At 37.5% G+C, this 72089-nt stretch overlaps 1 protein-coding gene across 10 annotated transcripts; it reads right to left on the bottom strand.

Annotated features, from left to right (window-relative positions):
• Positions 1-38000: 38000 nt before the first annotated feature.
• Positions 38001-47650, bottom strand: LOC140837283 (uncharacterized). 10 transcript variants are annotated; one of them, XR_012119272.1, is made up of 5 exons: positions 47526-47650; positions 42640-45970; positions 42234-42275; positions 38323-38359; positions 38001-38051 (listed from the first exon to the last, which is right to left on the bottom strand). XR_012119272.1 is itself a non-coding variant. In XM_073203396.1 (3 exons), the coding sequence occupies exon 2, from the start codon at positions 45790-45792 to the stop codon at positions 43564-43566; it is 2229 nt and encodes a 742-aa protein (XP_073059497.1). In that variant the 5' UTR covers positions 45793-45970; positions 47526-47650; the 3' UTR covers positions 42974-43236; positions 43549-43563. The 10 variants fall into 10 exon arrangements, 1 of the variants encoding a protein (XP_073059497.1); XR_012119274.1 differs by having other exon boundaries at positions 38001-38359; positions 42640-42690; positions 43050-45970; XR_012119275.1 differs by lacking the exon at positions 38323-38359 and having other exon boundaries at positions 42640-42690; positions 43050-45970.
• Between the last annotated feature and the right edge of the window lie 24439 nt (positions 47651-72089).

Here is a 72089-nt window from a genome sequence, read left to right as displayed (position 1 = left end):
TTCTGGTATTATATTTGTGATGTTGAGAATGACGGGGTTATTCAGATTGTCTCGTTATGCCGTTTAAACATCAGTTAAGTTAGATTGATCAGATTCAGATATGATTTCGAGTAGATTGTGATATTATTGATATGACTCAGATGGTATATTGCTCAGAGATTGATCAGAATATGTACTGATTTGAGTATTGATCAGAACAGATTGTGTATTGAGTTATACATTGATACAGTGTATTGATTATTGCCATTTCAGAACAGATATGGACAAATTCGACTTCGAGACTTCGTCTTCATCAGACGGGGACGACAAAGGTATAATTCATGTGATATCCGGGAAGAACAACTCAATTGAGATCGCGTTGAGTTGCCCACTAAATCACATACTATACTCTTGTTATGTTTTATATGATTATGTTATGATGATAAATTGTTATTCATGCATTAAGATAGGACAGTCTGGAGATCAGGCAGACTCTAGACGTTCGGCGATATCTCAGCTTAGGGGAAGATCACCTCCTCTATTCTAGATGTGGATACAGATCAGGCCGAAGTCTAGGAATAAGACGTACAGCACCACGATTGGTTGGGTAGGTGACAGCCAGTGACGTCTTATTCACCCCGGGATCCCTAGAGTTATAGTTGAGTCGAGTCTAGACATGATTTGATTAGGACTGCATGCTCATATGGATGTGGCTCCTAGATCATGGGACCCATCATTATTACTTTCAGTTATGATAGCATGTTTGTATGATTTAGATTGTTTATATGCATGTTTAGCTGATTTGAAGTGCATGCTTGTTGTGATTAGATTTCATAGCTTATGAAATCTAATGTTTTGATTTTATTCGTGACAGCATGTTTAATGAATTATTTTATGTATATACATGTTTACCATGTTTTATACTGGGATTTATTTCTCACCGGAGTTATCCGGCTGTTGTCTTGTTTTGTATGTGTGCATGACAACAGGTGGGGCTGGATCAGGGTTAAGATGATGATGAGAGAAGACGAGTGTAGCGTGGTGATTCCGGACTTACAGTAGACTTGGTTTTATTACTGGACTTTAGTAGTTGAACCTGAAATTAGCTTGTTGTACTTTAATACTGAAATGTATTTATACAGACATGTATAGTACTTAGATTCCATTACCTTCCGCAGTTATATCTTAAAACGAAAAATTTTTAGACCCTGTTTTATCTTAATTGATAATTTAAATCCCAAAGATGATTAGCGTCCGGGTCCCCACAATAACCGTCGCAAATATTAACTTAGCGATTGTTAACCGTCGCTAATAACGACGATTTTACTACAATCGTCGCTACTAGTGGCAGTTAATCGTAAACTGTCGCTAATAGAGACGGTTTATATAAAAACCGTCGCAAATTGTCTATAAATATCTTCATCCTTTGTCTTTTTCTTCCCAGACCAAATTCTTCTCTCTTCCACGAGTTTCATTTCACTTTAATTGGAAGTGTTAAAAATTATAAATATTATTAATTTAGTAAGATTGTAAGGTTTTTTTTTATAGGTTTATTAAATTATAACCGTAATTTTTTTTATTTTACGTAAAAAATAGCGATGGGAAACCATACCACAAACCGTCCCTAATTAGCAACGGAAAGAGAAACCGTCGCTAATTAGCAACAGAACTCATATGACAACCGTCGCTATTAGCGATGGTTTTTCTTAAAAACCGTCGCAAAAGTTAGTTTTACAACGATTTTTCAATTCTACGACAACGATTTTTCACTGTCGTCTTTAGACGTCTACGACAACAATTAAAAACCGTTGTCTTTGAATACACCCTTTAACCGCAGGGGCTTAAACAACGGTTTTACAAGACCTACGACAATGGTTTTTCACCGTTGTCTTTGAGCGCGTCCTTTAACCACAAGGGCTTTAACAACGATTTTATTTGACCTACAACAACGGTTTTTCACCGTTGTCTTTTGTCTTTTTCTTTGTAGTGCTAGTTCACTAAGAATCATCTCCAATCATGCGCAGCAGGGGAGTAAGAGAGAAGAGGGGAGTGCGGCTAGCCTGGGGGTGAGCTAGGGTGGTCCATCATAGTCATAGGGTGATGGGCAAGGGTCGGGTCAGGGGCTGGTGCGGCTGGGTTGGCTGCTGGTTTGAGAAAGCGTGAGGCAACTATGGGGATCACTGCAAGCTGATGTCCTTGTTTCAGGTGGCTCATGCTTGGGTTCCAGGGATTGGGCTGGGTCTAGGCATGGTCCAGGGTTGGTTAGGGTAAGGTGGGCTCAGTGGTGGCTCGGCTGGAAGAGCCCTGGTGTCACTAGAAGTCTTTGAGTGTGAGTTTGTAGCAGCATTGGTATTGGTTGCGTGCAGGGAGAGTTGCAAGGATTAGGGGCTGGTACGAGGGCTTGGGCTGGTCTGGTACGAGGCTGGGCAAGGTATAGGGATGGCTGGGGTGTGCTGGGCTCGACGGCTACTATTGTGGTGTAGTCCTTGTAGGCGACAACTCCAGAAGCACATGAAGGTGAAGAACGCGCAGCCTGTGCAGATTTCAGGTGGTTCGCACGTGGGTTCCAGGGTCTGGGATGGTCAAGGTTGGGGCGGGGCATGGTCCATGGATGGTGAGGGTCAGGTGGGCTCGGTGGTGGCTCGGTTGGAAGAGTCTAGTCACTAGGAGTCTATAGGCGTGAGTTCAAGCCATGTGCAGATTTAATCTCGGTTCCAGGAGTGATTGGGCGAGCTAGGGTATGGTTATTTGGGCTAGGCTTGGTCATTAGGGTGCCTAGGTTGGTTGGCTAGGTTTTGGCCCGAGGTGGCTCGGACGTGGCTCGAATAAATTGGGGATGGCTCGGTGTGTTTCTATAAGGGTCAATTTCGAATTTAGTAAGACTAAAATTGGAACCATGGGTCAACGGGTGTGGTTCATGGCTCTCAAGCATAAGAATAAATAATAAAAATGTTATGATTAAAATTTTAGATCAAAATAATGAGTTTTGGATTTAACCGGGATTTAATCACCTCAAGAAACGTAAATTAAAGAATTAATTGAAAAGCTTAATTTTAAACTTTATAAAATTATGGAAACTTATATTTAAGCTTAAATAATTATTTAGAATAAGCCCATATCACTAAAAGTGAGAAAAAGATAAATTCGAAATTTTTTACGTCCAAGGGAAAAACGATAATTTTGCACTTCGAAAAATACGTAAACGCTTGGCAGCGTCCCGAAGGATCATAATTCATTTTAAATTATATTTTATTATTTAAAATGATGATTTTGATGATAATATGTTATTTTATGATTTATTGTAAAGATGAGCAATTTTTACTGTCTAAAATGTTATTTTGGAAAGTTATGTTGTTTTATTATTTTTTTTAAAAGAAAAATATTTTAAGGGATGTGAATTGACTGTAACATATGATATATGATTTGTGGGGGATCCGTTTATGTTGAGGACGATGAACTTATAATTGGGGATGTCATGAGGAGAAAATGCCCAGAGGGAGCCCATTTACGGGAAAATGCCTAGAGGGAACCTATTTATGGGAAAAAGGCCCCAGAGAGAACCCGTCTATGGGAGAAGGCCCCTGAGGGAACCCCGACGATCGTATTTCCATGGTGGTGCCTAGTACCCACCCCCATGGGCCATGAAAAGCTGAAAATTGATCAGTCGATCGAAGGATAAAAGCTAGTCACTTTCAAGGATCAAACTTCACCCAAAATGATATATGATTGAAAGATTATGATAAAAATGATTTATAATATATGATTTATGATGATGAGTAAAGCTGTTTTTAAAATAGTTTATACTCAAAGCTTTTTAAATTATTTTTTATGATTTAGTTATGCTTAAATGATTTTAAATGGTTTATTTATGTTCAAAGCTATTATAAATAAAAGTATGATTTTTAATGCATGTTATTTTTATTTGCGATCCATGTTTAGAATATACTGAGTCTTTAGACTCACTAGGTTTATATGATGCAGGATTTGATGATTTATGGGAGGCAGGTGATGATTGAGTGGATCGAGTGTAGCAGTACACACCCGAATGCTTTTATGTTTCCGCACTAGCTTGTTATATAAATGATTGAAAGATTATGTTAATGGAGATATTTTTATGCTTTATTTTATTGTTAGTTGATCTTTGTGAATGTCAGTCAATTTAGGAGTTTTGGTTAGTTGATGATTTAGGATTTATTTTATGCACTTGAGATTTAAATTGTTAAATTATTATGAGTAATGATTATGTTAAATTATTTTATTTAGTAATTTAGAATTGATGGTTAAGAAAATAATCGAGGTCGTTCCATATGTTATCAGAGCCAAGGTTTCCCCAAAGGGTTGTGTACTGTCACTCCGAGAAGCTCAAGAAGTCACGCCTGAAATATTAAGTTTTTACTGCTTTATATTTTATATGCTTAAATTCTTTTAAAATGATTTTATGATACATGATATAAATGTTAGTTGTATGCTGAATGAAAAATGATTAAATGCAGGGTGGGTAGTAAAATTGACTGGAATTTAGAGGAGAATAGGGTACATGCAATACTTGAGCTGGATTTAGGAGTCTACTTTGGGAAATTTTTGGGTTAGAATTGCAATTTTCAAGATTTTGATAACCGCATTGGAGAATAAGATTTAAGAGGTTAAGTTTGAGAGAGATGAAGGAATCCAAGTTTTGCAATCATCAAGTCAAGGAAAAAAATTTGAGGACGAAATTCGATTTAAGGGGGGAAGAATTGTAACGTCCGAAAAATCAACCTACGTAAACCGTATGTATGCAAAATTAATTTAATTTCGTAATTTTTTTATTTAACTATTTTTAAACGTTAGCATGATATTTATTATATGATTAAATGTATGATTGCATGATTAAATGATAATATGACATTATTACATGAAATTAAGAATTTTACCTGAATATTCGATAATAGGCAGGGGAAAGGAGACTGGAGACGACCAATACAATAATATGTAATTTTCAGTAATTAATGGCAAGGACTCCTAATATGATTTAAAAGTGATTTAATTTCCTAAAAATGTTGGAGTTTGAATTATTTTACGAGTCGAGCTCGATTTTTCCCGAGAAGTCGGTTTTCGACAAACAAGGAGTTTTAAAAGATCTAAAATATTATTTTATGGAAACTTATTTTATAAAATTTTATGTTTTAATTAATTAAGTGTTATTGGGCCCCATTTAATGATTTAAAGAACATTTAACTTGCAAATTAAATTATAAATAAGTATCCTAGGTCTTTTAACCTCAAAACTGAACCATCAATCAGCCAAAATTCTCCTTTGCACACACTGGCAATTTTAAAAATAAGAGGAATGAAAAGCTTGTGTTCTTTGTCCTCCGGTCGTCCAACGTCGCACCCTCGCTAACGATCATATATTCGAGCGTTATAAACGCAAAGGCACGTTCCTAAACTCTTTTAAACATCATACAAATCATATTATGAATGATTTAATTTTTTTATGTATGAAAAATTTAGGTGTTTGATATCTTTTACGGTATAACGTTTATTTCAAAAAATACGATAATTTCACGATTGTTTTAAAAACATTTTTGAATCCAACGAGTACGCTGACAAAACATGATAAGATATGATTGAATTATGATCAGAAAATGACAATTTAAAAAATAAAAGCAAGCTGGAAACCGAAGGATTCAAGCAAGGTAATAACTGAAGAGTTTTTGGATTGCAATTTAATGCATGGCTTGGGCTAGGGGTGCGGCTACTGTGCACGGGCCGTGAGGGCTGTCCATGGCTGGTTCAGGGTCAGTGGTGGTCGTGGTCAAGGGCTAGGATGGGTCCTAGGGCGGCTAGGTGTGTGAGGGTGCCTAAGGAAGAATCCTAGTTCACTAGAACTCATCTCCAAGAATGCGCGGCAGGGGAGTTAGGGAGAAGAGGGGGAGTGCGGCTATTCTGGGGTGAGCTAGGGTGGTCAATCAAGGTCCTAGGGTGATGGGCAAGGGTCGGGCCAGGGGCTGGTGCGGCTGGGTTGGATTCTGGTTCGAGAAAGCGTGAGGCAACTATGGGGATCACGCAAGCTGTTGTCCTTGTTTCAGGTGGCTTGTGCGTGGGTTCCAGGGCTTGGGCTGGTCTAGGCTGGGTCTGGGCGTGGTCCAGGTTTTTAGGGTAAGGTGTGCTCGGTGGTGGCTCGGTTGGAAGAGCCCTGGTGTCACTAGGAGTCCTTGAGCGTGAGTTTTAGCAGAATGGGTCTTGGTTGCATTCAGGGAGAGTTGCGAGGGTTAGGGGCTGGTCCGAGGGCTTGGGCTTGTCTGGGACGAGGCTGGGCGAGGTCTTGGGATGTTGGGGTGTCCTGGGCTTGGCGGCTGCTGTTGTGGTAGAGTCCTAGTAGGCTACGACTCCAGAAGCGCATGAAAGTGAAGAAATCGCAGCCTGTGCAGATATCAGGTGGTTTGCGCATGGGTTCCAAGGTCTGGGATGGCCTAGATTGGGTCTAGGCATGGTCCAGGGATGTTTAGGGTCAGGTGGGCTCTGTGGTGGCTTGGCTCGAAGAGTCCTAGAGTCACTAGGAGTCTATAGGCGTGAGTTCAAGCCATGTACAGATTTAGTCTTCGGTTCCAGGAATGATTGGGCGAGCTAGGTTCGGGTTCTTTGGGCTAGGCTTGGTCATTAGGGTGCCTATGTGGGTTGGCTAGGGTTTGGCTCATGGTGGCTTGGGTGTGGCTCGAATAAATCGGGAGATGGCACAGTGTATTCCTATGAGGGTCAATTTCGAATTTAATAAGACTAAAATTGGAACCATGGATCCACGGGTGTCGTTCATGGCTCCCAAGGGGGGAGAATAAATAATACAAATGTTATGTTTAAAAAATTGGATCAAAATAATGAATTTTAGATTTAAGTGATTTGACCGGGTCACCGGTGTTCGGTATTAAAATAATCATCGCACTCACGAAACGTAATTCAAAGACATTAATTGATCGAATCCGAGCCAAGATGCTTATCGCCTATAATATAAATGGCAATTTTGACTGCAAAATTAGATTGGCTTAGCTGCAGGATATACTATTGTTTACGCAATCACATCCTGTCTCCGTCCCCTACACGTGCTAACCGAAGCTAAGGCTATTGCTGACACATTTTCACGTCGCAGGTGCCAACTGATCCGTTTTTACCACATTCAGGAAAATACTTACTGTAAACGCTTGGCCGCTCAACGTCTCCAGAAGAAGTCAGTGAATGCAATGTCTAACTGAACCGACTATTATTCATGAATTGCATACATGTACTGCTTTTGTTGTCAATTCCCTGTCAACTTTTATGATTTCTTGTACCATGCTGAGACATTTATTTTACGGTGTCTGAGCAATGTTCTTTTTTGGACCCGTCGATGTTGTTTTATTATTTTTTTAAAAAATAAAAATATTTGAGGGATGTGAATTGACGGTGACATTTGATACATGATTTGTAGGTAATCTGTTTATTTTGAGGACGGTGAACCTACAATTTTATGAGGATGTCGTGAAGGAAAAAGGCCTGAGAGGGAAGCCCATTTACGAGGAAAGGCCCAAGAAGAAACCCATTTATGGGAAAAGGCCTCAGAGGGAAACCGTCTATGACTGAAGGCCCGCGAGGGAAGCCCGACGATCGTAATTCTATGGTGGTGCCTAGTGCCCACCCCCATGGGCTATGAAAGCTGAAGACTGATCAGTCAACCGAAGGATAAAATCTAGTCATTTTCAAGGATCAAACTTCACCTAAAATGATATATGATTGAAAGCTTATGATAAAAATGATTTTATGATATATGATTTATGATGATGATTAAAGCAATTTTTAAAATGATTTATGCTCAAAGCTTATTTTAAATGATTTTTAAACGATTTAATTATGTTTAAAGTTAATTTAAAATGATTTTACTATTTATGATTTAATTATGCTTAAATGATATTAAATGGCTTATTTATGTTCCAAAGCCATTTTAAATAAAAATATGATTTTTAATGCATGTGATTGTATATGTATTATTTTCTATCCATTTTTAGAACATGCTGAGTCTTTAGACTCATTAGGTTTGTATGATGCATGATTTGATGATTTATGGGAGGCAGTGACGATTAAGTAGATCGAGTGTAACAGTACACACCCGATGGCCTTTCTGTTTCTACACTAGCTTGTTAGATAAATGATTTAAAGATTATGCTAATGACTTTTATTAGAGATATTTTTATACTTCATTTTATTGTTAGTTGATCTTTGTGAAGGTCAATTTAGGAGTTTTGGTTAGTTGATGATTTAGGATTTATTTTATGCACTTAAGATTTAAATTGTTAAATTATTATGAGTCATGATTATGTTAAATTATTTTATTTAGTAATTTAGAATTTATGATTTGAGATTAGGAAAAAAAAGCGAGGTTGTTTCAGTAAGTCTTTTAAAATATTAGCGGAACCTTCAAAAAGTCCCCTGATTCGATAAAATTTACGTACCGTTGAAAAATATGCTCTGGCGGGTAAAAATACCCAACAAAGCTCATTTCTTGAAAACTACATTTAAAACAACTTATATTAATTAATAAAAAATTAATCATGTAATAAAAATAATTTTCCTGATAATTTCCCGGTCTCCGTTCCTCGTTCGAGCGCGAAATGCATCTAGAAACCCTAAGGCATGAACTTTTAAAATATCAAGAAATAAATACTATCATCCAAGAATTATGCACAAAATGCGAAAAAAATAATTAAATCCATAATTTAAATAAAATTCTAGATTGCATGCACTCAGGTTACGTAAATTAAATTTATGCACCTTACAATTCTAATAGACTTTAACATAGCAACTAATGAAAATGTTTCATCATATTCAATTCTTTGCCTTTGAGTATAATCTTTTGCAACCAGTTTTGCCTTGAAAGTCAATACGTTTTAATCTGCTCCAAGCTTTCTTTTGTAGATCTATTTGCATCTTATGGGAAAAATTCCCTCAGGTGGATCCACTAATGTTCAGACTTAGTTTGAATACATTGAGTTCATTTCAGACTGCATGGATTCAAGTCATTTGGATGAATCAATATCAGATATTGCTTCTTTGAAGTTCATTGGATCACATCCACCACAAGGCTCATTATGGCTTTGTTCATGAAGAAGCGCATATCTAGCAGGTGTTATAATAATCCTATCAGACTTTCTAGGTGTGTGTACTTCAACTACTTGTTTTTTGGGATTAGGTTAAACTTCTACAGTTAAGGGAGTATCTTGAATTTTTTCAAGTTCGATCGTCTCACCTTTTCTATCTAGTAGAAATTCCTTCTCTAGAAAGGTAACATTTCTTGAAACAAACACTTTTGCTTCCTTGAGATGATAGAAATAGTATCCAAAAAAATTCTTTGGATATCCCACAAAGTAGCACAAAATGGATCTACTATCAAATTTTTATCTCACTGTATGCTTTACGTAAGTAGGACATCCCCATATTCTTGAGCAAGAATATTTGGAATTTTTCTCATTCATATCTCATATGGTCATTTATCCACTGCTTTTGTATGAATATTATTCAACAAAATTGTCGTAGTTTCAAGCGCAAAGCTCCAAAACAATGTACACAATTCCTTGAATCACATCATAGATCGAACCATGTCCATCAAAGTTCGATTACGAAGTTCAGAAACACTATTCAATTATGGTGTTGCTGATGGAGTCCACTATGAGAAAATCCTATTCTCTTTTAGATAATCCAAAAATTCAGTATTTAATTATTCTCCATATCGATCAGATCGAAGTGTCTTAATACTCCTTTCTAATTGGTTTTCCACTTCTAATCTGAATTCTTTGAACTTTTCAAATGCTTCAGATTTGTGTCTTATCAAGTAGACATACCCATGACTCGAATAGTCATCAGTAAAAGTAACAAAGTAAGATTGCTCAAATTTTGTGCTAACTCTTAGCAGGCCACAAACATCTATGTGAATCAAATCCAGTAGACTATATGCATGTTCCACATTTCCATTAAAGATAGCCTTGGTCTTTTTTTTAGACAGGAGTCACAAGTGGGTAGAGAATTTATATCCGATAAGTTAAACATGTCTTCTCCCACTAGTTTGTGCATTCTTATTTGGGAAATATGACCTAGTCTAGCGTGCCATATTTGTGCGGGATTTGGATCATCTAATTTTCTTTTGTTTGTTTTTGTTTTCATTTGTGCTTGGATATTATTCAACGGAATATCTTTTTAATTTTAAGTTATAGAGATCATTCATTAATTCGTCAGGTTCCTATCAAATATTCATTCTTGTAAATATTGCAAACACTTTTAGCAAAAACACAAGAATAATCATCCTATCAAGCATAGAAATTGAAATATTATTTTTAATCAACTCAGGAACATATAAAACGTCTCTCAAAAGTAACTTAAAATTATTGTTTAAAATCAAAGTAACATATCCAATAGCAGTTGCAACAACCCTTGCTCCATTCCCTAATCTCATAAATGTCTCGCCATCTCTAAGTCTCCAGCTTTTTGCCATCACCTGCAAATCATTGCATAGGTGAGATCCACATCCGACATCCGATATCCAATATCCAAGAAAAGGAAATAATTGAGACATTTACTTCAATATAAAACATAACATGGCCAGAACGTGTTTGGGCAAGATACTCCGTATAGTTATGCCTCCAATGTACATGCTTCTTGTAGTGGAAACAAATATGTTCTGACTTGTCGGGCTTTGTGGTTTCTTGTCAGGCTTGTTCGATCGAAGACATTCTTCTAAAGATCTACGTTGGACCCGGGATTCATTCTGATTTTCCCGTTCTACTCTCATTTCAACAGTCTTTCTTCTCTATTGGCCTTCTTTTCCCTTCCTAGTGAGTTTTTCCCAGCCCAAGGGCGGTTAGGGCAGAACACTCTTCCTTTTATTTTGAGCTCTCTTTTCGTACCAGACGACGTGCCCACTCAAATACCAGGATTTTCCTTCGTGATTGTGGCCACATAAATAGTAAGCGTGTCGACCAACACTTCAAAGATGGCCTCAAGCTTGTTCATCTTAAAATTGACCACGAATTCATCGAACAAGAGGGGCAGTGACTGTAATGCCCCGAAAATTCGAAGGTCTACGCGAACCACATGAATGCAATTATTAAATTTCTTGTGTATTTCAATTAATTGTTTTAATTGCATAAATTAATTATGTTGTACATATTTACATGTTTAAAATATAATTATCTACATGGTTGCATTAAAATATATTTTAAAAGTTATTTGAGTTGCGATCGAGAAACGGAAACCGAGAGCTGAAAAATGTAAAATATTGTTATTCAATAAATTTTTTAATTATTTAAAATATGATTGTTGCTTTTTTTATTTTGTAAAATAAGGAGTTTTGAGGAGATTTTATACGCCGGGACATATTTTTTTATCGATGTTGGGTTTTCAACAAAAATACGAACGTCTTGACAACCTGGATAATAAATTACACAAACTTATTTAAGAAAAATTATTTTAAATATTTTAATTAAGCACTAATGAGCTTAATTAACCTTTCTAATGGACCTAAGCTTGATTGGTGTTTTTAATAACTATATAATATTCTAAACCCACCACTCACGCCCACTCCCCTTTACAATCAAAACTCTTCCCCACTAGCAAATTACACGGCTCACATACGAAGTCCATGTTAGAGTAGATGCCCTGCAAGCCAACGGTTGGCTAGGGAATTTATTGACTCAAGTGTAATAAACAGTCTTTATTTTAATATAATTTATTTTTTTAATGGTTTCGTTATACTTTATCTGTATACCCATGCAAGCAGCATAGATAAAGTCCTTGATTATGCTTTAATACAAATGAATCGTAATTCGATGTTGAAACTCATTTGTAAACACTGCATATTCTAAATTCATTCCTAGTCGATTCAGCCGCCTAAAACATGGATAAAGGTCGCTTGAGCTCGAGACTAGCATCTGTGATGTTGTGTACTGCGTTTCTTGGTAAGGGCATAGAGATGTCCAAACATACAGATGGGTAGTCATATGATGATTATACCGAACAACCCTCCTTCGGACTTTCCATAGTGGTTATCATTCATCGAGAGGATAAGTTCGTGGTTATGATTGTACACCATTAGTCCTTACGACCCGGGACAACACTGAGGCTCTATATGCTAGGGCTGTGCTTTGACTCGTTTACCGGCTCCAGGAGAGTCATCAGGTGGCGAGGTTGGGTACAGTTGCGACACATATAGGAGCCAGTGCATTGTAGTCGGGGATTCACCGCTCACCTACGGGTGTGGATATCCTATGTGATCTAATGAAATAATAGTGCATGGAATCTCTGGCCAGAGTACGAGATGTACGTTGGAGAAGCAGTTCTCCAAATAGTACACGCGATGCCACTATTATAGTTATCACATAGTTATCGAATCAATATGCAACCCTCGATGAACCAATGGTTGCAGATTCGATCGGGATATATGAGATGAAGGGACCGTACTGTACGTTAATCATAATCGACTGGTTCTTGCAGGCACTATCAGTGATACCTAGGGGATCATGGGGCGATGCTACTAGACGCTCTTACCATGATCCGATGGGTGCAATCAGAAATGAGTTCTGACATTCTTAATCAAGGTGCTGATGAAAATAATGGGGCTAACTAGAGTAAGCCCGGATAAAGGATTATGTCCTGAATCACAAAGAGTTGTGAACCCACGGCTAGCTGTATCCCTGAACCATTGAGGGTCACACAAGCACTGGATCGTTTATTTCCGTTGAGAGAATAAATTCAAGGAGTTGAATTTATATTATGATATAGTAAATTCAAGGAGTTGAATTTATGATAATTAAATTTTGAGAAAATAAATTCAAGGAGTTGAATTTATAAGATAGTAAATTCAAGAAGTTGAATTTATGAAATTTGGAGAGAATAAATTCAAGGAGTTGAATTTATAAAATTTGAGGATTTAATTTATTAAGCTCAAAAGTTGAGTTTATTAAATATTAAATTTTGGAGGTGATAAATTCAAGGAGTTGAATTTATAATTTAAATATTAAATTCAAATGTTGAATTTATAAAGGAATTAAATTAAATGTAATGGGTATATGTATAATGAGCTTGTAGGAGTACAAGATCAACATACATATTATTAAGGTTCTTAATTGGACTTTAAAAGATTAATTAATATATTAAACTAGTTGGACTAGAATAATTAATTGATTAAGCCCATTAAGTATTTAATTAAGTTAATGGACCTTAAGCTTATATATATGTGTATTAGGCTTAGAGTTTAATTTAATTCATTCATAATTTTTGAAAACTCTAGCCTCCATCTCCTAAGGATTTTCGAAAACTCTCCCCTCTCCTATCAAAGAATTTCGGCCACTTTCTTTTGAAGAAAAGTTTGAGCCGTCTCTCGTTTTTATCTCAACGTAAAATATCTTCCAATTTTCTAGTGCAAATTGGAAGAGGAATAAACCATCTAGTCGTGGACCTAATTCGAAGTAGATCGAAGAACGTTCGTATGGATTCACGAAGAGCTATCTCCGCTAACCCGGAATAGTTGGAGCCAAGTGATTTAATTCACAAAGGTATAATCTTTAACATCCTATGTATGTTTGATTATGAAAATCATACGAGCGTCCAAACATATTTTGATTGTCAAAATAAAATAAAATTTTTAAACTTCCGCTGCGTTTGGGCGTGTAGAAAACCGGGATCCAACAGTGGTATCAGAGCCAGGTTCTCTATATCGTATGATTTTAAATCATATAGAATAATTTATTTCTAACCACACAAGAAAATTTTTCAGAAAATTTAGCACCAAGAAAATTTTATTTTTCCAGGAAAAAAAAAAAAATTAAATCTGCCCGGAACTGTTCGGGCAGTCCGTGCGCGCAGGGCCGCGCACGGCAGCGCGCAGGCGCTCGGCGCCTGCGCGCCCCGCGCTAGCGCAGGCGTCGGACGCCTGCGCGCCTGTGCGCGTTCTGCGCACACGGCCGCTGCCGCTGCCCGAAACGTTCGGGCAGCGGGCGGGCAGTGGGCGGGCGGGCGGCTGCCCGGGAGCGTCTCGGGAAGCGCGCTGAATAATGGGCTTGAATTGTTTGGGCCTAGGGTGCGATTTTCTGATTTTTCAAATTTTTGGGTAAAATTGATATTTTTGAAAATTGGTTCAATTTTTATTTTGGAAATTAATTTTTTTTAAAATTAATAATTTTCTTGTGAAATAAATGATTAGAATATGATTTTAATTATTTATGGTAAAAATGAGTTTTTTACAAGAAATCAATTATTATTGATTTAATTGAAAATTAAATAAAGGGGTTTATTTAATTTATTAAATTCTTTAATAATTGTGGTGGTTTGTGATAAATTATTAGATATATGATTTATCAATTAATTAAATTGTTTAATTAAATTGATGTTAATATTTGATATTAAATGCATGAAGGATGATCGAGAGCCTTGACCAATGTGTTATGTGTATGTTAGGATATTTTACTGTTTTTTTATTCATTTTTATAATATTTGATATTATTAAAGTGGCCTGGTTTATGGCCCGTTCCCACCCCATGAGATGTATCCCTTATGTGTCATGGCTATTCAAATGTAATAATTAGAAATAGTGGGAGATCAAGATTGGAAGATGGTGGGCCCGATGATCAAGACGAAGACATGTAAAATATTGGAAGCTTTTGTAATAAGTTGCATTTGCATCCCTGCATTCACCTAGGTTTGGACCTGGATCCATGTATGGCTCACATGGATCTAATAGTGTTGGCGATCGATCATCCTTATTTTATTGTTGAATGTCATATTATGATATATGCGATATATAGTAGTATGCATGTATGTATATTATTAGATAATATAGTTGCATGAATCCGGCAAACATACAAATTCGTGGCACGCGATTTTTAAAATTAAAATTATGAGACAATTTTAAAATTAAAATCCCTCATTTTGAATAAGATTCAAAATTTATATCAAACCGAAAAAGTAAAAGTTAAAGGAGTTTAATTTTTCCTTACCTTCCATCAACCGAGGTTGCATGTTGATCGCTACCCGCGGACAGTGTCTGGCTCATATTATTGGGGAGGCCTGTACGCCGGAAAGCTTGTGACTTTCACCGGACATATGATGTGAATTGAGTGGAACTCCCATGACTTCGGCTCATATTATTGGGGGAACTCATGGCGACCGTCTACTACAATTCAATATTGATGGGTTGGTTTGACACGCGAAAATAAACGACGTCATATTATTGGGTCCTTATTAAACGTGAGGCAAAACACGCAGAGGTTGCATAGGGATGCAATTGGACTCTACCTTTTAGAAATTATAATTGGATGATATTATTCGGGATTATAATTGGCTAATTGGACTCTACGTGCCTACTAAGGAAATACGATTTCCCTTTTTCATCAGAGGGTGGTGGAAATGTCAAAATAGTGGGAGGGAGATTTATAAAATAAAATCCATATTTTATATCTTAAAATTATTTTAAAATAATCAGAAACCATTATTCTGTTTCCGTATTAGTATATTTTCGATTTCGTCGCGTTATACATTTTTATTATTAACAAGCTAACCGAATCTAAGTTTCAAGACTGGTTGGGAAAATTGTTCTGAATTCAGAGAAAATGACATACACACTAATGTCAGTCTTGTTGAACTGACAAAGCATGCAAGATGGTAGGACCGTAGTGTGCAAGCTAACGTGTGATGTGCTCGCTTCTATGTCAAATGAACTGTAGGGACAGTTTGAGGATATGTTGAATGTTGCTGACATTTGAATAAACATGCAAGAGTTGCATGGTACATGAAACTCGTACAGTGATGCACACCAATTTCAAGGAGCTCATGACTACACGTATGCAAGATGGGGCTTTGGCCCATGAGCATAGTGTACGTATGACTGGGCTTATTGAGGATGTGGTGGGCCTGGAATATGTGATTCCTAACGAGTTACTAGGTAACATGAATATGTTATCTTTCTCTTCCTCATTTGACGGGGTTATGGTGAACTTCAATTTGAATAAGATAGATGATAGCCTTGATGAGCTAGACAATACGCTTATAACTTATGACATCACCATAAAACAGGAAATTATTGTTTTTTCTTATGGGCATCTCGTCAGACGAAAATGGCCTACAAGGTAAGGGAAAGAAATGTTCTGCCCCTCACAAGAAAAACAATCCCAATAAGAGGCAAACTCTGAAAGACACTTAAAAGGCCTACAAAGCCCGATAAGTTAGAACATATTTATTTCACTGCATGAAGTCCAGACATAAGAAATTATATGTGCCAGAAATGTTCTGGAAATGATAAGTGAATGTCCAAGTAAACATGAATTCAACAACAAACAAAAGAAAGTTAGATGATCCAAATCTCACACAAATATGGCACGCTAAACTATGTCACATTTCCCAAAGAAGATGCACAAACTAGTGGGAGAAGACATGTTTGACTTGTCAGACATAAATTCTCTGCTTACTTGTAAGTCCTGTCTAAAAGGAAAATTGACCAAGACTCCATTCAATAGAAACGTGGAACGTGCGCATGGTCTACTGGATTTGATCCAAACAGACGTTTGTGGCCCGCTAAGTGTTAGCACAAAATATGGGCAATCCTACTTCGTCATCCTTACTGATGACGATTCGAGGTATGGATATGTTTATGAAACACAAATCTGAAGCATGTGAATGGTTCAAAGAATTCAGATCTGAGGTAGAAAAATCAGCTAGAAAGAAGTATTAAGGTATTTCGATCTGATCGAAGTGAAGAATACTTGAGTGCTGAATTTTTGGGTTATCTAAAAGAGAATGTGATTCTCACAGTGGACTCCATCAGCAACACCACTATTGAACGGTGTTTCTGAACATTGTAAGCGAACCTTGTTGGACATGGTTCGATCAATGATGAGATTCACTGAATTGCCTACATCGTTTCGGGGCTTTGCGCTTGAAACTGCGGCAATTTTGTTGAATAATGTCTATACTAAAGCAGTGGATAAAACATCATATGAGATATGGATGGGAAAAACTCCCAAATATTCTTACATGAGAATACGGAGATGTCTTGCTTACGTGAAGCAGACAGTGGGAGACATGTTGGATAGTAGATCCACTTTGTGCTACTTTGTAGGATATCCAAAGAATTCTGTTGAATATTATTTCTATCATCCCAATGAAGCAAAATGTTTGTTTCAAGAAATGCCACCTTTTTGGAAAAGGAATTTCTATTAAATAGAAAAAGGCAAGATGATAGAACTTGAAGAAATTCAAGATACTCCCTCAACTATAGTAGTTGAACCTAATCTCCAACAACCAGTAGTTGAAGTACAAGCTCCTAGGATGTCTGATAGGGTTATTAGACCACCTGCTAGATATACGCTTCTTCATGAACAAGACCACGATGAGTCTTTTGTTGGATATGATCTAATGAACTTCAAAGAAGCATTATCTGATACTGATTCAACCAAATGGCTTGAAGCCATGCAGTCAGTAATGGACTCTATATATTCAAACCAAGTTTGGACATTAGTGGATCCACCTGAGGGAATCGTTCCCATAGGATGCAAATGGATCTACAAAAGAAAGCTTGGGGCGAATGGGAAGGTAGTGACCTTCAAAGCAAGGCTGGTTGCAAAAGATTATACTCAAAGGCAAGGAGTTGACTATGAGGAAATTTTTTCACCAGTTGCTATGTTTAAGTCCATTAGATTACTACTAGCCATAGCAGCATGGTATGACTATGAGATATGGCAAATGGATATAAAGACGGCATTCCTCAATGGAGACATCAAAGAAGAAATTTATATGTCTCAACCCGAGGTATACACATCAGTAGGAAGTGAGCATAAGGTATGCAAACTTCAGAGATCAATATATGGTCTCAAGCAGGCATCAAGGAGTTGGAACCTCAGATTTGATAGCACTATCAAAGCGTTTGGTTTTGCTAAGAATCACTGAGGACCGTGTGTGTACAAGAAAGTTAGTGGGAGTGCAGTGACATTCCTAGTACTTTATGTTGACGATATCCTGCTCATTGGGAATAATGTAGGATTATTGCAATCAACTAAAGTATGGTTAGCTAGTAAATTCTCCATGAAGGACATGGGTGAAGCATCCTATGTATTAGGAATACAAATCTATAGAGATAGATCAAAAAGGATGTTGGGGCTCACCCAAGCCACATATATCGATGCCATTATAAAACGATTCTCTATGGAAGAGTCCAAGAGAGGATACTTACCAATGTGTCATGGTATTACTCTATCTAAAGTTATGTGTCCCAAAACTGATGAAGAGATAGAGATGATGACATGTATTCCATATGCATCAGCTATTGGTAGTATTCTATATGGTATGATAACAACCCATCCTGATGTTGCTTATGCTCTGAGTGTTACAAGCAGATATCAGGCTAACTCTGGTCCAATGCATTGGAAGGCCATGAAAGATATTCTTAAGTACTTAAGAAGGACTAAGAATTTGTTCATGGTCTATGGGGGTGGAGAATTGAAATTGGAAGGCTACATGGATTCTAGGTTCCAATGTGACGTAGATGATTTGAAATCTGCCTCTAGTTTTGTATTCATGCTAAATGGTGCGGTTGTCTCTTGGAAATGTTCCAAGCAAGACACTGTTGCGGATTCCACCACTGAAGCTGAATACATTGTTGCATCTGATGCAGCCAAAGAGGTAGTTTGGATGATGAATTTTGTCCAAGTGTTGGGCGTTATTCCTAATGGAGTTGATCCAGTCCCGTTGTACTGGGACAACACTGGTGCCATTGCGCAAGCAAAGGAACTAAGGTCTCATCAGCGATCCAAACATGTACTGAGTAAGTTCCACATCATACGGGAGATAGTGGGAAGAGGAGACATATTAGTTGAAAGAGTCCCCTCTGCAGATAATGTTGCTGATCCACTTACAAAGCCCTTGCCAGTACCGTTGTTTGAAATGCATCGCGAAGCAATGGAATTAAGGGTAGTTGGCTCTAGGGCAAGTGGGAGATTGTTAGAGTAGATGCCCTGCAAGCCAACGGTTGGCTAGGGAATTTATTGACTCAAGTGTAATAAACAGTCTTTATTTTAGTATAATTTATTTTTTTAATGGTTTCATTATACTTTATCTGTATACCCATGCAAGCAGCATAGATAAAGTCCTTGATTATGCTTTAATACAAATGAATCGTAATTCGATATTGAAACTCATTTGTAAACACTGCATATTCTAAATTCATTCCTAGTCGATTCAGCCGCCTAAAACATGGATAAAGGTCGCTTGAGCTCGAGACTAGCATCTGTGATGTTGTGTACTGTGTTTCTTGGTAAGGGCATAGAGATGTCAAAACATACAGATGGGTAGTCATATGATGATTATACCGAACAGCCCTCCCTCGGACTTTCCAAGTGGTTATCATTCATCGAGAGGATAAGTTCGTGGTTATGATTGTACACCATTAGTCCTTACTGACCCGGGACAACACTGAGGCTCTATATGCTAGGGCTGTGCTTTGACTCGTTTACCGGCTCCAGGAGAGTCATCAGGTGGCGAGGTTGGGTACAGTTGCGACACATATAGGAGCCAGTGCATTGTAGTCGGGGATTCACCTGCTCACCTACGGGTGTGGATATCCTATGTGATCTAATGAAATAATAGTGCATGGAATCTCTGGCCAGAGTACGAGATGTACGTTGGAGAAGGAGTTCTCCAAATAGTACACGCGATGCCACTATTATAGTTATCACATAGTTATCGAATCAATATGCAACCCTCGATGAACCAATGGTTGCAGATTCGATCGGGATATATGAGATGAAGGGACCGTACTGTACGTTAATCATAATCGACTGGTTCTTGCAGGCACTATCAGTGATACCTAGGGGATCACGGGGCGATGCTACTAGACGCTCTTACCATGATCCGATGGGTGCAATCAGAAATGAGTTCTGACATTCTTAATCAAGGTGTTGATGAAAATAATGGGGCTAACTAGGGTAAGCCCGAATAAAAGATTATGTCCTGAATCACAAAGAGTTGTGAACCCACGGCTAGCTGTATCCCTGAATCATTGAGGGTCACACAAGCACTGAATCGTTTATTTCCGTTGAGAGAATAAATTCAATGAGTTGAATTTATATTATGATATAGTAAATTCAAGGAGTTCAATTTATGATAATTAAATTTTGAGAAAATAAATTCAAGGAGTTGAATTTATAAGATAGTAAATTCAAGAAGTTGAATTTATGAAATTTGGAGATAATAAATTCAAGGAGTTGATTTATAAAATTTGAGGATTTAATTTATTAAGCTCAAAAAGTGAGTTTATTAAATATTAAATTTTGGAGGTGATAAATTCAAGGAGTTGAATTTATAATTTAAATATTAAATTCAAATGTTGAATTTATAAAGGACTTAAATTAAATGTAATGGGTATATGTATAATGAGCTTGTAGGAGTACAAGATCAACATACATATTATTAAGGTTCTTAATTGGACTTTAAAGATTAATTAATTAATTAAACTAGTTGGACTAGAATAATTAATTGATTAAGCCCATTAAGTATTTATTAAGTTAATGGGCCCTAAGCTTATATATATGTGTATTAGGCTTAGAGTTTAATTTAATTCATTCATAATTTTTGAAAACCCTAGCCTCCATCTCCTAAGGATTTTCGAAAACTCTCCCCTCTCCTATCAAAGAATTTCGGCCACTTTCTTTTGAAGAAAAGTTTGAGCCGTCTCTCGTTTTTATCTCAACGTAAAATATCTTCCAATTTTCTAGTGCAAATTGGAAGAGGAATAAACCATCTAGTCGTGGACCTAATTCGAAGTAGATCGAAGAACGTTCGTATGGATTCACGAAGAGCTATCTCCGCTAACCCCGGAATAGTTGGAGCCAAGTGATTTAATTCACAAAGGTATAATCTTTAACATCCTATGTATGTTTGATTATGAAAATCATACGAGCGTCCAAACATATTTTGATTGTCAAAATAAAATAAAATTTTTAAACTTTCGCTGCGTTTGGGCGTGTAGAAAACCGGGATCCAACAGTCCATCTGGGAGGCTTCGAAAAATTGAAGGAAAATTCACCCAAGGTTTCTCGTCTCCGTTCTTTGCTTCGTCAACGGATATTCGTGCGTTAAAAACGGAAAGCACACCATAATTCTTCCTTTTCTCATCAATCACACCCTAATATGTATTTAATTATGATTGGCACGAAAAACAAGTATCTCTTTTATTATTTTCGTTTTTATACCTATACATGCGTTTAAAGCATGTTTTTTTGATCCAAAACTTGTGATAAATTTTCATAAAGGGGCTGCCATGGTAGGGGCATCACAAGGGACGTTTTCCAGAAGGTTTAAGGACTCATAGATGAAGGTTTAAGGGCTTGACAGTAGGGTGTAGTAGGTTGAACGAAAACTACATATTATGGGGCTAGGGCTGCTGTTTTTTTTGGTTTCAGGAGTTGGAGGCTGCTAGCAGGCTGTTAGGGGCTTGTCTAGAGGTCTTAAGGGGTTGTAGGAGGGTTCAAGTGAGGCAGCACGATGATAGGCTAGAAGAGGCTTGGGATCGCGTGAGCATGGGGGGCTGCGCATGGTTCTTGAGGACGGGTTGCAGGGCTGGGTTTGTTTGGGACGTGGGGCCAGGTCCAGCTACTTGCTGAGGATTCGGTCTAAGTCCTAGGAGGGTCGACCAGGTCCTGGACCAAGCGGTTAGGGGCTGGAACCGAAATAGGAGGAGTTAGAGTCCTATTAGGACTAGAACACCCATGTAGAAAAACCAGCAGCTGTAGGTGCGGGTTCCAGGGATTTTGTGGGCTTGAATTGAGTTCAATAAGGCTTAGTTATGTGTTAGGAAGCTTTGGTAAAAGTTTGGTAAGGTTTGAAAAAGTTTCGAGTCCATATGATTCAAAACTGAGAAGTACGTCTAAGTTTAAAAACGAATCGAGAAACGCCTAGATTTATGCTTAATAAAATTATGAAAAATTATATTAAGCTCAAATAATTATTAAAAGTCTAAGTTTTAAATATAGGAGTTTTATATTAAGGTGGTTTAATTCGGGATTAAAACACATTAATACGTTATATATTAAAGATTAGTTTAAAAGTCCTCGATTTAAGCTAAATAAAAAACGAGAAAATTAATGTAAGCTTAAATAATTATTTGGGACATGTTAGAGTAAATGAAATTAAGAAAATGTCAAAAACGTGAAATTTTACGTTCAGGGGTAAAACGGTAATTTTAGACCTAGAAATTAGTAAACTGTCATGGCAGTGTCGTGAATGCTGTTTTATGTGCTAATATGATTATTTTCAATGGTTATGGATGTTTATGGAATTTTATATGTTAAAAGGATTATTTTAAATGTTTATGAAATTTTATATGTTTAGGGATTTTTATGTCAAAATGTTTATTTTAAATGTTTATGATTTAATATGTCAAAATTTTATTTTAAATGTTTTGATGTTAAAATGTTATTTAAAACTTTTATGGACTTTTAATATGTTAAAATGTTTATTTTAAACGATTATGGATTTTTATGATAAAACGATAAAGTTTAAAGATATGTTTCATGCTTGGTTTAAAAGAAAAATGTTATATGCATGTTTAATTTTTATTAAGTAAAGAGAATACGAAACGTTGAAGGAAGTGAAGTAATTGTAACTAAATATGTTGGAGATATCGTGAGGGTGAAGGTCCCAGTGGAAGTCCGACGATCGTATTTCCATTTATACGAATACGAATACATTAATATGTTAATACGTTGGCCAAGGCTCAGTTGACCGATGAGAGTGTTGCTGATGTCTCCGCCGCCCAGTACTGTGGTTTTATGTAGATGGATCTATCGCCCAATACGAATACGAATACGCATACGAGTCACAATTATCTATCTGAATTCAACGAAAGGAATATGGATATGAATATGAAATATGTTGATACAATTAATATGAATAAGAATATGAACATGGATATGGATATGTATAAAAATATGTTTATATTGATATGAAATTGTTAATGAAAATGTTTATGAAAAGATTATGAAAATGTTTTATTTAAAGTTTATGCATCATGAAAATGTTTACGAAAATGTTATGTTTAAAGTTTATGCATCTTCATAAAAACGATATTTTATGTACAAGTATTTTTACGGTGTATGTGATCTGTATATGTAGTACTTTTTATCAATACTATGGTATGTTAAGTCTTTAGACTCACTAGGTGTGATTGATGCAGGTGATTATGATAATAATGTTTAATGGAGGTCTTGATGGTTGATGTGACTGGACTGAAGGTGCACATAACCTGAGGACCGACGCTATTTTTCCACACTAGTTATGAATTGTGATTTTAAGTTATGTTAAAGATATTTTTTGACTTTTATTTATGGTATTAGAGATTTTTGAGAGGTTATAGTATGGGTTATACTTTTCAAATAATGTTTTAAGGTCTGATAAATGTTTGGCGATTTTACGATTTATTCTAATTTCCTTTGAGTTGCAAATATTAGTTGGTTGTTTTATTTTAAAAATGATGTCAAAATATTTTAAAGTATATGTATGTATATTTTGAATTATGAGGATGAAGGAGGAAAAAAAATTCTAGTACATTTTAAGCAAAACGAATAAGCAGACGTTTCTGTTGGAAACAGAGCAATGGTTCTGTATAGGGTTGTGCCATCATCAGTGTCGAAAAGCTCAGTCGTCAAGCCTCAATCTGTATTTTTATATGCTTTATTTGATCTATACATTGTTACCTGCATGATTAAACAAATTATATGTTTACGTTGCATGTTTAATAGCTCTATGAGGATATATATGATTTATATGCTTTAGAATTTCTATTCGCGATACATTATGAAATAAGAAATTATATGATTTCAACGCATGTTGGCTTGTGGTGGAATTGGACTATGTTGATTTTTGGGTTTTAGTACTGACGTTCTACTTTTTTGGGCCATAAGTTAATCGTGAATATTATACATGTCTTTGGGACACGTAGATTTTCTAATAAAATATTTATGATTTGCGGTTAATAATTGAATTAATTTTTGGGAATTACTCATTAGGAATAATGATTCGAAGACTGTGTTATCTTTGGAAGTAAGAAAATGTAATCGGGATTTTAAATAATTTTAAATTTATTGAAATTATGTTATGGGAAACCTGTAGAAATAAATTATGAATGCCAAGAACTTATGGGTAAACTGTAGGGATTTTGAAAATAAGGATCAATTGGATAATTTTTTACGAAATTAAGAATTTATTTGGCAATAGCTTAAGAATGCCAAGAACTTATGGGTTAACTGTATGAATTTTGAAATTAAGGACCAATTTGATAATTTTCTAGGAAATTAAGAATTTATTTTGCAATTGCTAAGGAATATGGGGACTAGTTTAACAATAAGAACGGATTAAATGGGTTTCTTAGACTTAATTGTGGTGATGAGAGTCAAAACCAGCAGGTCGCGATAGCTAAAACCAGAAGACTACCTAAAAGCAGAAACTTTTGTTTCGCGTTAACAAAATCAGTACTCTTCGAATATTTATCAGCTTAGAAAAACCAGAAGCAGAACGTAGCTTTATAAGCAGAAGTCAAAGTAACTTAACGTCTTTTACTTGATCGCTACTATCTTAAATGTTATCCTTACTTTACCTAGTACAAATATTAATTGCACCATTAATGTTGTACGAAGTTATTTAATACGTCTTACCAGTTTTGGTATTTAGCAAGACTGATTATTCTGAAAGCTTTCTGCAGGAACCTTTTTTGGTAATAAAGTTGATTCTATCAGAAGTCAAAAGAAGCCGTTTTTGTTTACGTTGGACCCAAGATTTCTATACATAAGAAGATCAATCCTTTATAAAAATCAACGTTATTATCTTTATCAACGCATCGATTATTCAAATGTGAGTTTGAGCTATCAACTTCTACTTATCTTCAAAGCTCAACATACAGAAAAGCAGCACACGGTTCATTATCAATATTTGATCTTCTGAGACCATTTTGTGCTGTTACTTTCTCTTCAAGCTAAAACATTTTACTATATGATTGAGAAGCGTTTGTAAATTGGAAAAGAGTCTTTTCCAGAACTTTGTTGTATTCGTTTTACGGAGTTGTGTAACTAAGAGTTTAACCTAAGCTAGCTAAAACTACTTAGTTACACAACTCCGTAAAACGAATACAACAAAGTTCTGGAAAAGACTCTTTTCCAATTTACAAACGCATCTCAATGATATAGTAAAATGTTTTAGCTTGAAGAGAAAGTAACAGCACTAAGGGCAAGCCCTATTTCAGTGGGTGTGTACAAGTATTGTACTGTAAAATCCAAAGTCTTTTAGTGATACCTTTTGGAAACAGAAGAAGGGGAGACGTAGAAGAATTCATCTTCGAACTTCCAGAAACAGACAATGTTCTACTGCCTACTGTTTTATTATTTCTCTTTGTACTCTATTGGATCGTTTCCGTACTTATTGTGATCTGCTTGACTCACATTCGAACAAGACCAGCTATAATCTCTAGCAGGATTCTAGCACCCTTTGCAAAATCGTTAAACAAAGGAAAGAGTTTATTCACTCCCCCCTTCTAAACTCCTTATCGATCCCCAACAAGTGGTATCAGAGCAAATTTTTCTTGTTCTAAATATTTACAATAGATATGGCACATTTCAGCAAAGTTCCCATGTTCTCAAAATAATATTTCGATGACTGGAAGATCCGCATGCAAGCTCATCTTGTAGCTCAAGACGATGACATGTGGTTTGTCATCACAGAGGGTCCCCTGAAAATTGTAAAGCCAAAAATAGCTATTGCTGTTACTGAGGTGGCACCACAAATGGTTGAGAAGTACAGAAGTGAATGGACTGGCAAGGACAAAAAAAAAGCCAATCTAGAAAATGTTGCGTAGGACATACTCTACAAAACACTTGATAAGAACACCTTCAGCAAGATCAAAATGTGTTCTACTGCGAAAGAGATTTGGGAAAATTCATCCAAATCTGTGAAGGAAATGAACAGACAAAGGAAAATAAGTTGTCTGTAGCAATGCAGAAGTTTGAGAATCTGAAGATGAAAGCTAGAGAAACTCTGAGAGAGTTTGATGAACGTTTCAGCAGCTTGGTAAATGAGTTAGCAGCTCTGGGGAAAGAATATGGCAACAGAGAAATAGCACTTAAAGTTATGAAAGCTTTACCCAGACAATGAGATGTAAAAACTATGGTTATGAGAGTATCTAAAGATCTGAACAAGTTAGAACTACACGAATTTTTTGCAGACTTAAAAGCCTATGAATTTGAACTGGAAGTGAGAAGTGGAGAAGAGCCCTCATCAAGTCCACCTACCAAGGCTCTTACTGCTACTACTACTGCTACTGCTACTGCTACAGTTGTTCCAAGTGAATCACCTGCTACTGCCATTGAAAGCACATCTGAAAAGACTGCTGAACAAATCAGCGACGAGGCAATGTCTTTATTTGTGAAGAAATTTTCCAGATTCATGAAGAAGAATCATCGAGCTTACCAAGGTCCTAACCGAAACTTTATGAAGGATTCACCACCTGGTGACATGGCGTGTTTTAATAGTGGAAAAGTCGGGCATTTTATCGCTGATTGCCCTAAGCCAAAGAAGGATGATCAAAAGAAAAAGGAATACATGAGGAATGACACAAAATCCAGAAGAGATCGCAAAGCGATTATTGCAGAAGAAAGCAAATCAAAATGGGCAAATTCTAGTTCCGAATCTTGTGACTCAGAAAGTCATTCTATTGATAGCGATGCAGAAGAGATCAAATGTCTCATCGCAGACACTGAATCAACCTCGACATCTAGAAAGGTATTTGACTTTGAATCTAATGAATTTACACGAACTGATTTTGTTAAAGCACTGCATGACATGGTGGAAGAGTACTCGAGAATTTCTCAGTCATTCGACGAAGTTAAAATTGAAAATCAAAACTTAAAGGATCAAGTCAGTAAGAGACCTATTCATGAACAATAAAATACCATTCACTTTCTTGCAAAAGAATAGCTGCAGTGATTTAAAAGTTGAGATGAGTAAATTAAGAACTGAGAATGACAGGATGAATGCAGATAACCAGACAATGAAGTCTGAGAATCAGAAGCTATCTATTCTAGTAAATGCATGGAACAAGTCTTCTGTTTCACTAAAGAAGATGCAAGAATTGTAGAAACAATCTGGAGACAGGAGTGATCTCGGATTCAGCAATAGTGAAAGCACTTCTGAAACCAGTACTAAGCCAAAATTGGATACAAGCAAAGGGAAATACATTCGTTTTCTTAGATCCAGTGTGGTATATGAACCAGTAGTACCAATTGTTCGAGTTGAAAGGACTGTAGATCAGACGAATAGAAGGAAGCATTATGGTCTGGGCTATGTAAACCTAAGGGAAGAGTTCACCAGAGTTCTTGATCCAGTAGAGGATTCAACTCAGGAGGACAACCCTCGATGAAGGTTATAAACAACCAGTACTATAATTCTAGGCATGTTCAGAAGAGATACAGACCAGACAACAATAACAGAAGGGAAGAACAACATTCTAAGATGCATTCTCTTAGAGATAACAGACCTTCTATTGCACACACCTCTGTGGATACCTGAAGTACAAGGTCACCTAGAATCGTACAAATGTGGGTTCCTAAAGGACTGATAAGTCTTGGACCCAAATAGATTGGGTACAAATTACTAAACCTTGTGTTTGCAGGAACAGGAGCGGAAAGACAAGATCAGCAGCTTCAAATGGTATCTGGATAGTGCATGTTCCTGACATATGACCGGACAAAAGAGTCTATTCTCAGAAATAATGAGTTTTACTGGACCAAAGATAACTTTTGGGGACAACTCAAAAGGTAAAATCGTGTAGTAAGGGTAAGATTATCCATGGTAACTGTAGAACCCGGAAAATCAGATTACGTATAAGCCATGCATAATTGCTATTATTTAAATTAAAAATAATTTATATATATATATGAAGTGTTTAATTCATTTTAAAATTTGCTAAGTCGTGATTATTTATTTTAATCGCAGAAGTTTAGTTTTATCTTTTCGGATAAATATGCGGGGCCAGACCGGAGTTTCGAGAATTGAGATAAGATTAATAATAAGAAAATATTCCTAAATTTAATTTAAGCCAAGGAATAATTTATTTTAGTGATCAAGAATGTTTTTAAGATTTATTAAGTTAATTTGAATTAAGTTATTAAATAAGTTCTTCTATGTCCAATATTTAGTTAAAGCCTAAATTAAAATATGTAACCAATTGTGATAAATTAATCTAGGCCTAATATATTCAAGAAATTAAAACATAACATTTTAATAATAAATTGTAAGACCAAGTCATGCCATGCAAGAAATTGTTATCCTAATTTAATTTATTAATTCACTAAAATACATAATGGGTGTCTAAAACCTTAAGCACTTAAAATACATGATTTAAGCAATATCATACCATGCAACATTCTTAAGCAAATTTCAGCCACCCCTCTTACTAATTTAAATATACTTGGTAACCCTCCATTCTAATCACCCTTCATTGGCCTTTATGGTATAAAAGATTTCCCTCACCTTTATCTCCCCAATAATTGGAAATCCTAGTACCATTACCCACCTAGTTTCCCTCAACCCACTAATCTAGCCTATCAACCCATACATCACGTGCAGCATGAAGGAAAGAAATATTTGATTTGCCAATCAACCTCATCACTTGCATCTCCTACCTTAATGCATTGCATGACTTCTTTATTTTCCTTGTAACCTCCCCCTCGTCTCTTAGCATCTCCCCCACCCTCTCATTCAAAAATAACAAAGAAATCCTCAGCTTTAATCGTGGGTGACAGCAGGAATAGAGAAAGAAATCCAACTCCGACTCCGACGTGCCGTATTCGTCGTATTGTTTTCTTTTCTTCAAAACAAAATTTCAGGCACGCATATATTGTTTCCTTTCTCTTCAATAAAGTCCTATAGATATTTTTGCACATTATTTATTCATGATCCAAGCAACAAACGAAACTGGACAGCAAGATTTTTCGGAAAACCGCACAGGCCTTTCCCGGCCATTCTTTTGTTTCTCACGGGTGTTGTGTTATTTCGATTACAGGGTGTTGGCTCGGTTCCAGGCACTCAAGGCTGCATGAAGGCATAATTTAGAGTGTGTTTGGAAGGTGTTGGTTAATTTATTTAAGCTTATGCACTCAGGATAAACGCATGACAGCAAACATCTTCCTAGATGAAGATTTGTCCCACGGTTTGGTTGTTTGGTTGCCTAAGGTGAGTGTTCGAATCATGGTTGGCCCAGGGCCTGTAACCTTGGTTTGAACCCTTCCTTAGCATGTCTAGGACATGACCAAGTCAGCCTTTCAAGATTTGGTTCACGGATCCATCAAGTTTTCATAACAACAATGCAAACGTCCCTCGGTTCCTTTCATTTCTAGGTTTGGGGTGATGAGTTACGGCTTTGGGGGTTTGGGTGAATTGTGGTTAGCTTTTAGCCCATAGCCATGGTTCATACAACACCTCATTATTTCTAGATCAAGCCATGGTTGATCATATGGCCGCTGGAATGTATAAGACTGCAAATTAAACCAATACACCCCACGGCTCAGTACTTGGTGCTCTCGGGTGGGAGCTTATTGTTGTCCTAAGTATTTTCGTGGATTGTGTTTGGCTTTTAGCCCTTAGCCATGGTTCAATCCACCCCTTAGGATTTTGGTAAGAGACTTTGGTTGGTGGTTCAAGCCTCAGTGGCCATTAGTTCTTAAACCACGCGAAGGAAGCGCAGCTGCTGCCGCGGCTTTTGACCGCAACTTTGTCTCGGTTCAGGAGGTTTGTTCGAGTTCTTGGTTGGCTTTTAGCCTATGGCCTTGGACTGGACAGTACCCCAATGAGTTATGAAGGTCATGGTTTTGTCCGTTTGTGATTTGGTTAAGTTTAGAGGTCGTACTAGAATTTACAGTGCAATGTGCCAAAATGACTCTCGAAAGAGCGTTTCATGGTTTTGGACTCCATTCACTATTTTTTCGTGAATTACAATTCTTAGGGACATTATTTCCTGATGTTAGGTGTATTATAATCATGGCTAAACTGATGGTTCACTAATGGTTCGGGTTGGTACGAATCCATGGTTGGAAATTTTGGTTGTTTGTTTCGTTTTGGTTCGGTTATGAAATTTTTTTTCAAGATGATATTATTTGCATGTGTCTCATGTTAGAATTAGGTCGCATCGGGCCTGGGAACGATCCAACTCATCTGGTAAAAACAGGGTTATAATTATTATTACGTGCATAAAATATAAATGTTTATTTTTTAGATATATGCGATATGTCTTGTGGCCACCTCACGTTTATGGGATCTCTCCACCGGTGACCTACAACCGGTTTACGATTACGTATGGGTACTGACATCCAGTCCAATGAATGTGGTGATCTATACCGCCCAGTATACTGTGGTTTAGTCTGATCAGGCACTCACGTTATGTTATGGGCCACTTGCGTTGAGACATTATCTCTACCAGAAAAATCTCATTATGATATTTATGACAAGGCTCTATCGATCAAATATTTTACGTACGATTTTCAAATATGCACGTATTTATATTTAACCATGATACGATTTTCACGTTATGCTTTATGACACGATATTTTTACTGTTGCATGCGATTTTATAATATACTTACTTGCTATTCACGATATATGCATGTTGAGTCTTTAGACTCACTAGACTTGATTGTTGTAGGTACTGATGAGGTCGATACTGAGGACGGAGACCAGTGAGCTAGCTAGGGTCTGCAGTAGTAGGAACCCGAGGACCTCATGTTTCAGTTTATTAACCTTTTTATGTTCAAACTCAGATTTTAATATGTCGGATTATTTTTAAGTTATTGTTTTGAAATACAATATTTACTTCCGTTGTTGTTTTAAAGTTAAATCTATTTATAGATTTATTTTATGAATGAGGCAAGTTATTTACTGAGTAAAATTTTTGATAATTCCGCGAAAAATACGAATACGAATTACGCCCCTTTACAGTTGGTATCAGAGCCAATGTTCTTGTAAAAGGTTGTACTACTAATGATCTCGAGGAGCTCATGAAGTCACGTCTTCGATCTGTAAGTTTTACATTTACGCATTTCGTTTAAAGCATGAAACATTTTGACAAGCATGTTTTCCTAAAATGTTTTATGTCAAGATTATGATTAGACAACAGGGTAAGAAGGGGTAGAGAAAATGCCTCGATCAAAATTTACTTTTCCGGAGTACCAAAAGCAATTCATTTGGCTCTCACGCTCAATTACTTGGTAAATTCTCGGAATCTTATTAAAAATGGGAGCTAAATGAGTACTCTAATCAGGGTTTTGAGCATAAAAAATAATCATTTTAAAATAGAAAGCAAAAAAGGGCCAAGCCATAACAAATCTATTATGATCCAGATTCGAAATCAACCCCAAAAACCCGTCCTCAGTTCGAATTGTTTAAAAATTTAAAGAAATAATAGAATTATGCATGTTGGTTATGTGTGGGTTATGTATGGAACATTATGACTCCTAGACGCTTTCACGATCGCACATGAGGTGATGATCATCGCCAGGAAGACGGTGAGGATCATAGGCAGGAGAGAGATGTATCGCTACCTTCTCCGCAGGACATGAACGCCCAGATGTTAGCTGAGACGACTCAGTTCTTCGCACAATTTGCGGGGAACAACGCTGGGGTAGCCAGGAAGACGGGGCCTGAATCTATTTGTGAGAGGTTCATGAAGATAAGACCGAAGGAGTTCTCAAGGACGACAGATCCTTTGGTTGCCGAGGGCTGGATTAAGTCCCTCGAGGTTATCTTCGTATTCATGGGGCTTGGAGATGAGGATAGGGTTCGTTGTGCAACCTATCTGTTTGGAGGAGACGCTCATCTGTGGTGGGAAGGAGCATCTGTAGCCTTGGATTTGGCTACTCTGAGCTGGACGCGCTTTATAGAGGTATTATACTCTAAATATTTTACTGACGAGGTGCGTTCCAGGTTGACCAGGGAGTTTATGACTCTGAGACAGGGAGACTTGACTGTTACGAAATCTATCCGTAAGTTTGAGAGGGGCTGCCATTTTGTGCCCCTTATTGCAAATGATGTTGGAGCCAAGTTGAGGCATTTTATGGATGGTCTGCTGCCGATCTTGCGCTGTGATGTTAGGATGGCTGGCCCTACTAGCTATGATGTCGCTGTCTCCAGAGATCTAGCTGCAGAACAGGATCAGAATGATATTGAGAGAGATCGCCAGGGTAAGCGACCATTCCAGGCGCCGCACCGCCCTCCTCATCAGCAGCATCAGAGTAAGAAGCCGTTCCACGGCCCATCCAGGAGCAGAGTACAGCAGAAGCAGGGATGGGTAGTCTCGAGGATCTTAGAGTATCCAGTCTGTGCTAAGTGCACACGTCGCCATACTGGAACTTGTATGTATGGTTCGGGGAAGTGCTACAAGTGTGGTAGTCCTGACCATTTACTGAAGAACTGCCCTCAGGGGAGTCTGCTTACCCAAGGCAGAGTTTTTGCTCTCCATGTAGCATAGGCAACCCGGAGACGATGCTCTTGACAAAGAGAATTTTTATAGCTGGTTCAGCTACGAATGCCTTGATAGATTCAGGGGCTACTCATTCGTTCATTTCAGAGATCTTTGCAAATTTCCTCAAGGTCAAGACCATTGGGCTAGATCTAGCGTATTCAGTAATATTGCCTTCTGGAGAAGAGCTGACAACTACTAATGTGGTCCAAGACATAGACCTCGAACTTCATGGTAATCTTGTTTATGCGGATCTTATCATATTGCCTATGCCAGAGTTTGACATCATTCTGGGTATGGACTGGGTATTAAGGAACATGGTTTTTTGATTGACTTCCAGAGGAGATCTGTGCTAGTCCGACCTCTTGGGAGAGAGCAGTTCTTATTCGAGCCAGACAGGTACTTTCATTTACCGCGTATGATATCTTGTGTCCAGGCTAGGAAGCTCATGCATAGAGGGTGTCGGTCATTTTTAGCGATTTTTATATCTGTTCCAGAAACACCCAGTCAGTCAGCCTCCGATGTCCCAATTGTTAGGGACTTTCTAGACGTTTTTCCTTATGACGTCTCTGGTATGCCACCTGTGCGAAAGGTGGAGTTTTGTATTGAGCTTATGCCAGGTACTGCACCGATCTCAAAAGCACCATACCAATTAGCACCGACAGACATGGCAGAACTCAAGAAGCAAATTCAGGAAGTTCTTGACAAAGAATTCATTCACCAGAGTTTTTCGCCATGGGGAGCGCCCGTATTATTTGTGAAGAAGAAGGATGGTTCGATGAGGCTCTGCATTGATTATCGGGAATTGAACAGAGTTACAGTGAAGAACAAATACCCACTTTCGAGGATTGAAGATTTATTTGATCAGTTGCAAGGAGCTTCAGTATTCTCAAATATTGATCTATGTTCTGGTTATCACCAGTTGAGGGTGAAAGACGTCGATGTTCTCAAGACTACATTTAGGACTCGTTATGGCCACTTCGAGTTCCCGTGATGCCGTTCGGTTTGACGAATGCGCCAGCGATCTTCATGGACCTCATGAATCGCGTATTTCAGCCGTATCTTGATTTGTTCGTGATAGTATTCATAGACGACATTCTCGTCTACTCAAAGGATCAAGAGGAAAACAGCAGATATCTGACCGCAGTTTTGCAGACCTTGCAGAAGCACAAGCTATTCGCGAAGTTCAATAAGTGCGAGTTCTGGTTAGAGAAGGTGGCGTTCTTAGGCCACGTCGTTTCTAGCAACGGTATTGAGGTATACCCAACGAAAGTTGTCGCAGTCAGAGATTGGGTTGTACCGCAAAATGAATCAGAGATCCGTAGTTTTCTTGGGCTAGCAGAATATTATCGGAAGTTTTATTCAGGGATTCTCCTCTATTGTATTTCTACTCACGTCGTTGACAAAGAAGAATGCTAAGTACGTGTGGAATGATGAGTGTCAGAAGAGCTTCGATTCTTTGAAGCAAGCTCTTATTTCAGAGCCAGTATTGGCCATGCCGTCAGGGCCCGGAGATTTTGTTTTGTATACCATGCTTCGAAACTCGGTTTAGGCGCAGTGTTGATGCAGCATGGGAAGGTGATAGCATATGCTTCTCGTCAGTTGAAGATCCATGAGAATAATTATCCTACCCACGATCTAGAGTTGGCAGTCGTAGTATTTTCCTTGAAGACTTGGAGGCATTATTTATACGAGGAGAAATGCCAGATCTTTACCGACCATAAGAGCCTCAAGTACTTCTTTACGTAGAAAGAGTTGAATATGCGTCAGAGACGTTGGTTGGAGCTAGTGATGGACTATGACTGTGACATTAGCTACCACCCTGGCAAAGCTAATGTAGTTGCGGATGCATTGAGCAGGAAAGTCGCAGTGATGGCTCATTTGGTGATTCCGAGACCTCTTCAATTTGAGATGCAGAGGTTTGATCTAGAGACATATCCCCGAGGTATAGTTCCCCGTCTATCTACTTTGATGATTCAGTCTTCTCTCCTAGATCGTATTCGCAGTGGACAGCTAGCAGACGAGCAGTTGGCAAAGTGGAGGCACAGGGATGAAGCCAAGGGCAGTATCTTGTATACAGTTAGCGACGGTATTGTGAGATATCGAGGCAGAATGTGGGTTCCTAGCAGCGATTCTATTCGAGCAGATATTTTATATGAGGACCATATGTCGCCGTACTCTATTCATCCTCGAAGATGTACAAAGATTTGCAGTTATTGTATTGGTGGCCCGGGATGAAGCAGGATATCAGACGTTTTGTATCCGAGTGTCTGACGTGGCAGCTAGTGAAAGCGGAACATCAGAGACCAGCAGGTATGCTCAAGCCTCTTCCCATTCCCGAGTGGAAGTGGGAGAATGTTACCATGGACTTCGTTGTCGGATTACCGAAGTCAGTCAGAGGATCAAATGCTATCTGGGTGATTGTTGATCGTCTTACCAAATCAGCGCACTTATTGCCTATTAAGATGACTCTCACCATGATTCAGTATGCAGAGTTACGTAAGAAAAAAACCTAAGGGATGACCAATTGCTATTGTTAATGTTGATAATAAAAAAGTCTGATCAATGAACCTACAAAACCCTTCAAATTAAATCTGATTAAATCCATGTATGTACGAAAGAAGAAAAAAATTCGAAAGCTTCTCTAATTCTGAGCTTCACATTACTCTTGCCAAGTGACATGCCGAAGCCATTGATAAAGCACAGGCTGAAACAGGTGAAATCAAAGGGCATTACTTGAATACTAATGTCATGAAAATGTTATTTTTACATAAAATGTATTTTTCACTGTTGCATGTGATTTTATATGTATTACTTGTTATCAAGATTATGGTGTGTTGAGTCTTTAAACTCACTAGGTGTGATGGATGCAGGTGATTATGATGTTAATTTTACTGGAGGCCTTGATGGTTGACCTTGCATGACTGTTGGTGCACATAACCCGAGGACTAGCGCTTCTACTTTTCCGCACTCATGATTTATGTTTATGTTAAAATATTTTAAGACCTTTATTTATGCTTTGAGAGATTTTGAGAGGTTTTAGTATGGGCTAGACTTTTCAAATTTATTGCTTTTTAGGTTTGGTATACATTTGATGATTTGACGATTTAATTTATTTCCTTCATTTTTTTCAAATATTAGTTGGTTGTTTTATTTTAAAATAGTACAAAAATATTATATATATTTTGTAAGGGTTCGGCCGAAATAATGAGAGATTTTTAAAAATATAGTACTTTTTAAACAATAATATTCGCAGATGTTTCATTAAAATTTTAATTGACATTCAAATAACGAATTTTGACACTCGTATGGTTTGAACAATAATAATCATTCATAGGACGTTTATGAATATACCTCGAGTGAATAAATCATTTGGTGTCGACTATTCTGGGATTGGCATGGATAGCTCTTGTAGTATTCCCTACGAATAATCTTCTTGTAAACTTCTTTGTTCAATCTCCAATCAAGTCTACGGCTGGAACATTTGTTTCTTCTCTAAATTGCAATAGAAAATTTAGATGAAATTTAACATTGAGATCGAATAAAAAGTTGACTGCTCAAACCCTAATTAATTTAAAACGGCCGAAAACTTGAGAACTTGGAAAGTGATTTTCGAAAATTGCTTATCTTGTAGACTAGGGTTTTCCGAAAATTATGACCTTTTAAAACATGAATCTTTAACCTAGTTTTCTTATTTATAGGTTTAGGGCTTTTTGATTAAACAAAACATTAATGTACTTCGTTAATTAATTTGACTAGTCCAACTAGTTTAATTAATTAATGATTCAAAATTCATTAAGAACTTTAATTAATTAGCATGTTGCCTATTATACATACTCCAATTACATTTAATTTAATCGTTTACAAATTCAACATTTGAGTTTAATATTTTAAACTTTCAATTTTTCATAAATTCAACTCCTTGAATTTATTGTCTCCAAATTTTAATTATCACAAATTCAACTCTTTGAATTTACTATCTCAAATTTTATATAAATTTAACTCTTAGAATTTATTGTCTTAAAGGGAACAAAAGATTTAATACTTGTGTGATCCTCAATGGTTCAGGGATACAAATAGTTGTGGGTTCATAACTCTTTGTGATTCATGACATTGTCTTTTATTCGGGCTTACCCTAAATAGTCACATTCTATATACCAACATTTGATCACGAGAATGTCAGAAATCTTTTTTTCTAATTAACTAATCAAATAATGGTAAGAGCGTCTAGGAGCATCACCACATGATTCTCTATGTATCATTGACAGTTCCTGCAATAACCAATCGGTTATTATTAATGTACAATACGGTCCTTTCATCTCATATATTCTGATCGAATCTGCAATCATTGGTTCATCGAGATTTACATATTAGATTCGATAACTACGTGATACATTCATAAAATATACATAGTTTCATCGCATGCACAACTCTTGTCCTTAATGTACATCTTACACTCTGGCCAGAGATTTAAAGTACTATTACTTCATTAGATCATATATGATATCTGCACCCGTAGGTGAGCGGTGAATGCTATACTACAATGCACTGACTCCTACATATGTCGCAATCGCACTCAGTATCGCCACCTTGTTACCCTCACGGAGTCGGTAAACAAGTAAGAACACAATACAGGTATGTAGAACCTTAGTTTTGTCCCTTGTCGTAAAGACTAATGATGTACAATCATAACCAAGAACTTTTCATCTCGATGAACGATAATATTGAAAAGTTTGAAGGAGTGTTGTTCGATATAATCATCATATGATTACTCATTTGCATGATTGGACATCTCTATGCCCATACCAAGAAACATTGTAAACAAGATCATAAAAGTTAGTTTCAAACTCAAGCGACTTTCATCCTTATATTTAGGCGGCATTATCGACTAAAAACAAATTTAAAATATATAATATTCACAAATGAGTTTTAACGTCGAAATACGATTTATTTGTATTAAAATATAATCAAGGTCTTTATCTATGTTGATTGTATTGTTATACAGATAAAGTAAAAAAAATATATATATAAATTATATTAAAATAAATATTGTTCATTATAACTGAATCACATGCCAACTACTCTAACAATACATATGCCCTAGTCGATAGTTATAATAAAAAGCTAGAGGGTTGATTCAGACTTAGAGGGCCCGATTGAAAAATAAAACCGAATGGAGGCGAAGCACAGTCCTAAATTGTCAATAAGGGTAATGCTGAATCCAAAAAGAACATGTAAATTATAAAGGAGGAGTCTGATGCATGACCCAAACTAAAAGCATGTCATTTTAAAATCAAGGGAAATACTTCATGAAAATCAAAGAAAATGGAATAGTTGAACGTTTCCCAGCAGTTCTAGCTGAACGTCGACCCGGGGTCACTTCCACCGACTTTTATACATCAATTGGAGTTTCTATTGAATCAACTTTTGGGGACTCTGGATCCAAGAGTTTCATGGTTCCAGACAATGCTTTGCTATCACATATGTCACAACTGCCACCATTGAAATCATACTCTGGCATGTTTTTCCTTGGGCCTAAGACAGGAAATGGTAAAAAGAGAGTTAAAGTACAAGTACATTGGATATACCAAGAGAATAAAGAAATCAAACCCTTCCTAACACATTCATAAAATAACATCAGCTACATACTACCACTTCATTGCTCGATATACAAAAATTGTATTTTCCGAAAAATATCATCAATGCATTGTTTGAACCTTTTTCTTCTAATAAATGCAAGTGAGAAATTTCAGGCTAACCAAATTCAGCTCATTCGGAAACTGAAGTAATTCTTCAGGATTCTCACCTTTTTTTCCAATCCACCATGTATCTGAAAAGACTATCTAAAATGCAGGAAGTTACATACACGACAATAAACATCAAACAAAAACAAACAGAATCCAAAGAAGAAAAACATTCGAAGAGATAAAAAGTATGTTTTTATCAACTCAGATTATGAACTGCAGCATAACATTCTTCATTAACAGAAAAGGCTAATCAATGTATTGAAGGAAATTTAAACTGCGTAAAATTTAAACTGTGTCACCTGAATGCATGCAATATAGGGTTTTTAATTTAAATTATGTGTTTAATGATTTTATGCATTAAATGAATAATTATTCTATTATTAAGATTTATTTTATGATTATTTTAAAGTTTCATGCTTTAGGGTTTCTAGTCGCATTTCGCACTCGAAAGAGAAACAGAGACCGAGGATATTCAAGAAAAATATTTTTATTGAATGATTAATTTTAATTAATTAATATTAAGTGTTTTAAGGATGTTTTTCGAAAATTGAGCCTTGGTGGGTATTTTTACTCGCCAGTTCGTATTTTGAACCGGTACTCAAATTTTATCGATTCAAATGACTTTTTGAAGGTTCGAGCAATATTTTCAAAACGTACCAAAACGAAATATTTTTCGGATATGTTATTGAGCTTGTTGGTTTTGTAATGTCTAATGGGCTCAAAACTCTTTTAAACCATTTAATTCTAATTAAAGGCTCATTTGTGCTTTAAGCTTTTTATTTAATCATATCACTAAGTAACCCTAAATCTACCTACACAGCAGCAGCCGTCCCCTTCATTTTTCAGCAGCCCTCCCAATCGTTCTTCAGCAGCTAGGTCTCGGCCATTGGTTGTTCTTCAAGAAAACTTCTCCCCGCATCTCTGTTTCACGTCCCACGCGCGTATCTTCATGGTTTTGATCGTTTAAACGCTAAGGCACGCCATGTATCTTCTTTTCCATCGTTCACATCATAATTACATCCTGATACGTGTTTTTTGTATGTAAAATAATCGGTCCTTGCATGTTATCACTTGGTTGGCTTCGGTTGTCATGAAATACATGTATTGATGCATACAACTCACGTTTTTTCTAGTGTTTGTGCAAGGGGCTGCCGTTTATATGTTGGTCAAGGGGCGTGTATGCCGTAAATTGAGGTGACATGATGCTGGAGTCGAGGGTTTGCAATTGTAGGTGAAATCCGAATGGTTTCTACTTGGCGGCTAGGGTTTTGGGTTGGCTTGTGAAAGATAATGGTAGGCTCGGTTGAGGGAGGGCTGAACTAGGCTAAAGTGCGATCCAGGAGGGTCCAACTGAGGTCTAGGGGAGGTCCATACTCAGCTGGTCTCGGATACAAGGGAGGTCCATAGGTTAGGAGCCGAGGTGATTCAAAGGAAGCTCGGGCGTGCGCTTATCTTCGTGTTTCGAGTGGGGCATGTCCATGGGGCTCAGGGCTGTGCTTAGATCGGTCCAGTAGGGTCTTAAAGTGGGCTAGGAAGGGCTGGTCCAAGCTGGTAGGGCCTAGAATCGAAGGGTTGCACGTTTGGTGGGCTAAGGTTGAAGTTCGTGACTCGCTGAAAAATTCCAGCAACCTTGGGCATGTTTCGTGGTTCATAATGGGGCTGGAACGAGTGGTTTAGAGGCTGGACATGTAGGTTTAAGTCACGGATTAAGTTGGGAAAGATTCGGTTAAGTTTCGGGTTGGTTCGAGTTAAACCCGGAACCATAGTTGTCAAGGGCGCAAGGCGCACCGAGGCGCACAAGGGCTCTGGAGCCTGAGGCGAAGGCGCAAGGCGAGGCGCGCGCCTTACCGAAGCAAGGCGCACATTTTTAATTTTTTTTAAAATATATTTATCTTAGAATAATATATTAAAATATGAAATAATTAAGTCACAATGTCACACAAAACAACAAATAATTAATAAATTCATAACAATAAGTAACACAATTAAAATTCTTCAATCATCCTTAGAAGTTACGTTTGGGGTTGGTTTGGGCTTTTACATTTTAAGTTACTATTAAAAAAAAACAGAGAAGTTGCATTTTCGAAATGCAACTTCTGTGTTACTGAATTTGTTTTTTTAAAAAAAGCAACTCAGGCGTGCCTAAGGCGCGCCCGAGAGCCTTTCCAAGGCGAGCCCAGGCGCGCGCCTGGGCGAGCCTTTGTGAATCGTTGCGCCTGGGATGGCCCCAGGCGCAACACCCACGCCTGGTGGCGCCTCTCGCCTCAAGGCGAGAGGCGCTCGCCTTTGACAACTATGCCCGGAACGGCGGTCCAAGTTTTAAAACGAATCGATTAAGTTTTGATACGGGCTCGAGTTTACGTCTAAGAAATATTTTTAAATATGTTTTGAGGTGTTTTAAGGAGTTTGGTGAGCTTCGGATCGAAATTTTGATGTCCAGGGGTAAAAGGTCATTTTGGGTTTCCAAGAACAAAATGTCATTTCGCACTCGAGTCGATTTTTTAGCTCTGGCAGCGCTCTGAGCACTAATTTATCATGTTTTTAAATCTTAATGTATCATGTATATGACTATTTATGTAAATATAGAAAATACGTTGCATGATTGATTTTAAAGAAAACTTACGTATATGCATGATTTTATAAGTGATGAATACGATGAAATGTTTTTTTTGAAGGAAATGAGTTGGTTGTGACTAATACGATGACACGATAATATGATGATATGTAAGGCCAAGACTCGGTGGATGGGTAATACTGTCGCTGATATCTCCGCCGCCGGGTACCGCGATTATAAGTAGATGGATCCATCGCCTAATACGATGATACGAAAGTCAGAATTAATGAACGAAATTCAAATTAAGAAAACGAACACGCATATGTTGATATGATGAGATATGTTATGAAAATGTTTATGCTTTGACAAGTCATGATTATGCTTGCATCTTTTTAAAATCATGAAACGTTTCTTTATTACCGAACTTTTCACTATTGTTTGTTATGTATATGTATTTGTTATTAACGTTACAGGCGTGTTGAGTCTTTAGACTCACTAGATGTGAATGATACAGGTGAGCATGTCGATGAGGATGCTGAAGGTGCCGAAGTCTGAGTAGGCAGGACTGAATATGCGCACATGACCTGAGGACCATATTTCCGCACATCATGTTTTTGAAGTTAGGAGTGGATATGAATATTGTTTACGTTTGTTTCTACATGTCAAGGATTTTGTCAAGATTTTTACTTGTTTCTTATTTGCATGATTTTGAAACGTAAGTCTGGGTTTGTGTCTTTTATTTAAACTGCGGTATTTTATTGATTACGATTATTTTTAAAGTATTTTTCACTAGCCTTGCATGCATGCCTAAAAGGTGATTTTTCGAGAAAAAAAAATTCCTAGCTTTTTAAAATTATTAGACGTTTCGCCTTAAAGTCAAAACACAGCTTGAAAATCCTTGCCTACTTTTTTAAATAATGTATGAACTGAGCTTCTGTAAACTTCTTTCCCTGTTCGTTTAAAAACAGTTTGCGAAAGGTCCTCTCAATTATCTTTTCTCATACGTTTAAGATAGATTGAAATGACTAATTTGTATTATTTTTTCTCTAACTTGTGTTTTGAAAATGTTATAATGTTGTTATTTTCTTTTAGCCATTCTATAGTGGAAACTTCTCTTAGGAAACAAATCAATTGATAACAAATAAGCTCAAAAAAGTGTCATATACAACGAAAATCTGTGCTATACTTCACAACACATGATGATTTTCAACAATATTCTCATAGCAGCAAATATGAAGTTCCTGAATCAAATTTGGTTAAGCAACAATCTATGTTGCACGGATGCGGAAATGGGTATCGTATCGAATATGATACGGATACGGTAAATTTTAAAAATAGAAGATACAATATTTTAGAGGAGAAGAAAGTCAGAAACTATATAGAGTAGAGCAGAAATTCAGAAACAATAGGGCTTACATGCGTCAGAGGCGAGCGGCGAGGGACGCGAGCGGCGCCAGCCTTACAAAGATTGGTAGAAAGATCAATTACAAAGATGTGCAGCATGCTTAAAATGCCCAAAGTCCAATTCCATTTAATTAATTATTTTCCATTTAGTCCTCAGAAATTTCAACTTTTTTCAAACACCAAAAAGCTTTTAAAATTTGCAATTTTGCACAAACTTATCCGGAAAAATGGTCGTATCCAAAACTTATCCGACTGGTCAAACCTCCAAAAAGTCAACGACACGGATTTTGTTGTATCCGACACAAGTATTTGCATGTCGTATTCATATCCGTGTCCCATATTTAAAAAAAATATTTAGAGTATTCGTGTTACATGGGCAACAATTGAAAAGAAAACTAAAGGACAAAAAAATGCTAACCATATTGTCCAATTAGTCATCAAAAGTTACATTCTCGCCACCTTTGGAAATCTGCAGCGTCAAATACCTATTCTTAGGATAAACATTAGTACCAAACAACTTCATTTGACCCTGCAGGTTTCAGTGAATTGAACAGCGTGAGCATGTGCTAAATAAGGTTAAATTTGATCTAACTAATTCATTATCAGCCTCTCGAAGTGTATTCATGCTGAAAAAACGAGTCTAGATTGCATTTGCAAGAGCTACTTTACTAGTCTTCCATACAGAATATAAGGTACAAAACTTGGAGAACCACCGAACAACAACAGAGACAACTTCCAGTGAATAATCCTGGTCCAGTTAGCTAAAAAGGCAAAAAAAAGGACGAAATGGAGGAAAACAGGACAATCGAAACAACAATTAGAACATACCTGGGGCGAAATCGAGTAGAGGACTGGGTTTTTGGTGCCTAGATCCTCGAGCTCGCCTATTTTTAAACCAGAAATGGGGCCGAGGAGACCCGAAAACAAGAAGAGATGCATGTTCCTCCGCTGTTACTTCCTCAACATATCCTTGCCAGGGCCCAAGAGTTGTCGGCAGAGCTAATTTAGCCGGATTCTGAGATAAAATGTGTCGAGAAATGGCAAACTAGACATCAAAAGTGTAGGTTGCTTCAAGGAATTCAGTAATTTTGACAAATTCACCTTTTTTTGTCTCATTCGCAAAATATAGGAAGAAGTTGTAACTATTTGACAGCAGTATGATTAATTGAACAGTGTCCGACTGACAAATATTACTGGAGGAAATGTAGTATGTAGCATTCTTTCGGCTTTTCCTGTCTCCCCTTGTTCAACAGGAACATGGAACTAGGGAATTGTTTGGAAGTAAATGGAGAAAAATTATGTTTTTCAAGGCATTCTTAGAACTTACTGCAGGGATTGTTCCTCATGTTTTGAAGGTAAACGTATCAAGAATTACTCCCTTCCTTCGCACTTCATCGTATAACTGCTGAGCTCTGTCAACAAATCCGAGTTTTCCGTATCCACGAATCAAAACAGAGTACGTAACAGGATCAGGGCACAATTTTTTATGACTCATTTCTTCCACCAACATAATAGCCATGTCCATGCGATTTACCTTGAAAAATCCATCAATTAGGCATGTATATGTAACAACAGAAGGTAAAATGTCTCTCTGTGCCATCTCTTGGAACAACTCCCACGCCGCTCTCATATCTTTGCTCCTGCAAAATCCAGCTATCATTGAGGTGTATGAGATTTTATCAGGATTTAAACCCTTTAAGATCATTTCCTTGAATAGATTGTATGCCTCTTTCACCCTTCCCGTGGTGGACAAGACATTAATGAAAATTGTGAATGTGACAGAATCAGGAGTAACCCCACCCTTCAACATACTTGAATACACCATAACAACCTTCCTCAGATTTTCTTGTCTGGCAAAACCATCGATGAGCATGCTATAAGTTACAACATTAGGGAACATATTACATTTAAGCATTACAGGAATAAGCTCTAAAGCCTTCTCTATTTTACGATTTTTGCACAACATGTTGATGATCATGCTATATGTAATCGTGTTCGGGATTGTTCCATGTTTCTTCATTTCATCAGTAAGTTTTAAGGCATCCTCCATCAGCCCTTCATTGCAGTATCCATCTATTACATGGTTGCAAATAAAAGTATTGGGGAAAATACCAGCTTTTGCCATAAAATCAAAATACTTAAAGGCTTTCCTAAAGGAACCAATTTTACAGAATCCAAGGACTAAACTCTCATAACTCGCAATGTTTGGAGAGAGATTATTTTTTATCATCTCCTCTAAAAGCCCATGAGCAGATTCCATGTCTCCATGAGTACAAAATCCAGCAATTAAGATGTTGTAGGCATGCTGATCATATTTATATCCAGAATTCCCAACCTTTCTAAATAAATCAAATGATGTATCCATTAATCCTCTCTTACAGAGACCTTTTAAAAGAGAGCTATATGTAACAAGGGATGGTTTGGTATTACACTTTTCCATCTCTTCAAACAAGCTAAGACCTTTATCAACATCTCCAAATCGGCAAAAACCATCGATCAAAATACTATAACTATATACATCTGGTGCAATCCAACAGGTCTTCATTTCGTCAAAAACTTGCAATGCTTTATATGGTTCTCCTCTATTGACAAATGCACTAATAATGCTATTGTAGCAATAACAGTTGAGCGGTTGACCGTTTCTTTGTAACTCATGAATAAAGTTCAAAGCAACCTCAATAAGTCCAACTCTACAAAGTCCAAGAATGTATGTGCCATATGTCACAATAGAAGGTTTTATACCAGCAGCCTCCATTTCTTCAAGAATATCGGTTGCTTGCTCCATACGCACTCCATCTTGGCCACAATGCCTATTGCAGTAAAAGTTCATCATAATTGTGTAGGTGTAAACAGTAGGCACTGGTCCATGGTTTTTCATTTCTTCGAATAAAGTGACAATGAACTCCTTTTCATTGGATTCCACCAAACATTTAAGCAAAAAATTGCTTGCACGAATGCCTGGTTGAACCCCAATTTTCTTTGCCTGGGTGAAAGCATCAACAGCATTTTCAAGCATGATACTTGACGCAAAAACCTTGATAAGCGCATCTGCTAGAACAACTGATCCTTCTACTTCATGAGGACAATCAAATACAGTGTAGAACATACCAAACAAATCCAGCCCAGCTTCTCGATAATAACAAATAAGATCCCTCAGGAAGGCACACACTTCCAGCTCCATTTCCGCACGAGAATATATATGTAGAATAATCTTAAAACCCATAATCGAATTGTCAAAGCCATACTTCTTCACAGCTCCTGTAAACCGTATTTTTCTTGCAACGGACCAGTTCAGAGACTTAGCTACTCTAGCAACACAAGAAAACAACTTAATTCTTCTACCATGATCAATACTTTGTCTCGGAACATCACTTTCATTCTCCGAATTGCTTTCACAATTTGAACTGGAATAATCAGTGTCTTCCAACAAGGAAACTCCGGAGACATTACTGAACGTATAGCAAAAGCAGTTGTTTTTAGCAGTTATCCACCTACTACACAAACCCAACTTATGAAATGTTCCAGATCTTAAACTGAATGACGTATTTCTAGAGAACAAGCAAGCACCCATAAAATAAAAATTCAATCTTTGTAGTTTTCAGGTCTGCAGTAATACTAACCGCCAGTTGTTCGTCCATAGCATCAGGGAAAATTGGAAGATGGTGAAAAGGGTTGTCGACAACCGCAGCGGCGGCGAAAGATGCCGGTGGTGCCGGAAGTTTCCGCTGGCCCCCAGAATAGGCTAAAACCTAGGGGGAATGAGGGAAAAGGGAGTCACGGAAAAGTTTATTAAGAGAAAGGGAGTCAATGTAATTTACTTTTTTATCCTTTGTTTAAAATTTGTTTAAAAACTAATTTTTTCATCAGTAAGCACGACCCAATTGGGTTTGGGTCGTGCTGACCCAAGAAGAGCACGACCCAATAACTAAGCCAAATAATTTTTTTACTCAAAAAATCAGGTTAATTTTTTTAAAAAAATATTATTTCATTATTGTTTAATGTATATCAATGTATAATTTATGTTTGTTTTTTCATTGCAGCGGTGAATGTGGACTTTACTGTTTAGCGAGAGCAGGTTATACCATGTTCAGGGAAAATGCCTATCAATTGAACTATCAGAAGATTGAAGAATTTAGGCATTATTGTTGTTGTTGTATTTGTGATGAATTATGGTTGTTGGATTAAAACATTTATATGATAGTTGGATTAAAACATTTATATGATATTTTGCATTGATTTTAGTTAATTTATGTGATATTTTTTTACTACATTCAATCTAATAACGATCTCATACAAAAAATATATTTAGAGAATGATTCATCAATTGATCAATTATATAACATCATAAAAAATGAAAGCGAGTTTTGATTTGAATTGTATTAGGATTATTGTTTCTAGTCACACAACTTATAGCGCAACCCAGGCGCGACCCACTCAACCAAATTTTGGGTTGAGTGGGTTGCGCCTCAACCCAAAATTTGGTTGAGTGGGTCGCGCCACAGGCGCAACCCAATTTTGGGTTGAGGCGCGACCCACTCAACCCAAAATTGGGTTGATGTGTGGCGCGACCCACTCAACCCAAATTTGGGTTGAGTGGGTTGCGCCTGAGTGGGTGGCGCCACAACCCTGTGGCGCAACCCACTCAACCCAATTTTGAGTTGAGTGGGTTGCGTATTTTGGGTTGCGTGGGTCAATCCACACAATATACTCAATTTTTGGGTAGAGTAGTTTAATTTGAATCGAGTCTTACATGTTATGAGTTTTTTAGGTTCTATTATTACGAAATTTGTTAAAATTTTTATTGAAATTAAAAATTTGTTAAGAATTTTAGTCGAGCATAAATTCAACCCGATAAGAGATACATTCGTCTAATATTGTTATGAATTTTTAACCAACACACTTAAATTATAATATATAACTCATAATAAAATGTTTACACAAATAAATTTTTTATATATATTTACGTTCTAATCATATATAGAATGACTTATGTATTATGAAATGATCAAAATTCAAAATCTCTCTACCACTCGACCCAAACGCGACCCAAACTCGACCCAAACCCTAAACCCTAAACCAAACCCTGAATCGAAATCGCCGATATCAATAAAAAAATATTTTTTAAAAAATAAAATATTAATAACTAATTAATTAATAAACTAATAAATGATCTCACTTAACTTAATAAATGAACTCACCTGACTAACAACGGTCAACTCCCTTTCTTTGATTTATAGAAGTCAAAATCCCTTTTATTTAATTAAATTTAAAATGAGTCGTATATTTTTTATTGTCCCCTAAAACCTAATTAATCAATCGAACATTGAAATTCTATTTTTAATTTTAAACCAAAAGAAAAGTACGCTGGAATTGCAGCGTCCTTCATTGCTGGCAGTGGATGCTGCAGATCTGCCACCAGCATTATTTTTAGGGTTAATTGGGTATCAGTACCCAAAATATATGGAATTTGGTTTTAGTACCTGGAGAGAGAAAATTTTTCTAAAAATGCCAAAAATACCCTTGTCTTCTATTTTGATTTTAATTGATCCCCGCGCTCCCGAAAATGGTATCAGAGCTTATAAAAAGCCCCGAGCCTCTATCGTGTGATCTGACACGAAGCACGACTCTCCGTAGGGGATAACCTTATGCTCTGATACAGAGTTTAAGGTTAGCAAACTGATAGGTACCTTTTGGGGTGTCACCCTGTGATTGATCCTTGGATCCCTCATCTCCTGATGCAAAAGGTGGAGCTCTGAGTTGGGGCACTGACCCGAAAATGGTATCAGAGCATGGTTAATTTATTTCAAACACAAAAAATTTTATTATTACTAGCAACTAAATGTATGAGAAGGAGAATTTCGAAAATTATAAATCCGAACTTTAGTTCGAGAAAAATAATTTACAAGAACTATTCCAATATTTTGGAATATACACAAGTTTATCTAACTATTGTTAGAGATCAGAAACGGGGGAACAGAAAACTCATCCCCTGATAAAAGAAAGCAGTGTTTGCAAAACGTTGCATACACAAAAGGTAGACTTTTACAGGCCAAAAAGACCAGATCTTCATTGATCTGTTAAATATGCCAGGAACTACCATCCAGTTCGAAATTGAACTTATTTCGCTAGAAATAATTCAATTAGAGCAAGAATTACAGCGAAGTACATGCTTCACTGAACTCAGCACAAAAGGTATTCGTTTACAAGGTCTAAAGAACCGTAAAAACATACTTCAAAATCTACTCAGAAGAAATTCTTCAGAGAACAATGGATCTGTATAGACAACAGATTTACAAAGGGAAGCTACTGCACCCTCAGGTAAAATCTCAGGTAAACTTATGATACAAAATAATAAGTTTCTGAAGATAGTTCCAGACTCCTCTAAGCTCTCTTTAGATCTTAGAGAAATTCAAAAGACAGTCCAAAATTATGGCAATATGCTGTATTTTGTACCACAACGAGTTGAGAAAATCCTTGAAACCCAAGAAGAAATTCTGGGATTAATAAAGGATATTCAAACAAGAATTCAGAAACTAGAACAACAACCAAGTTCTAGTAGAAGAACTTCAGGAGGATGGTTACCACCATCTTTTGGCACTGAACCTTTGTTACATCAACAAGGGAAGGCCAGAGTGGTGTCAAAACCTTTGACTGAAGAAGAAAAGATGATCAATCTAATCAAGTCTGTCTCAGAAAAGAAATTCATCTGATGACAACTTTAGAAAGGATTGGTTTGGAGGATCTACAAGAACTGGCGGAATCTTTCGCAAATCTCAAGGTAGTAGATCTAAAGATGAACACAGCAGTAGGTGAAACACCACCTGCAATAACCTGGTCATCTTCTCAGGAACCAAGGGAAAGTATGGGATCTCATAATGAAAATATGAGAGAATCTCAAACTGATTTCCATGCTGGTGGAGGATCACACCCAGCAGGGACAAGGGTAAGGAGAAGTCAAATTCCCTTGCACCAAACACCCTATGGAAAAACTGTTTTAGATCCTATACATCCTTACGGGGTTATGCTTAACCTTGATGTATTAGACTTCAAAAACAGAGAAGATCTCATAGACGATTGGACATCTGCTATGAGAATTGCAGCAGGAACACTTGATCTCAACAAAGAAGGATTCATTAAACTTTTGGAAATGAGTCTTATGGGATCAGTGAAAATTGCTTGGGACATGACTTCATCAGACATGAAAGAGTCAGTCTTAGTTGGAGAATCTCTTAGTGAGATCGCGGGAAAAATGGCTACCCTATTTAAAGCACACTTTATAGGGGTAGACTATTTCAACAGTCAAGATACAGAGAAGAAGAAGAAATACACTCAAGCTCTGTATAGTCTTGAATTACATGATATATGTTTGGTGGATGAATACATTATGTTATTCACTAAATACAGATGGAATTCAGGAGTCGAAGAGGATATAGCTATGCAGCTTTTCTTCGCAAAAATGCCGAGCCCTTGGAGAGAAATGCTCATAAGGGAATACGTACCTGGTAATCCAGATACGTTGGCAAGAAGAGCCTCTTTCCTTAAAGGAAAATTGGCAGAATGGTGCCATATGGCAGCATTACAAAAGAATTACAAACGCTTAAGGGGTATCAACAAAAGAACTCCTTTATGTTGTAAGGAAAATGATCTTCCAACAGTTATTGGAAGTAAACCACAAAAGCATAAAAGGAAAAGCTTTAGGACTCATCCTTATGCACGAAGTGGGAGAAGTTCTTGGAAACCAAGAACCGTATGGTCTAGACAGAAAGCCAGATCTTATAAATCTGGACAAAGAAGCGGACCATCGAGAAGTAGGATATCATCCCAAGCATCGAGTTCAACTCGAAGCACAGGAAGAACACCTACAAAGAAAACTTTCAGAAGAGCTCATACTAGAGCCAATGAAAGTTTCAAGGACTGCAATTGCTGGACATGTGGAGCAAGAGGTCATATCTCGACCAACTGTCCAGAAAATGAAAAAAGAGGTATTAAACGCTTCGACCCGACTCCGGATATTGAAGATGCAGTTTATTACCAAGATCTCATTCAAGTATACCGATTTGAGGACATTGCCTCAGATGAAAGTATATATGAAGAAGAGGAAGTCTTAAGTCAGGAAGAATCTGATGAAACAGAATCGGAATCTGACTGAAGACGAGGTGTTTCGACACGAAACACATGAGGATTTGTCTGGGTTTTTCAGCCAGACAACTATATCTCATAACATGGTTCAAAGAATCATGAGAGAAAATCCGAGTCTACAGAGATATCAAGGTTTCTCCGCAGGACAGGTAGAAAAGTTCTTAGGAAGTCTTGGCCTAAGAAACAGAAAGCATCATCTAATCTATAAAGTTTCTAGAAGAGAAATGGCAATCCCAATGGAACTTACAGGAAATAGAATGGAGATGCAGTTAATTCCTTCCGAAGAAATTAAGGAGGAATTACAAAAACTAAAGATAGAAGTAGCAAGGACTATGTCCTGGATTCATATCGGAGCAATCCAGATTATGATAAAGGCTACTTTCAAAGAAGGAATAGATTCACCAATTGATATTGCTATATGCGATAAAAGAATGGGGAATCTACAAGATTCAGTACTAGGAACAATCTCAGGAAATCTCTGTGCAGGAAAGATTGTAGGAGTAATCTATCCAAGGATAGCCTACAACCTGGCAGATCGAGATTTCAGCCGAGCCTTGACATTGCATCAGAACTTCAAGGAAAAAAGGCTGATGAAAGAAGGTAATAGGCCATATTCTATTACCTATCAAATTTCATATGCTCTATCTAATACACATCATTCTGAATTGTTTATTAGAAACGAGTTTATAGAAATCCCTGAGATATTTGGAAAAGTTGCTCAGGCAATTTATCCAGAAAGAGTCGAGTTTCCTTTAATACAGGAAACAGATATCCAGATCCAAGACAAACCGATTCTACAAAGGAATCAAAGTCTTAGATTGGAATCGAGAAGACCATCTTTTCAAGGAGATAGAATTACAAGTTACAGGTGGGGAAAAACACCTGTCATAGAAACCCAACAGGAGCCAAAAAGTTTTTCTACAGTAGGAAAACTTAGATGCCCAGAAGGTTGGAAGGAAATAGAAATAGTATTTGATATTACAAAACAAAGGAATCAATTTCCTTGTAATACCATATACTATTTGGAACAACCTACGATAGGAACTTACCAAGGATTAATTAATATCGGAGAATTGGAAGTCCATATCCAAGGGATTCCAGGGAAAGAATCAGATCGACTGATTCTTGGACTAGAGTTTCTTGAGGAACACAAACCTTGGAAACGTCTAGAGTATGGAATGGAGTTTATGGCAGAGGATAAGATGTGGAAAATCCAATGACCACAAGTCCATTCTCCATATACATTCCAGTAGGAATGTTGTATGAAAAATATAAGGCAGAATATTTTGCTGCCTATATTGATTCAGGTGCTGGAATATGTACAGCAAAACGAGGAATTTTTCCAAGTAATTTGGAAGAAGAGTTACCCAAGATTGCTGGAAGAGACTTTTCCAGGAGAATCTTAATCCTATGTAAAGGGATTAAGATGACTGAAATTATGATTGGCGGTGCGGGACAAACACCTTGGTACAAGGTAAAGACACCACCAATTTATTTTCATGATACAGGAGCTGACATATTGTTAGGAAATAATTTCCTACAAATGTTCAAGTCCTATACACAAGAAAATGAGACTAGAAGATTAGTGTTCACAACACCATGTGCTCACAAGATCATAGTCCAGCGACTTCGAGAGGCATTTTACAGAAAATTGCCGATCCAGTTTCGCAGCAAGCGTGGTGATTCAGGACGGACAAATTCTGAACCCAAAAATGAAGGATTCTAGACGGTTTGGAGAAACAATGCTCCAGTTGAGAGCTGATAAAAACCTCCAACCAGAAGATATAGAATGCCTTAAGATAACTCTACAAACAAATGAAGTAGAGTTCGAATCTAAGGTATCATTGGAAGATGTCAAGAAGAGGATCAGAGAAAATTACAATGAAGATCCCTTGGCATGGTGGGACAGAAATCAACTCAGGGCTTGCCTTAAGATTAAGGAAGGCAAAGAGTATGAATTTGTCCGTTGTAAACCCATCCCAATGAACATCATTGATCAGAGGGATATGCAGATTATAATCAAGGAACATTTGGACCTTGGATTGATCAAAGCAGGAATATCACCATATAGCAGTCCAGGTTTTCTGGTAAGAAATCATGGTGAGATTAAACGAGGGAAACCCAGATTGGTTATTAATTATCAAGAAATTAACAAGATTCTGGAGTTTGATGGGTATTTTATACCTAGTAGAGAACACTTGATTAGTTGCATACGCAACGCCAAGATATTCTCTAAGTTTGATTGCAAGTCCGGATTCTATCAGATTCGGATGCAGGAAGAAAGCAAGAAATTCACAGCTTTCTCCACACCTCAAGGACATTATATCTGGGAGGTATTACCAATGGGATTGGCTAATTCACCACAGATATTTCAAAGAAAGATGGATAATCTTTTTAAAGATTATTTTAAGTTTATGTTTGTTTATATTGATGATGTTTTAATAGCATCTAAAGATATGAATGAACACATTAAACATTTGGAGATTTTCTCTGATGTTTGCAAAAAAGAAGGACTGGTTTTATCAGAAAAGAAAGCAGTCATTGCTACAAGGAAGATTGAATTCCTCGGAATTGAAATCGATGAGTCAGGAATAATTCTGCAAGAACACATAGTGGAAAAGGTGCAGAATTTTCCAGAAAAACTTAAAGACAAGAAACAACTTCAAAGTTTCTTAGGAGTTGTTAATTTTGCTGGGATGTTTATCAAAAACCTAGCAAAACACAGGAAGGTGTTCAGTCCATTGTTGAAGAAAGATGCTAGATTTATATGGACAGACGAACACACAAAAGGACTTATCCATTTAAAGGAAATTTGCAAGAATCTTCCGAAAATGGCAATTCCTCAAGATGAAGATGATCTGGTATTATATACTGATGCCAGTGATCATTGGTGGGCAGCAGTTCTTACTAAGCTCACCCCAGATGGAGAACAACCATGCAGATATTGTAGTGGGTTATTCTCAGAAGCCGAAGCCATAAGATGGCATATCAACGAAAAGGAATTTTATGCAGTAAAAAGGGCCTTTGAAAAATGGCCATTATTTCTACTTGCAAAGAAATTCACTTTGAAAGTTGATAACACACAAGTTAAAGCTTTTTAAGGAATATAATTGAGTCTAAACCCGAGAAGGCTAGATTACTACGATGGCAAGCTTTATGTCAAAATTATATTTTTGATATTATGATAATAAAATCTCATGAAAATATTCTTGCAGATTTTTTAACAAGATATGGACAGCATTGACATAGATGCTATTATCAAGATGCAGAGGCATTTGAGGGAACACCTTGAAATGCTTCAAAACGAATTCAACAGGCTGATCTTAAACGCAGAAATTGCGGGAAGACTACAACAAGCAGATAAGAGAGTTGTCTCTGATCGCATTACAGGATGCTTACAGGCATATACTCAGTTATGGTCTGTAACACAACGGCCTATCCTCCAGGGCATTGAGAAGCCATTGGTTTCCCAAATGGAGAGTTTTCGAGTACAGGACTCTATACCTGTAGCGGGGGATTCAAATACCCCTTGCACAAGTGTTAAGTCGGGATCATCATCAGATGAGTCGGCCAAAACAAAAATTGAGACTCCTGATCCTTATCTTGAGTCTTCAAGTCAACCCTTCACCTCGGGGATTGAAGAGGGAGAGATTAACCTTAGGCCTCGTATTGACAAAGGCAAAACTAAGGTTGATACTAATGAAAGTGTAATTTCTCCATTTCAGGTTTATCAGCAGAACTGGGAGAAATTAAAAACACGAATTGGCATTAACCTAGCTACAAACAGGGTTGACGTCTCAGGAAAATATCCAAGGGTATGGATGAAACAAAATTCATATCCAAAGGAAGTTAAAGCATGGTATGAATTTGGGGCTCTTGCCTCAGTTTATACTACATCACCCAGCTTTCCAGAAATTTCAGGTCTACCAAAATGGATCCAGGAAGCTGTTCACGAAACTTGGGCGAATAATGATTATTTGTCCAGAGGAGATGTTTTGGAACTATACTTTTTTAGTGCAGCACCAGAACCAGCAGGGAAAGGTTCTCACGAAGCCTTTCATTTCATCAAGCTAAGGAGGCCAGATTCAAATGTCCAGAAATTTATCAAGGACCCTCCGACAGAAGAAACACCCCTAGTGTCTTCAATTACTGAAGATGACATTTCTACCAGAAGAGCTTGGGGTATTTGGGTCTGTCTCACTGAGATGGACAAAGTCAAGTTTCCGTTCAAATTCTACAATCATTCAGTGAACGGATCATTCCTGTTAAATACCATGACAGGAAAAACAACAAGTTTTGCAGAAGATCTATTTGAAAAGAAAAGAAATCTTTTGTGGAATAGCAAGCTGCCGGCAAGTAAAGAAACTCGTCGGAAATTCTGTAATATGGCACATGTAGGAAGATGGTCTGAAAACATCTGTCCAGAATGCCAAAACCAGAAGGAACCGGAATTTGGTAAAGGATTCAAGCCGAGATCTGATCGGAAACACTTTACCGATACCAGTACAAGTGGGGATGGACCACATTCACGATTTCCTCGAGGAAGCCGAAAGCCGAAGATTCCTCGACAAAATTAAAAGGGACATGTGACCCTCCATTACAAAAGCAGGACCACTACCATGTGAGTGGTAGAAACAAGACAACCACTAATTAGTGGAAAAGGACAAAAGGAACCACCAATAATAGATGGTGGATGACACATTGGATACCACAAAAGGAATCCAATGAATAAAAAGTAAAATAACTGGTCCCGAAAATTCATCTATAAATAAAGATAGAATGGAAATCAGTTAACACACCAGAATCAAAACTTAAAAATGTACAGGGTATATTTGAAAGTTTTGAAAAGAAGATTAACATACAAGAGAAAAGAGGCAGAAGCTCTTAAATGGTTAGTAAATCATTTCCAAGAATATAAAAAGGATGAAATTACTGCCGATATATTGGAAACTCATCGTCAATGGTATCTGAAAGAGATAAAGAGGATGAGAATTTGATGTCAAGATTAATAATCTAGACAGGGACCCCTCAACCACCAAATGGTCCCCAATGCAAGCTGTAAAGGCTTATGAAGATTTGAAATCCGAAGTTCAAATCCGAAGAAGCCTTCTATAAATAAGGCAGGAAGAAGGAAGTGAAGATCATCAAATATTTTCTCCATTTCTTTCATATAAGGTTGTAATATTTTCTTTTCAAGTTTTATGAGTGTTAAGAGTTCAGCTACGATAAGTAGCTAAACAAGTTTCTCCTCCTCTACAGGAGGTTACTATGTAATAAATAAATGTTTGTGTTTGAATAAAAGAGATCTTTGCTCTAAGCCCCTCTCATGTATTATTTTCAAAATTTTATTTTATACCGTACACTCTAAGGTAGGAAACGAATTAGAGTTGTGCCAAGTGCTGCTGAAGGAATCTACGTCTGTAACCATCGGTTGCGATCGTGTGGTTGAACTGTGAGGAGCAGTTCGTAAAATACGGTGGATATAACCCGGTGGTACTCCGGTCAAAGAGGTATAAGATTTTATTTTATTTTACGGAAGCATGATGGGCCTTTATTTATAAAAGAAAAATCAATTATTTAAAAATTAAAAGATGAAGGGTATTATGGGAAGCTAGGTACTAGATTTAAAGTTTGAAAGATTCTTGTACTGATACGTAAGTTGCCCTTATTTTTATTTTTAAAATTGTATTAATTTTTTATTTTTTTTAACATGAACACGCTTGATTTTTTTTTTTTTCAATTTGATTATTTGAAAGACAAACTTGCAATAACTCCTCGTTCTCATTCTCAATTTTCTTCTCACTTCCCATCCATCTATTGCTTTGTTTAAACTCCTCATTTTTCTCAAATTTTTAAAAACATCCTTAATTCTATGATTTTGGTACGTGACATTGTTATACCTATCAAACCTGTTCTTAAAGGCATATAGCCTCAAGACAAAACTACTCAAAATTTCCAGCCTGTATACCTTGTTCAAATGATCGATTTTGTTTTTTTTAAATCCCCATGATGCTTCCGTATAATGAATTGAACTGTTTACCTCTTTGATCGGAGTATCGTCGGGTTATATCCAGCGGGTTTTACAGACTGCTCCTCACAATCTAACCACGCAGTCGCAACAGATGGTTCCTGACGCAGATTCCTTCAACAATACTTGGCACAACCCTGTTTCGTTTCCTACCTCAGGTTGTACAGTAAAAAGCTCAATTTCGAAACAATACATGAGAGGGGCAAAAGCATTGGTTTTTTTATTCAAACATACAAAATATTATTATATAGTGACATCTTGTAGACGAGGAGAAACGTGTTTAGCTACTGATAGTAGCTGAACTTACAAAACACATAAACTAGAAAGAGAAATATTACAAATATTTTGAAGAAAAACGAAGAGGTTGAGTGTGAAAAAGGATCGGTTACGGTGCTTGGATGCGCAACGGAAGTTTCAAAATCGAATTTTACAAGCATGAAAACCGAGCACCTCTACTAGTTGTGTGTTGCAAATAACATAAAACACAAAATGACATTCATAGTGTGTTTAGAATTTTTTACCTATCAATCACAAGGATTGATGATGGCTCCAACTAAGTTGTAAACAACTTAGCTCTTGAATGGTTGACCCTCTACAAACTTTCCTGTCTCTTGGACTCCTTTCTTCACATTAGGTCCACCATTAACAAGATAGATTCACTCTAATTTTGCATTAGAAAAATTAGAGCATTTTTTTTAGAAGTGTATGTTTTTTTCAACAATTGAAGAACAAAAATTGAGGGAATAATAGGGTAAAATTTCGGCCATAGTATGTTGGAGGAGAGAAGGGAAAACTTTTCTTGGTTGTGTAAAAAGTCAAAATGTGCATGTGCATGCCATGTCTTGGATATTGAAAAAGTAGCCTCCAACCTTTCACCTCCCAAACATGCAATTCTATTTAGGCTTGTAACAATTACAAAGCCCATGGATTTTAATTTAATTATCTCATACAAATTTGAGACCAATTAGATCTTACTTGAATCTACTCAAGCCCAATAGTTGAATAATTATTTCCTTTTATTCTCCCCACTTTTAAATCACTAACAAATAATTATTTAAGCAAAATTTTTCTACCTTGAACCTAGACTAATTTTCGGCCCCTTGCAACCTAATTACCCCTCAAAATCTTTTGATATCATTCATATTTTCCTTATCTCACAAATTCATTGATAGCAATATTTTTGTTACCATTTAATCTCCCATTCTATCTTGCAATTTCCATTCATTCTCCTAACCCTTTATTCCGTCTCCTCGCCACCAAAAATCAGAGCAAATTTCAGAGCAAAATCGTGAGCAAGCCATAGAAAATTAAGAGAGAAAAAGTGAGAAGCGAAGCACTCCGTCTCCTCCTCGCCGCGTCGTTGTTTCGTTTGTTTTTCGTTCAAAAACAAACCAAGACATGTCTATATTTCTTTCACTCTTCAATCAAGACATATTAGTATTTTTAAAAACATCATACTCATGATTTTATGAAGAAAAAACCGAAATAATGCAACCAAATTTCTAAAATTCTGCACAGATTTCGTTCGGGTGCCCTCCATGCTTCACGTTTTCTACTGTTTTTGATGGTTCAGGTGCTGGCCCGATCCTAGGCTCCCATGGCTGCCCCTAGGAACGTACTAGGGTGTGTCAAGACCACGTTGGTCCATTAGTTCAAGCCCTATGCATGCTGGAAATCAGAAATGACAGCAACTCCCCAAGCATGCCCCTTTTTACATTCGATTTTCTTGGTTGATGTCAAAGGTTGATGTATCTGATCTTGGCTGCCCTAGGGGCTATATCCATGGTTAGAACATTTCTTTGTTATGTCTAAAACGTGACCAAGTTGCCTTTTTGAGGCTTGGTCCACGATGGAATCGGTTTTTAAATCAAAACAAGAACATCCCCCTTCGGCCCTTCATTTTTCCTGCATGTGTACTTTCGAGTATTTAGTTTGGTGTAGATCTTGGTTGGGTTTTTAGCCCTTAGCCACGGTTCATACCATACCCCTTGATGTATAGATCATGCCATGGTCAATTAAATGGCCACTGGAATGACACGGGACAGCAAAGGAAGCAATACACCCCACGCATGCAAGGGTGCCTCTCGGGAGTGGGATCTTTCGGGTGATTCATGGTGTGGTTTGGATTGTGGCTGGCCTAGGGCCCTTAGCCATGGTTCAAACCATTCCTTAGGATGTTGGTAAGAGGTTCTGGTCGGTGGTTCAATCCCCAATGGCCATTAGCCTCGCAAACGACGCAAGGGAACGCTAACACTGCTGCTGTAATTTTTGACAACAAGTGTGATGCGGTTCAGAGGTGAGTTTCGAGTTCTCGGTTTGCTTTTAGCCTATGGCCTTGGATTGGACAGTACCTCATTGAGTTAGGAAGGCCATGTTTTTGGCCGTTCATGATTCGGTTAAGTTTAAGGGTCGTACGAGAATTTACGGTGCAATGTGCCAAAGTGACTCTCGAAAGAGCGTTTCATGTTTTTGGTCTCCATTCACCAAAATTCAAAATACTAAAATTTTAGGAGCATTATTTCATAATTATAAGATTATTTTAATCATGACTAAATGATGGTTCAGTTTTGGTCCGGGTTGGCACGGAGTCATGATTAAATACTAAGTCGTTGGCAGTAATTGTCTCGTTTTTTTTTTGGAGTCAATTACAAAGTTTGGCCAAGTTAAACCATTTGCATATTTTTCATTTTAGATTTAGGTCGCAGTGAGCCTGGGAACGATCCAACCCATGTGGTAAAATATTACAGGATATTTAATTGTGCCATTTAATTATGTTACGTGCATAAAAATATAAAATATTCATTTTTGAGATTTATGCGATATTTCTTGTGGCCATTTCATTATCCTGGGATTATTGTATCACCCGATGGTCACTTACCGGTTCAGTTCAGTTCAGTTCCACCCAGTATACTTTGCCATTAGTCTGATCAGACGATTATTACATCACCCGGTGGTCACTTACCGGTTCAGTTCAGTTCAGTTCATGGGGCCAATTGCGTAGAACATAATCTCTACAGAAAATCATTACATGCTATTTCATGTCAGGGCTCTACGGAGCAAACATTTCACTTACAACATTCAGTTCAGTTTATGCACGTATTTACAAATATTCATGATGCAATTTTCAGTTCAATTATGCAAGTATTATAATAACTCATGACACGATATTTTCACTTTGCATGCGATATTATTATTACTTGTTATTTACGATATATGCATGCTGAGTCTTTAGACTCACTAGACTTGATTATTATTACTTGTTATTTACGATATATGCATGCTGAGTCTTTAGATCATGAATGAATTGATTGTAAGAAGCATTTGATTCTTTCATTGAGACACGCAGAGTTCCTCGGAATCCAAGTGCAAGCATCCTTGCCGCAAACTCCATCTGCCTGCATGTGTTTACAAACACAGAAGTAGGAGCTAACGGAAGCTGTTGGAATCGATGGATCTCAGCAGCATTTGTCTGCATCTGTTCTATGCCATCAGAGATCTCATCTCGGAGGGAGAAGATGTGTTTAAGTGGAAATAGGTTTGGAAAACAGTGAAAAAAGTTTGGCTCGTCGGACGAGCTACGCCTCGGCGACCCAGTCTGCTCGCGCAGACATCAACATCCAAATAACATCCAGTACTCAAACTAAACTATAATACCAACTCTTGTTTTAACCAACGATGATTAGCAAAACATCTCAAGCTATTATAGAAGATCCATATTCATGGACCAGAAAAAAATACAAGCTAATTATTTATAGAATACATTCCATTAATTTCTACGAGTATACATAGCAGATTTAAAACCTCTTAATCGCAAGGAATTTTGCGCTGTGATCCTGAATGAATTGATTGTAAGAAGCATCTGATAATTTTGTGGAGACACGCAAAGTTCCAAGAAATCCAAGGGCAGGCAACCATGCTGCAAACTTCATCTCCCTGCGCGTATTTACAAACACAGAAGTAGGAGCTAACAGAAGCTGTTGGAATCGATGGATCTCATCAGCATTTTTCTGCATCTGTTCTATGCCATCAGAGATCTCAGATTGGAGGGGGAAGATGCGTTTAACTGGGATCATGGTTTGGAAAAAAGTTAAGAAAGTTTGTCTCCCCGGGCGAGCTACGCTTCGGCGAACCAGTCTGCTCGCGCACACATCAACATCCAAATAACATCCAGTACTCAAACTAAACTATAATACCAACTCTTGTTTTAACCAATGATGATTAGCAAAACATCTCAAGCGATTACAGAAGAACCATATTCATGGACCAGAAAAAAATACAAGCTAATTGTTGACATAATTCATAGGATTAATTTCTACAAGTATATTTAGCAGATTTTAAACCTACTAATCGCAAGCAATTTTGAGTCGTGATCCGGAATGAATTGATTGTTAGAAGCATCTGATACTTTCGTGGAGACACGCAGAGTTCCTCGGAATCCAACGGCATGCAACCTTGTCGCAAACTCCATCTGCCTGCGTGTGTTTTCAAACAAAAAATTTAGGAGCATTTGTCTGCATATGTTCTATGTCATCAGAGATCTCAGCTTGGACGGGAAAGATGTGTTTAACTGGGAACATGGTTTGGAAACAGTGAAAAAAATTTGGCTCGCCGGACGAGCCACGCTTCGGCGAACCAATCTGCTTGCACACACATCAACATCCAAATAAAATCCAGTACTCAAACTAAACTATAATACTAACTCTTGGTTTAACAAACGATGATTAGCAAAACAACTCAAGCGATTACAGAAGATCCATATTTATGGACCAGGAAAAAAAATACAAGATAATTATTGAAAAAATTCATTCGATTAATTTCTACAAGTATATATAGCAGATTTAAAACCTCCTAATCACAAGGAATTTTTGCGCCGTGATCCTGAATGAATTGATTGTGAGAATCAACTGATACTTTCGTGGAGACACGCAGAGTAACTCGGAATCCAAGGGCAGGCAACCTTGCCGCAAAATCCATATGTATGCGTATGTTTACAAACACAGAAGTAGGAGCTAACAGAAGCTGTTGGAATCGATAGATCTTAGCACTATTTTTCTGCATCTGTTCTATGCCATCAGAGATCTCAGATTGGAGGGGGAAGATGCGTTTAACTGGGATCATGGTTTGGAAAAAAGTTAAGAAAGTTTGTCTCCCCGGGCGAGCTACGCTTCGGCGAACCAGTCTGCTTGCGCACACATCAACATCCAAATAACATCCAGTACTCAAACTAAACTATAATACCAACTCTTGTTTTAACCAATGATGATTAGCAAAACATCTCAAGCGATTACAGAAGATCCATATTCATGGACCAGAAAAAAATACAAGCTAATTGTTGACATAATTCATTCGATTAATTTCTACAAGTATATTTAGCAGATTTTAAACCTACTAATTGCAAGCAATTTTGAGTCGTGATCCGGAATGAATTGATTGTTAGAAGCATCTGATACTTTCGTGGAGACACGCAGAGTTCCTCGGAATCCAACGGCATGCAACCTTGTCGCAAACTCCATCTGTCTGCGTGTGTTTTCAAACAAAAAATTTAGGAGCATTTGTCTGCATATGTTCTATGTCATCAGAGATCTCAGCTTGGACGGGAAAGATGTGTTTAACTGGGAACATGGTTTGGAAACAATGAAAAAAATTTGGCTCCCCGGACGAGCCATGCTTCGGCGAACCAATCTGCTTGCGCACACATCAACATCCAAATAAAATCCAGTACTCAAACTAAACTATAATACTAACTCTTGTTTTAACAAACGATGATTAGCAAAACAACTCAAGCGATTACAGAAGATCCATATTCATGGACCAGGAAAAAAATACAAGATAATTATTGAAAAAATTCATTCGATTAATTTCTACAAGTATATATAGCAGATTTAAAACCTCCTAATCACAAGGAATTTTTGCGCCGTGATCCTGAATGAATTGATTGTGAGAATCATCTGATACTTTCGTGGAGACACGCAGAGTAACTCGGAATCCAAGGGCAGGCAACCTTGCCGCAAAATCCATATGTCTGCGTATGTTTACAAACACAGAAGTAGGAGCTAACAGAAGCTGTTGGAATCGATAGATCTTTGCACTATTTTTCTGCATCTGTTCTATGCCATCAGAGATCTCATATTAGAGGGGGAAGATGCGTTTAACTGGGATCATGGTTTGGAAAAAAGTTAAGAAAGTTTGTCTCCCCGGGCGAGCTACGCTTCGGCGAACCAGTCTGCTCGCGCACACATCAACATCCAAATAACATCCAGTACTCAAACTAAACTATAATACCAACTCTTGTTTTAACCAATGATGATTAGCAAAACATCTCAAGCGATTACAGAAGAACCATATTCATGGACCAGAAAAAAATACAAGCTAATTGTTGACATAATTCATATGATTAATTTCTACAAGTATATTTAGCAGATTTTAAACCTACTAATCGCAAGCAATTTTGAGTCGTGATCCGGAATGAATTGATTGTTAGAAGCATCTGATAATTTCGTGGAGACACGCAGAGTTCCTCGGAATCCAACGGCATGCAACCTTGTCGCAAACTTCATCTGCCTGCGTGTGTTTTCAAACAAAAAATTTAGGAGCATTTGTCTGCATATGTTCTATGTCATCAGAGATCTCAGCTTGGACGGGAAAGATGTGTTTAACTGGGAACATGGTTTGGAAACAGTGAAAAAAATTTGGCTCGCCGGACGAGCCACGCTTCGGCGAACCAATCTGCTTGCGCACACATCAACATCCAAATAAAATCCAGTACTCAAACTAAACAATAATACTAACTCTTGTTTTAACAAACGATGATTAGCAAAACAACTCAAGCGATTACAGAAGATCCATATTCATGGACCAGGGAAAAAAATACAAGATAATTATTGAAAAAATTCATTCGAGTAATTTCTACAAGTATATATAGCAGATTTAAAACCTCCTAATCACAAGGAATTTTTGTGCCGTGATCCTGAATGAATTGATTGTGAGAATCATCTGATACTTTCGTGGAGACACGCAGAGTAACTCGGAATCCAAGGGCAGGCAACCTTGCCGCAAAATCCATATGTATGCGTATGTTTACAAACACAGAAGAAGGAGCTAACAGAAGCTGTTGGAATCGATAGTTCTTAGCACTATTTTTCTGCATCTGTTCTATGCCATCAGAGATCTCAGATTGGAGGGGGAAGATGTGTTTAACTGGGATCATGGTTTGGAAAAAAGTTAAGAAAGTTTGTCTCCCCGGGCGAGCTACGCTTCGGCGAACCAGTCTGCTCGCGCACACATCAACATCCAAATAACATCCAGTACTCAAACTAAACTATAATACCAACTCATGTTTTAACCAATGATGATTAACAAAACATCTCAAGCGATTACAGAAGATCCATATTCATGGACCAGAAAAAAATACAAGCTAATTGTTGACATAATTCATTCGATTAATTTCTACAAGTATATTTAGCAGATTTTAAACCTACTAATCGCAAGCAATTTTGAGTCGTGATCCGGAATGAATTGATTGTTAGAAGCATCCGATACTTTCGTGGAGACACGCAGAGTTCCTCGGAATCCAACGGCATGCAACCTTGTCGCAAACTCCATCTGCCTGCGTGTGTTTTCAAACAAAAAATTTAGGAGCATTTGTCTGCATATGTTCTATGTCATCAGAGATCTCAGCTTGGACGGGAAAGATGCGTTTAACTGGGAACATGGTTTGGAAACAGTGAAAAAAATTTGGCTCGCCGGACGAGCCACGCTTCGGCGAACCAATCTTGTGGGGACCCGGACGCTAATCAAGTTCTTAATCATCATTGGGACTAATTAATCAATTATAAAACAGGGTCTAAAATTTTTTTTAAAATACAAAGCGGAAACGTAATGTAATTTACTCAAATTACATATTAAACATATACATACAACTCTGTATTATCTACAAGAATTCAACTAGGTTCAACTACATATCAGTGCTGAATCCTAAGTTGCTTCAAAGCCCAGATCTCCACGCTATCTAGTCCAGCCTCATTCTCATCTTGACCCTGATCCAGCCCCACCTGTTGTCATGCACACATACAAAACAAGACAACAGCCGGATAACTCCGGTGAGATATGAATATCCCAGTATAAACAATGTAAACATGCAATCATATAAAAGCATATACGAAAGCATATATAAGACATATTCTTAACCTGTATCAAATCAGAATACATAAATCAATATCAAATATTCAATAATCATGAATGGCATAAACAATGTAAATCAACAGGTCATATCAGACTCAACTCAACCGACGCGTCGTCATCAGACTCGACTCAACTCTATCCTAGGGATCCCGATGTCTGAATATAGGTATTATATCGAATCTCAGTCGATAGGAATGAATCAATCCCTAAACGGCATCGATATAATTCATATATCAGTGTCTGGGCGAGTCAGCCGCAGAATTGACGACTCAGTCAATAACCCGACGAATCAGCCGGTAATTAGGCGAATCAGCCAATAATCAGACGAATCAGCCTGTAATTAAGCGAATCAGACGAATCAGTCAATAACCAGACGAATCAGCCAATAACCCGACGAATCAGCCGATGACTAGGCGAATCAGCCCATGACTGAACGACTCAGTAATCAATACATGCAGTGGCTATGAATCAATAACCTACAAACATCAATCTCATCAAACATTAGCTATAAATCAGTAGACTATAATCATAAGCCTCATTAATTGCAAATATCAATGCAATAAATGAAAGTATGTGATTTAGGGAGACTCGAGTCAAACCTCACTCGAGTTGTGCAATCCCAACTCAACATTAATTTATACCTTTCTTTCTGACACTCTGGCTCTGTCGAAGTCTCGAACCCCAAGCCTGTCAATACTCAGTCTGACAACAACAATATTGAGGGTATGGTATCAATACACCTCTCAATTAATACTGGATACAAACAGAATTCAATCAAATTCTGTTTCAACAACATAACATCATAATCTTAATATATCCAGCCCTATCATATCAGTCAGATATCAATTCTAATATCCCCTAATCAATAACCACTCAATCTGGATATCAATTCTTATTCAATCTTATTCTGAAATCATAACAAGTTCATATTCAGTCCGTTTCTTAATCTGACTTCGATTCTACGCTGTCTAACATGTCAAGAACAACATATATGACGTGTATTCAATTCTAACAACATCATAATTTCAAGACATGTCAAAACGTAGTAAAACTTACGTCCTTGTGTAGCTCTAGTCGAGAGGAACTCAGAACTGAAGTCGGATTCGAATTTTGCTACACGGTTTCTTCGTAAATTCAGTTCCAACGCAAAGAGGAAAGTGTCTCTCTCTAAGCTGTCGATTTCCCTTGGAAAACTGAGAGGAAGACACGATTTCCCTTCCTATATATACTACATGCATGTACAAAAACGTGGCATAATTTCCGCAGTGCACATCACACCGCGGGTGCGGTCCCTGCAACACCGCGGGTGCGCTTCAGTCTCGGCAATTCTATCTAAAATGCACAAGTCATGACCGCGGGTGCGGCTCTTCCAATACCGCGGGTGCGGTCTGGCACCGCGGGTGCGGTGTATGCAAGACCGCAGGTGCGGTCTTGCTTCGCCCAAAATTCCTACCCTACTGGACTTACACCGCGGGTGCGGTGAAAACAAGGCGCGGGTGCAGTCTTGCACGTTCTGAAAAATTATATTTTGCTCCGAGCAACATCCCATAATCTTATCTGATCAATTCTACAAGTCTTGGGATATTTCAGTAATCTTGTCTGATCAATTCTACGACAGTTCTGGGGCATTACATTTCTCCCCCTCTTAGATCTGAGTTCGTCCCCGAACTCATGACAATTCCATCAAATATAATAGAAGAAATATATAACAGAGTTTAACATCCAAACTCGTTTTACTAACATCATTCTGAGGTATTTTTCTTTGATCAAGCTCTGATTCTGGTCTGGAATCAGAAGTCAAGAATTATAATATCATAATCCTTCTTCAACTCGTTCTAGTCGAATCAATCCTGCATTACTGGCTATACAATATCCGTATATGCCAATCTGCAATCTATAACAGAACAATACCATCTGTAGTTGTTATCCTATCTGTTTATTCCAATCTAGAACATAATCAATCTTCATCTTCAATTACCAATCGTTATTATCCAACGTTGGTTTCTTAAATCTGTCCATTCTGAACTATCTTGATAGCTACTGTCATACAATCAATCATGTCATGACAATAATATATATCAACTAGTACTAACATCCAGTACCAAAGCTCTACAGTTATCTGTCAATATCTGGTAATCTATTCTGACTATCTGTCAATCTGTAATAAATCTGCACAAGAGAGCTTATGATATAATCTATCACAAGTACAACTCCATCAAAATCACAATCTGATATCATCTAATTCTTGCATTCTCGTCAATCTGACTATTTCTTTGACATTGATCTATGACATCTGGTTTTGTTTGTACGTAATCTGGTACAAACTGATAGATATAGATTGAATAATCTGTCAATCATAATCATATCATATCATAATCTAAAGAAAATGGCGGTAATTTCATTACGAAAGCCATAGAAATGTACTCCCATTTCTGTTCAGAACTATACAAAATCTGTAATAATCTTCTGATTTCTATCTTTCTATCTTTTCTGTTAGCATTTTAGACATATCAGTACAATTTCTGCCAACATTTCAATACATTTCTGGTATAACTGATCTCATCTGTCTATATCACCACTATCTGTTCGAATACAATACAGTCGCAATCATCAGACTGAACACTAAATCCACGACTGTAAGTTTCTGACAATATCTGTCATTTCTGATTCGAACTATTTGATATACACAAATCAGTTAATTACATAAATTAAAGAGGAAATACCTACCTGGTATTCAGCTCTGACTATCAATATCAAGCTTTGCTGTACAATTCTGACACATCTGACATCACAGAATAATCAATCTCATACAAAATACAAAATCACGTATCTGTTACTCTGATCGACACTCTGTTCTGACTATCGATATTGAGTTCTAAATATTCTAATCAGCTTTTTAAACTGCTATCAATTCGAAATCAACTCTGGTTCGGACTGTACAATATAATCTTGATTGTTTACTATCTTTCTCAATCAGGATTCAAAATTTCAACAATTTCTAAGATCAGTTCAAGACTAAAATCAATCTCTCTGATTGGAATCAGATCCGAAGTCTTATCAGAGAAAACATCGAGAACTTTCTTATCATTGGTAAATCAGCCAATGATAGACTCAACTTCAGTAAATCAACTGAATACATAAGGAGTCATTCTGCTCCTTTCTGTAATAATCGAGTCATATCTAGTACGAATATCAAAGGAATTCTCAGTCTAGAATTCTTATCGTACAATATTCATTTCTTGATCATCTCAGGTTTAATTCTCACCATCTTCTGGAATTAATCTATGGTAGCTATGTACTTGATCAGCATATCAATATCAGTAATGCTGTTCTAAAATCATAGAACACCAGTACAATGCAAGCTACCACACGATCTAACTCGATCTCATTCTCATCCTACTGTAGTATACAAGATCTAACAGAAATCACTGATACAAGATCTTTTCTCAAGGAAAGAAACACTACTACAGTAAATAAAGACTCAACAGATAATGCATGCATCAATGAAAATCTCTCAGAACTAAAAGCATGTGAAGCACCGATATCCCTCAACACATATGCAGGATAATTAAACAACTCAGTTACCTGCAACATCATCATCTGGTGCTTCCTGAGCCTGCTCCTCGGTCAAAGCAAATACTCTGGCCTACTGTCTAGGAGGCTGGCTAACTGTCTGGCTTCCTCCTGGCCTCAGCTGTGACTGAGATGGTGCTGGCTGAAATGAAGGAACGGCAGCTGATCGTCTACTCCACTGTGCCGCTAATCCAGATGCTTCATTTCCCTGGGATCTTTGGGAACTCCTCTGTGGACATACTCTGGCAAAATGTCCCTGTTGCTTGCAGAAGTGGCAACTACCAAGTACTCCTTGGCATTGCTCAGTGGAATGTCTCCCTCCACAATTTCCGCAATAAACCCCGGTATAACTCTGCTGAGAACCACTGGAGCTAGAAGAACTGCCGACAGACTTCTTAAACTGCTTTCCTCTAGCCTTCAGAAAATCGGTCTTTCCACCACTGCTACTGCCACTCACGAATAGGGGAAGTGGTTGCTGTGGTCTCGACACTGGAGGAACGAATTCAGCTCCTCTCTGCCTTATCAGGCCCGCTTCAGCGCCCTTTGCTCTATTCATGGCATCAGCAAAGTTATTCGGTCGTCCTGTGTTCACCAATGTAAAAATATCGGGGTTCAAACCATTGATGAACTGATCGGCAACGGCTTCGTCATTTTCAGACACATGAGGAGCAAACTTCAACAAGGTAGAGAACTTGGTCACATATTCTTCAATGTTCAGCTGACCCTGTCTCAAATTGGCAAACTCTGCCCCCTTGTCTTTTCTGTACGATATTGGGAAAAATCTCTGATAAAACTCAGTTTTAAATACATCCCAAGTAATAATCGTACCTCGTTGCTCCAAGGCCCTCTTCATTGTAACCCACCAGCTTTGTGCAACATCAAGCAACTGGTGCCCAATCAATTTAATCCGGCGCTCATCACTGTACTCCAGTGAATCAAACAGCAACTCAATACTACCTAATCAACTCTCACACTCGACCGATGTCTCAGTACCTTTAAGAGTGGGTGGTTTGAATGACTGAAACCTCTTCAGCAAGGTTTCCATTGGAGTTGGTGTTACATCCATTGGAGGATTCGATGTACTACCCTGTTCTGGGATTCTTCTGGGAGGCATATCTGAAACTCAAAAGGATTAGTAGCCCAATCCAACACATCTGTTTCAATTCAATCTCTCCTCCGATCATCTTACTGCTGATCGAGAATCAATTCAGATTCGTGCCAATAATACATATTGCAAAATCAAATCAGATAAATCAAGTAACATGTATTATATAAAGCAGTAAGTCATGCTAGCAATCACAAGCAAGGAAAGAAAACTCAATCTACCCCGCTCACTAGCCTCTTCTATCTCAATCTCAAGAATCTACAGTTCTGGTACCTACAGCTCTGATACCAACTGTTGTGGGGACCCGGACGCTAATCAAGTTCTTAATCATCATTGGGACTAATTAATCAATTATAAAACAGGGTCTAAAATTTTTTTTAAAATACAAAGCGGAAACGTAATGTAATTTACTCAAATTACATATTAAACATATACATACAACTCTGTATTATCTACAAGAATTCAACTAGGTTCAACTACATATCAGTGCTGAATCCTAAGTTGCTTCAAAGCCCAGATCTCCACGCTATCTAGTCCAGCCTCATTCTCATCTTGACCCTGATCCAGCCCCACCTGTTGTCATGCACACATACAAAACAAGATAACAGCCGGATAACTCCGGTGAGATATGAATATCCCAGTATAAACAATGTAAACATGCAATCATATAAAAGCATATACGAAAGCATATATAATACATATTCTTAACCTGTATCAAATCAGAATACATAAATCAATATCAAATATTCAATAATCATGAATGGCATAAACAATGTAAATCAACAGGTCATATCAGACTCAACTCAACCGACGCGTCGTCATCAGACTCGACTCAACTCTATCCTAGGGATCCCGATGTCTGAATATAGGTATTATATCGAATCTCAGTCGATAGGAATGAATCAATCCCTAAACGGCATCGATATAATTCATATATCAGTGTCTGGGCGAATCAGCCGCAGAATTGACGACTCAGTCAATAACCCGACGAATCAGCCGGTAATTAGGCGAATCAGCCAATAATCAGACGAATCAACCTGTAATTAAGCGAATCAGCTTAAGTTTAGACGAATCAGTCAATAACCAGACGAATCAGCCAATAACCCGACGAATCAGCCGATGACTAGGCGAATCAGCCCATGACTCAACGACTCAGTAATCAATACATGCAGTGGCTATGAATCAATAGCCTACAAACATCAATCTCATCAAACATTAGCTATAAATCAATAGACTATAATCATAAGCCTCATTAATTGCAAATATCAATGCAATAAATGAAAGTATGTGATTTAGGGAGACTCGAGTCAAACCTCACTCGAGTTGTGCAATCCCAACTCAACATTAATTTATACCTTTCTTTCTGACACTCTGGCTCTGTCGAAGTCTCGAACCCCAAGCCTGTCAATACTCAGTCTGACAACAACAATATTGAGGGTATGGTATCAATACACCACTCAATTAATACTGGATACAAACAGAATTCAATCAAATTCTGTTTCAACAACATAACATCATAATCTTAATATATCCAGCCCTATCATATCAGTCAGATATCAATTCTAATATCCCCTAATCAATAACCACTCAATCTGGATATCAATTCTTATTCAATCTTATTCTGAAATCATAACAAGTTCATATTCAGTCCGTTTCTTAATCTGACTTCGATTCTACGCTGTCTAACATGTCAAGAACAACATATATGACGTGTATTCAATTCTAACAACATCATAATTTCAAGACATGTCAAAACGTAGTAAAACTTACGTCCTTGTGTAGCTCTAGTCGAGAGGAACTCAGAACTGAAGTCGGATTCGAATTTTGCTACACGGTTTCTTCGTAAATTCAGTTCCAACGCAAAGAGGAAAGTGTCTCTCTCTAAGCTGTCGATTTCCCTTGGAAAACTGAGAGGAAGACACGATTTCCCTTCCTATATATACTACATGCATGTACAAAAACGTGGCATAATTTCCGCAGTGCAAATCACACCGCGGGTGCGGTCCCTGCAACACCGCGGGTGCGCTTCAGTCTCGGCAATTCTATCTAAAATGCACAAGTCATGACCGCGGGTGCGGCTCTTCCAATAAGGCGGGTGCGGTCTGGCACCACGGGTGCGGTGTATGCAAGACCGCAGGTGCGGTCTTGCTTCACCCAAAATTCCTACCCTACTGGACTTACACCGCGGGTGCGGTGTAAACAAGGCGCGGGTGCAGTCTTGCACGTTCTGAAAAATTATATTTTGCTCCGAGCAACATCCCATAATCTTATCTGATCAATTCTACAAGTCTTGGGATATTTCAGTAATCTTGTCTGATCAATTCTACGACAGTTCTGGGGCATTACAAATCTGCTTGCGCACACATCAACATCCAAATAAAATCCAGTACTCAAACTAAACTATAATACTAACTCTTGTTTTAACAAACGATGATTAGCAAAACAATTCAAGCGATTACAGAAGATCCATATTCATGGACCAGGGAAAAAAATACAAGATAATTATCGAAAAAATTCATTCGATTAATTTCTACAAGTATATATAGCAGATTTAAAACCTCCTAATCACAAGGAATTTTTGCGCCGTGATCCTGAATGAATTGATTGTGAGAATCATCTGATACTTTCGTGGAGACACGCAGAGTAACTCGGAATCCAAGGGCAGGCAACCTTGCCGCAAAATCCATATGTATGCGTATGTTTACAAACACAGAAGTAGGAGCTAACAGAAGCTGTTGGAATCGATAGATCTTAGGACTATTTTTCTGCATCTGTTCTATGCCATCAGAGATCTCAGATTGGAGGGGGAAGATGCGTTTAACTGGGATCATGGTTTGGAAAA

Source organism: Primulina eburnea, chromosome 7, assembly GCF_022965805.1.
Source record: "Primulina eburnea isolate SZY01 chromosome 7, ASM2296580v1, whole genome shotgun sequence".
In the NCBI taxonomy this organism is placed as follows: domain Eukaryota; kingdom Viridiplantae; phylum Streptophyta; class Magnoliopsida; order Lamiales; family Gesneriaceae; genus Primulina; species Primulina eburnea.
Note: the sequence above shows the minus strand (reverse complement) of the source record. Positions and strands in the feature narration are given on the sequence as shown.

Bases quoted from the DNA above. Each gene is read 5' to 3' on its own strand.
- LOC140837283 (XM_073203396.1), bottom strand. From the start codon at position 45,792: ATGGGTGCTTGCTTGTTCTCTAGAAATACGTCATTCAGTTTAAGATCT.